The sequence below is a fragment of the Arachis stenosperma genome, chromosome 4, assembly GCF_014773155.1.
Source record: "Arachis stenosperma cultivar V10309 chromosome 4, arast.V10309.gnm1.PFL2, whole genome shotgun sequence".
Taxonomy (NCBI): domain Eukaryota; kingdom Viridiplantae; phylum Streptophyta; class Magnoliopsida; order Fabales; family Fabaceae; genus Arachis; species Arachis stenosperma.
This window is the reverse complement of record NC_080380.1, coordinates 55,276,135-55,348,223: the sequence shown is the minus strand read 5'-3', so window position 1 is coordinate 55,348,223 and position 72,089 is coordinate 55,276,135. Positions and strand designations below refer to the sequence as shown.

Genomic DNA, 72,089 nt, shown 5'->3' with positions numbered 1-72,089 from the left:
CTGTGTTTCTTTGCCATGGTTGTTGGTTTTGATTATGGTTGTCTCCCCATCTGAGGTTGGGATGATTCTTCCAAGATGGATTGTAGGTGTCACCATAGACTTCATTTGTTCCAGGATTTTGGGTGTGCATGTATTGAACTTGCTCTTGTTGTTGCTCCTCTTGAGTTTCTTCACTTTGCACCCAAGTGGTTGGAGGTTGGTTTGTGGTGCTCACTGCTGCCACTTGCAAGCCATCAATTCTCTTGGCCATTTGTTCAAATTGTTGTTGAATCTGTTGCTGCATCATTTTGTTTTGAGCTAAGATTGAATCAACTCCTTCCAACTCCATGACTCCTCTTCTTTGTGATGGTTGGCGTTGTCTTTGATGAGCAAAGAAATATTGATTGGTGGCCACCATCTCAATAAGGTTTTGAGCTTCCTCTGTGGTCTTCATGAGTTGCAAGGATCCTCCTGCAGAATGATCAAGAGCCTCTTGAGCTTTAAGAGTGAGTCCTTCGTAGAAGTTTTGCAACTTATCCCATTCAGTAAACATTTCTGGGGGACATTTCCTCAATAGAGCCTTGTATCTTTCCCATGCTTCATATAAGTTCTCGGCCTCCAATTGAGTGAATGTTTGAACCTCTGTCTTCAACCTTAGGACTCTTTGAGGGGGATAGAATTTAGCAAGAAACTTGCTCACCAAGTCATCCCAAGTGTTGATGCTTTCTTTTGGAAAAGTTTCTAGCCATTGAGTTGCTTTATCCCTGAGAGAGAATGGGAAGAGTAGCAACTTGTAGCTATCAGGGGGTACACCATTTGTTTTCACTGTGTCACAGATTCTCAAGAAAGTAGACAAGTGTTGGTTTGGATCTTCCAAAGGCCCTCCTCCAAAAGAACAATTGTTCTGCACCAGAGTGATGAGTTGTGGCTTGAGTTCAAAGTTGTTTGCATTGACATTGGGAGGAAGAATGCTACTCCCACAATGCTTGGCATTTGCAAATGTGTATGAGGCCAAGACTCTTCTCTGATGTTGATTATTATTGGCTCCTCCTTCAGGTTGATTGGTATCTCTTTCCATGTCTTGGAATTCCTCCTCAGATTCTTCCTCTTCTCCAACAATGTTCTTCCCTCTTTCAGCTCTTCTTATTCTCCGAAGAGTTCTTTGATCAATTTCAGAGAGGATGGGAGAAGATCTTCCTATACCTGTCATGCAAACACACAACAATAAACACACAAACCCAGAAATACAATGGAACTTCAATCTATAATCTTAGAATGAAGTTTTAGCTAGTTTAAGCAAAAATTCAAACAGTTAGTGTGTTAGTGAGATTTAGAATAACAGAAAAGAAAAAGTGCTTAATCTAGACCTCCACTTCACTTAATCATTGTCAATCTATTTCAATCCCCGGCAACGGCGCCAAAAACTTGATGTGTGGAAAACGATCCAACACAAAACTCACCGGCAAGTGTACCGGGTCGCATCAAGTAATAATAACTCACATGAGTGAGGTCGATCCCACAGGGATTGAAGGATTGAGCAATTTTAGTTTAGTGGGTGATTTAGTCAAGCGAATCAAGTTTTGGTTGAGTGATTTGTGTTTAACAGAAATTAAATGACAGTAAATGTAAAGGGGGAAGGGAAAAGTGCAGTAAATTGAAGAACAGAATTGTAAATTTGCAGAATCTTAAAGAGCAAGAATGTAAATGACTGAAACTTAAAGTGCAAGAAACTTAAATTGCAGTAACTTAAATGGCAAGAAAGATAAATGGCTTGAATATAAAAGGGAATTGAGGAATGGAATTGCAAGATCTAAACAAAGAAGAAGTAAATTGCAGTAATGAAGGTAGCAGAATTTGAATTAGGAGCAATGGGAATTTAAACAGCAAAGAAATTAAATGCAGCAGAGGTTCCAAGAGGAACCAAGTAAAATTTGGGTCTCAGGTCTCAAGAGACTAGGTAGCAGAGCCTAGATCTCTGTTTACCTTCCTAGATCCAAGTAATTGACAGAAAATTAAAGAAGAAACAATTGAAGAACAGAATTTGAATTCAATTATGCAGAAAACGAAATGCAAAGAGCTTGAATGGGAATTGGGACAGAATTTCCCCAATTTCACACACCCAATACTCAGAAAACAGAAGAGTAGAATTGCCCAAGTGAATTGAGGAAGGAGATCAATCAATTCTCCCTTGATCCTCTTGGTGCTCGGACAAATCTCTCAAGAAAGCTCAAAGACGAAATTCAAAGGCTCAAAATGAAAGCAAAAATTCAAAGCTCAAAGTAAAGATAGCCAAAACGTCCTAATTACATCAAACTAAGTCCTATTTATACACTTTCTATTCTTGGATAATGGGATTTGGATGGGCTTTTGGATTGGTGAAGAAATGAATTCAAATGAATTTTTGATTTGAATTTTGGCCCAAAAACCACTCCCAGGAGGCTGCCCTGCCCTTGTGGAGGGCAGGGCAGAAAATTGATGCTTGGTGCTTGGATTTGGTGCGGCCATGATGCGTCTTGGTGCTGTGTGGTGCGCGTTTGGCACGAGGTTGGTGCGCCAGAAGCTGCCCTGCCCGCGCCAAGGGCAGGGCTGGAAGGTTGGTGCGCCAGAACGTGAGGCATGCATGCGCTTGGTGCTGCCAGATGAGGAACGCGCGCGTGCGCGCGACGCACATTGGCGCGCGGGACGCTGCCCTGCCCGCGCCAAGGGCAGGGCAGGAATGGTTTGGTGCGCCAGGAAAGGAATGTTGCGCGCGGATGGTGCTGCCAGGGGGCAAAGTTGGTGCGCCAGCTTCAAATGCTGCCCTGCCCGCGCCAAGGGCAGGGCAAGGTTCCTTCCCTCACGTCGTGGGTTCGATCCTGGGAGGAAGCAAACACGCTAGTTATTTTCTTGGTTTCTTGGCACCATAGTCACCCTTAGTTCTTGGCTTCCTCATGGTCCCTTGGTTCGACCCTTGTGGCATGCATGGGAGCTATTTTTCCTTTGATTTCTTTCCTTTGAGAGCCCGATCCTGCTCTCCACAAGGGCAGGGCAGAAATTGCTTCTCTTGGTTCCATGGCATCATTTTGTGCTCTGCCCTTTGGAGTGGGCAGGGCAGAGTTGCCTTTCTTGGTTCGGTCACTTAATACTGCCCTCCTAGAGGGCATTCTGCCCTTGTGGAGGGCAAGGTTGCTTCCTCCATTGTGATGCGGCACGCTTTTCTCCCCTTTGGCCACGCTTTCCTTTTCTTGTGTCACGCTTCTTAGGCCACGCTTTTCATTTTCTTTTCTTTTCTTCACCTATAATAAACCAAACAACCACTCAAAGTATCACTAAATTCAAGAGGCTTATAAATCAATTAAAATGCACTTAAAATTAGCTTAAACCTCATGATTTAACATTAATTTCATAGTGGTTGCTTGATTTAGAGAAGTTATGCATTTTCACTCCAAATCACTAACTTAGGATGCAAGAAAGTGCATAAATGCTAACAAAACAAGTGAAATTAGCTTGAAAAATGGGTATATGATGACTTGTCATCAGGATCTACCTGCAGAGTGGTCCAATGACATCTTAGACAATTCAGACAGACCATTATAGAATATATCCATGATGGTCTATTCTGAAAGCATGTCAGAAGGACACTCTTTGGTCAGTTGCTTGTATCTCTCCCAAGCTTTATAGAGGGATTCACCTTCTTTTTGTCTGAAGGTTTGAACATCCACTCTAATCTTACTCAGCTTTTGAGGAGGAAAGAACTTGGCCAAGAAGGCCGTGACTAGCTTATCCCAAGAGTTCAGGCTATCTTTAGGTTGAGAGTCCAACCATACTCTAGCTATGTCTCTTACAGCAAAAGGGAAAAGCATAAGCCTGTAGACCTCGGGATCAACCCCATTGGTCTTAACAGTATCACAAATCTGCAAGAATTCAGTTAAGAACTAAAAAGGATCTTTTAATGGAAGTCCATGAAACTTCCAATTCTGTTGCATCAGAGAAACTAACTGAGGCTTTAGCTCAAAGTTGTTTGCTCCAATGGCAGGAATTGAGATGCTTCTTCCATGTAAGTTGGAATTTGGTGTAGTAAAGTCACCAAGCATCTTTCTTGCATTGTTGTTGTTGGGTTCGGCTGCCATCTCCTTTTCCTGTTCCAAAATTTCAGTTAGGTCCTCTTCAGGGTATTGTGCTTTAGCTGCTCTTAGCTTCCTCTTCAAGGTCCTTTCAGGTTCAGGATCAGCTTCAACAAGAATGCATTTTTCCTTGTTCCTGCTCATATGAAAGAGAAGAAAACAAAGAGAGAAGAGGAATCCTCTATGTCACAGTATAGAGATTCCTTTATGTGAGTAGAAAAAGAGGAGAATAGAGGAGAGAGAAGAAAAAATTCGAACACAGAAGAGAGAAGAGGGTTCGAATTTTTGAGATGAAGAGAAGTGTTAGTGAATGAATAAATAAATAGAAGAATATGAGAGGGAGAGAATTTCGAAAATTGTTTTTGAAAAAAAAGTTAGTGATTTTTGAAAATTAAGAGAAGAAATAAAATTAAAATTAAAATTTGAAACAATTAGTTAATTAAAAGAAATTTGAAAAAGAGAGGGAGATGATTTTCGAAAATTAAGAGGGGGAAAGTAGTTAGGTGGTTTTGAAAAAAATAAGAAATAAATAAAAAGTCAATTAGTTAGTTGAAAAAGATTTGAAAATAAATTTTGAAAAGATAAGAAGTTAGAAAAGATATTTTGAAATTGATTTTGAAAAAGATATGATTTTGAAAAAGATATGATTGAAATTTGTTTTGAAAAAGATTTTATTTTTAAAATTAAAATTGATTACTTCACTAACAAGAAACTAAAAGATATGATTCTAGAATTTAAAGATTGAACCTTTTTTAACAAGAAAGTAACAAACCTCAAAATTTTGAATCAATCACATTAATTGTTAGTAGAGCTTTGAAAATTATGAAATAAAATTAAGAAAAAGATTTTTGAAAAACAATTTTAAAAATTTTCGAAAATAATAAAAAAAATGAAAAAGATTTGATTTTTGAAAAAGATTTTGAAAAAGATAAGATTTTTTTTTTAAAATAAAATCTTGACTTGACTAACAAGAAACAACTTATTTTAAAATTTTTTGACTAAGTCAACCCAAAGATTTCAAAAATTATGAGTAAAACAAGGAAAAGATATTTTTTTGATTTTTTTTGAAATATTTTAATGATGAGAGAGAGAAACACAAATATGACCCAAAACATAAAAATTTTGGATCAAAACCAATGATGCATGCAAGAACACTATGAATGTCAAGATGAACACCAAGAACACTTTGAAGATCAAGATGAACATCAAGATTTATTTTTGAAAAATTTTCATGAAAAGAAAAACATGCAAGACACCAAACTTAGAAATTTTTCATGCTTAGACACTATGAATGCAAAAATGCATATGAAAAACAACAAAAGACATAAAACAAGAAAATATGAAGATCAAACAAGAAGACTTACCATGAACAACTTGAAGGTCATGAAGAACTCCATGCATGAATTTTTCGAAAAAAAAAATGCATAAATTTTAAAAACATGCAATTGACACCAAACTTAAAAATTGACTCAAGATACAAATAAGAAACACAAAAATATTTTTGATTTTTTTTATTTTTAAAATTTTTTTTTTTGGATTTTTCGAAAATTTCTTTTTGGAAAAATGAAAACAAATAAAAAATGTTTGAAAGATTTTTGGAAAAAAAAATTTTTTGAAAAGAAAATTACCTAATCTGAGCAACAAGATGAACCGTCAGTTGTCCAAACTCAAACAATTCCCGGCAACGGTGCCAAAAACTTGGTACACGAAATTGTGATCATCAACAATGGCGCCAAAAACTTGGTAGCACTCTCAAATGTGAATCACACTTTGTCACAACTCTGCACAACTAACCAGCAAGTGCACTGGGTTGTCCAAGTAATAAACCTTACGTGAGTAAGGGTCGATCCCACGGAGATTGTTGGTATGAAGCAAGCTATGGTCATCTTGTAAATCTCAGTCATGCGGATTCAAATGATTAATGAGTTTTTGAAAGTAAAGATAAATAAAGCAAAAAGTAAAGATAGAGATACTTATGTAATTCATTCGTAGGAATTTCAGACAAATGTATAGAGATGCTGTGTTCCTTCTGAATCTCTGCTTTCCTACTGTTTTCATCCAATCCTTCTTACTCCTTTCCATGGCAAGCTGTAAGTAGAACATCACCATTGTCAATGGCTACTTCCCATCCTCTCAGTGAAAATGGTCCAAATGCTCTTGTCACAGCACGGCTAATCATCTGTCGGTTCTCGATCATGTCTGAATAGAATCCATTGATTCTTTTGCGTCTGTCACCACGCCCAACAATCGCGAGTTTGAAGCTCGTCACAGTCATTCAATCCCTGAATCCTACTCAGAATACCACAGACAAGGTTTAGACTTTCTGGATTCTCAAGAATGGCCGCCAAAGGGTTCTAGCTTATACCACAAAGATTCTGATTAAGGAATCCAAGAGATACACGCTCATCCTAAAGTAAAACAAAAGTGGTTGTCAGTCACGCGTTCATAGGTAAGAATGATGATGAGTGTCACGGATCATCACATTCATCAAGTTGAAGTGCAACGAATATCTTAGAACAAGAATAAGCTGAATTGAATAGAAAATAGTAGTGATTACATTAAAACTCGAGGTACAGCAGAGCTCCACACCCTTAATCTATGGTGTGTAGAAACTCCACCGTTGAAAATACATAAGTGACGGTCCAGGCATGGCCGAATGGCCAGCCCCCTTTGAAGGTCTAAAATCGCATACACTGATTAAAGATCAATCAAAAGACGTCTAATACAATAGTAAAATGTCCTATTTATACTAGACTAGTTACTAGGGTTTACATAAATAAGTCTAAGTGCAGAAATCCACTTCCGGGGCCCACTTTGGTGTGTGCTTGGGCTGAGCTTGAGCTTTACACGTGCAGAGTGTTCTCTTGGAGTTAAACGCCAAGTTGTAACGTGTTTTTGGCGTTTAACTCTGGTTTGTGATGTGTTTCTGGCGTTTTACTCCAGAATGCAGCATGGAACTGGCGTTGAACACCAGTTTGCGTTGTCTAAGCTCGAACAAAGTATGGACCATTATATATTGCTGGAAAGATCTAGATGTCTACTTTCCAACGCCGTTGAGAGCACGCCATTTAAAGTTCTTTAGCTCCAAAAATTCCATTTCGAGTGCAGGGAGGTTAGAATACAACAGCATCAGCAGTCCTTTTTCAGCCTGAATTAGATTTTTGCTCAGGTCCCTCAATTTCAGCCAGAAGATACCTGAAATCACAGAAAAACACACAAACTCATAGTAAAGTCCAGAAATGTCAATTTTGCATAAAAACTAATGAAAACATTCCAAAAAGTAGCTACATCCTACTGAAAACTACCTAAAAACATTGCCAAAAAGCGTATAAATTATCCGCTCATCATCACATTAACTCACTCACTCAATTCTAGTGAATTACCTCATTCCAACAATCCATGCTTCCTTGCTTGTGCATTTACTTGTCTTATTATCTCCTATTTTCTATTTTCAGGATAAGCCATCATAAGCAACAATGGAAGCGGGAGGAAGAATACGCAGTAACCGGTTGACCTACCAGCTGAAGGTAGCAACTAGGAAAGTCACCGTACCCCCTCGCTCATCTTTGGATGCACCGAGGATGGTGTAAACTTTTAAGTGTGGGGAGGTCGTCCGACCACTTGGCATTTTTGGGTGACAAGTTTCTAATTCCAACACTTTTGCATTTCATTTTAGGATTTTTAGTAGCATTTTCTTATTTTGCATATGTATATATTAAGCTTAGTCAAAATCATGATATTTTCCAAGTATTTTATCTATAAGGCTCCCCCAATTGATTGAAAAAAAAAAATTTTAGAACTTGCTTGAATTATATATTTTGTGGATCATGTTCTTGAGCTAAGAACACAAGCATGTGATATTTGAGCCTAATTGTGTGGTTACATCATATAACCACTTATTTTCATTCTTGTGTGCATTATTCTCTTCTATGATTGTAATCTTTGATTTGTTTAATTCTATATGTCCATTATTTTATGTATACATGCACTTATATGATTGAGGCCATTGTTTCATTAGCTCACTTACCCAAATAGCCTACCTTTTACTCTCCGTTGTTAGCCAATTTTGAGCCTATGCTTAACCCAATTGTTCTTTATTGTAGCACATTACAAGCCTAAAGCAAAAAACAATAAAAGTCCCTTGCTTGGATCTTTGATTAGCTTAGGCTAGTGAGAGTGTTTATTATTCAAGTTTGGGGAGAATTGGGAACATTGGTTGGGATAAAAGGGTGTTTTTGTATTTTTGTTGAAAAATTTGGGAATTGGGTACATACTCATATATCAATCATGTTTATACCATATGCATTGATGTTCTTGTATATATTTTAGTTTGAAAAAAATGAATGAGAAAAAACAAAAAGGAAAAAAAATATATACATATATATATATATATATATATATATGTATATAAATAGAAAAAAAAAAAGAAAAATACAAGCAATAAAAAGGGGACAAAATGCCCCAAGTAAAGCTCAATAAAAAAATCAATGCGTATGTGTAGTGACCAAAAATGGAATGCATGAGTGTGTGAAAAAGTGAAGAATGGATAGTTAGGTTTGTTTAGAATTGTATAGGTTGTTATATACGTTAGGTGGGAAGCTTAGGTTAATCCAAGATTCAAATTCTAGTCCACTTGACCATATGCATCCTTACCTTAACCCTAACCCCATTACAACCTATGGGAAAGCCCTCATGATATTTATATGAATGCATAAAGTAATTGTTGATTGTTAGATGAAAAACAAATATTGGAAAGCATGATTAGGGGAGAATTGAGTGAATCAACCCCATACACTTGAGTGCTTAGAGCGGATACACATCCGGTGAGGGTTCGATCGCTCAATTACATGTTTCCACCCATGATCAATTATTCTTGCAAGTTTGTAAAATCTTTCAATAATTCAATGCAATTGTGGGTTTGATTTGTCTGCTATGGCTTTAGCCCTTGTCCTCATATATGTGTTCTTGGAAGTTGACATATTAAGTTGACCTATCTTGGAAGTTTGCATTCATTTAGATAGATTGCATGTAGATAGGTTACATTTAGGTAGTTTGCATTGAATAAATATTGATACCCCTTTGCTTCTTTCTTGATTTTAGCATGTGGACATGCTTAGTTTAAGTGTGGCGAGATTTGATAAACCCCGATTTCGTGGTTTATTCTGTGCTTAATTTGGGGGATTTTATCACCTTTTCCAACATTTATTCAATAAAATAGCATGGTTTTGTAATTCTCCCTTGAATTGTGCTTAAGCATAAAAACATGCTTTTTTGGCCCTTAAATTGGTGATTTTAACTCACTTTAATTCTGTTCATACCCTGACCGAGCTCCCCAAACTCGGCAAAGTTCATAGAAGGTCCGACCTCGTCCCAAGGCCCACGCCTGAGGTCGGACCTCGGACAATAAAGCTAAGAAGGCCCATCATAAGGAACGAAGCCCAAAACCTAAAAGGCCGAAAAGGCCTAGGAAAGGCGGTTCCGCAAAGATAGAGATAAAACTCCGAAAAAGATAAGATAAGATAAGAATATCTTATCCAGGGAAGATCACGACCAACTACTATAAATACACTGGAGCACCCAGGTATAACTCATATTCTACATTCTACACATATCTGCTTGGACCCATGCTAACTTAAGCATCGGAGTGTCATTGCAGGTACAACCACCCGCCGCTCAGCGCATCAAGCTCGGGTCACGGAACCCCCACCTCGGGTCCTGCCAGACGACCAAGCTCCACGTTTCAGGTAACCCTCGGAACATTGGCGCCGTTGCCGGGGACCTGGAAGTCATCCCTTTACCATGGCGGACGACCCTCCCAACAATGACCACGCTACATCAGAACAAGAGGAGGAAGTTGACACCGGAGAACGACCGGACAGCCCTCTATCACCGCGCACTCCAGGAGGAAACAAACAGAATCGCCCAAAGACATCACTCCCAAACAAAGATCCACAAAATCCCGAAAAAGAAAAGAGCTCGGAAATTCTAGAAGCAGTCCGGGCACAACAGAACCGACTGAAACAACTCGAAGAGGACATAAAGAAGCAGAAAGAAACTGAACAAGATCTGAGAAGGGAGGCTCGCAAGCGCAGAGAATTAGAAGAAAAACTACGGAAAATAGAGGCCAACCTGAAAGACCGGACAGAACGCGGCACCACCCCCGAAGGCAACCATGATCCCTTCACGCAAGAGATCATGAAGGAGAAGGTACCGCGAAACTTCAAACCACCCGACATGGATCTCTACGACGGCACCACCGATCCAAGCCACCACCTCAGCAACTTCAGGAGCAGAATGTACCTAGTCGACGCCTCCGATGCAATTCGGTGCAAAGCCTTCCCCACCACTCTCACCAAGTCGGCCATGAAGTGGTTCGACAACCTGCCACCAAGATCAATCACCAGCTTCGAAGACCTAACCAAAAAATTCCTAACAAGGTTCTCTATTCAAAAGGACAAGGCAAAACATGCCCCCAGTCTACTCGGGATCAAACAGGGTAACCAAGAAACTCTCCGAGAATACATGGAGCGATTCAACAAAGCCTGCCTGGACATACAACACTTGCCCACTGAAGCGGCCATCATGGGACTAGCAAACGGCCTAAAAGAAGGACCGTTTAGCCAATCCCTATCTAAACGATACCCGACCTCCCTATACGAGGTACAGGAACGGGCAGAAAAATATATCAACATGGAGGAAACCTCCCAGCTAAGAGACTCTTCTAGGAAGGAATCAACCTACCCACTCCGAGATCGAGATCGGGAATAGAAGAAGAAAGAAGAACCCAACTCGGACAAGCCACGGAAGTACCACAACTACACCCCCCTCCGAGTCGCCCTGGTAGACGTCTACAGAGAAGTATGCCACACCGAAAAGATCCCACCGCCCCGACCGCTAAAACACAAGAGAGCGGGAAGAGATCGGTCCGAATACTGTGAATATCACAAACTCTACAGTCACTCTACTAACGACTGCTACGACCTAAAAAATGTTATAGAAAAGCTGGCCAGAGAAGGAAAGCTCGACAGATACATAGCAGAGAAAGGAGAGGAGACCAGGAAGAGAAGACGAGGAGACAATGAAGGTCGGGCCGAACAAGTCCCGCGAACCCCTGAAAGACACGTTCACATGATAAATGGAGGTTTTGCAGGCGGAGGAACATCCAGATCCTCGCGGAAAAGACACCTCAAAAAAGTCTATCATGTCCGAGAAGACAGTCCCCTGCCCGAGTTACCTACTATCTCATTTACCCGAGAAGATGCTCAAGGGATAATTCCCGGGCACGACGATCCGATGGTAGTCACCATTATCCTAGCAAACGCCAACTTACATCGAACCCTGATTGACCAGGGAAGCTCAGCAGATATCCTGTTCAAATCGGCATTCGACAAGCTCGGACTTGAAGAAAAAGAACTAAAGGCCTATCCTACCGACCTATTTGGGCTAGGGGATACCCCGATCCATCCCTTAGGATACATCTCGCTACACACTACCTTTGGAAAATGCGAACAATCTAAAACATTAAGCATCGACTACATTATAGTCAACGTCACTTCGGCATACAATGCCCTCATTGGGCGACCAACCCTAAACAGGCTAGGGGCTATAGTCTCGACCCCACACCTCTGTATGAAGTTCCCTACCGCAAAAGGAATCGCTACTCTAAAAGGCGACCAAAAACTAGCGCGGCGATGCTATAACGAAAGCCTGAGCCTGAAAGGGAAAGAGGTCAACATGATAGAACTCGGACGAGTTCAGTCCCGAGAAGATCTTCGACCACAACCAGAGGGAGAAACCGAACAAGTCCAGATTGGGAACACACCTGAAAAAATCACAAGCATAGGAGCGAACCTCAAAACGGGCCTAAAAGAGGAACTCATAAACCTCTTAAAGGAAAACTCCGACCTCTTCGCCTGGAAAGCCTCCGACATGCCAGGAATAAATCCCGACCTGATGTGCCATAAGCTATCAGTTTACCCGGGATCCCGACCTGTCCAACAAAGACGTCGGAAGCTCGGACCCGAGCGTATGCAAGCAATAGGAGAACAAGTACAAGCACTACTAGATGCAGGATTCATTAGGGAAGTAAAATACCCCCTATGGCTTGCAAACGTGGTCCTGGTAAAAAAGCCCAACGGAAAATGGAGGATGTATGTCGATTACACAGATCTCAACAAAGCCTGCCCCAAAGACCCATATCCACTACCAAACATCGACGCCTTAGTAGACGCAGCCTCAGGCTACAGATATCTCTCCTTCATGGACGCATACTCGGGATACAATCAAATCCCGATGTACGGACCCGACCAAGAAAAGACCTCGTTCATAACCCCAAGGGCAAACTACTGCTACGTAGTAATGCCCTTCGGGCTGAAGAACGCAGGGGCAACCTACCAGAGGCTAATGAACAAAGTGTTCTCAGAGCACATCGGACTACAGCTAGAGGTGTACGTCGACGACATGCTGGTAAAGACACAAGAGGACAAAAACTTACTGACCGACCTCACCAGCATCTTCGGCACCCTCAGAAAACACAACATGAGACTTAACCCGACGAAGTGCACCTTCGCCGCAGAAGCCGGAAAGTTCTTAGGCTTCATGCTGACTCAAAGGGGCATCGAAGCGAACCCGGACAAATGCCAAGCGATACTCAATATGAAGAGCCCGACGTGTGTCAAGGAAGTACAACAACTGAATGGAAGGCTAGCCGCACTATCAAGATTCTTGGCAGGATCAGCAATAAAGTCACTGCCTCTCTACTCACTCCTAAAGAAAGGGAAACCCTTCTCATGGACCCCAGAATGCGAAAAGGCCTTCCAAGAATTCAAGGAATTCCTCGGGCAGCCACCAATCCTAACCCGACCTCTAAAGGGAGAAGAACTCGTACTATACCTCTCGGTTGGACATCGAGCAGTCGCTTCAGCATTAATACGAGAAAATGACCAAGGACAACACCCCATATACTTTGTAAGCAAGGCACTACAAGGGGCCGAATTAAACTATCAGAAGATAGAGAAGTTCGCCTACGCCCTAGTGTTCACAGCTCGGAGGCTCCGTCCCTACTTTCAAGCCCACACCATCAAAGTCCGGACAAACCAACCCATGAGACACATCCTCCAAAAAACAGACCTGGCAGGACGAATACTGCAATGGGCGGTGGAACTGTCCGAGTTCGACCTCCACTATGAAACCCGGATTGCCATAAAGTCTCAGTATCTAGCCGACTTCATCGCAGAATACACTGAGACCCCTGGAACCCCACTCTCATGGAACCTATATGTCGACGGGTCCTCAAACAAAACTGGAAGTGGAGCCGGGGTTATACTCGAAAGCGACCAAGGAACGCGGATAGAACTATCGCTAAAATTCGAGTTCCAAGCTTCAAACAACCAAGCCGAATACGAAGCCCTACTAGCAGGTCTAAAGCTAGCCGAAGAGGTCGGAGCCCGGAAAATCACAATCTTCAGCGACTCCCAGGTCGTCACATCACAAGTAAATGGAAGCTACCAGGCCAAAGACCCAACTATGAAAAAATACCTGGACCAAACACAGGCACAATTACGCCACTTTCCAGAGATACAGATCCAGCACATACCTCGGGAACAAAACGCCCGGGCAGACGCCCTCTCAAAACTTGCCAGCACCAAACCAGGAGGCAACAACAGAAGTCTCCTCCAGGAAACCTTACAATCTCCCTCCGTGCTAAGAGAGGAAGAAACGCTAAATATATCAGACCAGCAGCAAGGATGGATGACCCCCATACTCAGCTACCTGAAGTCGGGAACTCTCCCCGCCGAAAGAAAGGAAGCCAAAAGACTCACGAAAGACGCCCAGAATTACACACTAATTCACGACGTATTATACAGAAGAGGATTCGCAAGCCCCCTCCTTAGGTGCGTCCCGACCTCAGAAACAAAGAGCGTCCTCGAAGAAGTCCACGGAGGCATGTGTGGGAACCATCTCGGAGCTCGGGCATTATCCAAGAAAGTAGTCCGAGCCGGGTTGTACTGGCCAACTTTGCAAAGAGACGCAACGGAGTTTGTGAAAATATGCCCCCCTGCCAAAAACACGCCAATTTTCACAAAGCACCACCCGAAGACCTTATCAGCATCACTGCGCCATGGCCCTTCGCAAAATGGGGACTCGACCTACTCGGCCCATTCCCCCAAGGACCGGGGCAAGTCAAGTACCTCATAGTAGGGGTCGACTATTTCACGAAGTGGATCGAAGCTGAACCTTTAGCCACCATTACGGCTCAGAAAAGCCGGAAATTCCTATACAAAAACATTGTCACAAGGTTCGGAGTCCCCTACTCCATTACCACAGACAATGGAACACAGTTCACGGACACAAGTTTTCAGAACTTGGTGGCCGAACTAAAAATCAAACAGCAATTCACCTCAGTCGAGCACCCACAAGCCAACGGACAAGCAGAGGCCGCAAATAAAGTCATCTTGGCCGGGTTAAAACGAAGACTCCAAGAGGCCAAAGGGGCATGGGCCGAGGAGCTCCCCCAGGTATTATGGGCATATCGGACAACTCCACACTCTACAACGGGAGAATCGCCATTTCGACTAGCCTATGGGATGGAGGCAATGATTCCTATCGAAATAGATGAAGGGTCACCCAGAGTCATCTTCTACAACGAAGAAGGTAACCCGCAGGCACAAAAGGAAGAACTCGACCTCCTACCCGAGGTCCGAGAAAGAGCACGAATCTGAGAAGAAGCCTTAAAACGGCGAACGGCCCTCAGATACAATCAGAAAGTAATAAAACGAAGCTTCTCCACTCACGACCTAATTCTAATCCGAAATGACATCGGAACACAAAAGTCGGGAGAAGGAAAGCTAGCCGCAAATTGGAAAGGACCCTACAAAGTAACTGAAGTTTTAGGAACAGGCTATTACAAGATATCCGACCTAGAAGGCAATGAGCTGCCCAGGGCCTGGCACGCCTGTAATCTAAAACGGTACTACAGCTAGAAAAATCTGACCCGAGGTGTACTCTTTTTCCCTACAGGGGTTTTTTAATGAGACACCCGGTCAGATAAGGCACCCGACCTAGTCAAGGGTAAACACTTTGTAAATATTCTTTCTTTCTTAATACTAATCAAATTTTTCTATTTTCTTTTGTTCCTTCTCGTGATAAAACAAATCCTGAAAAAGTACCCCGTCAAGGCGCATTAATTTATGCTCGACAAAACGCAAAAAATCATTTGCCAAGAGACCACACAAGGTCGGCAAAGATAAAGCGACGATGTTTAAATTAATGTGAGAAGTTATAAAAGTAACTCTGAAAAAGGCTCAAAAAAGCCAAATAAAAAGAGATTACAAAAATAACTTAAAAGGCCGACCAAAGACAAGGTCGGACCAACAAAGGGTGTACTCGACCGCGCCACCCGAGGTCCGATGAAAAGCTCGGACCCGAGAAGGAAGCCTTAAAACGGCGAAAGCAAAGATTTCGAAAACGCCTACTAAAAAGTTGCTATACAAAAACAACTAAAAAAGTACGAGCGAAAAAACAAAATCAAGCGCTAGCTAAAAGGTTGTTATCCAAAAACAACTAAAAAGCATAAAAGCGGAACAAAAAAAAAAAAAAAAATCAAAACGGCGAAGACAAAGATTTCGAAAACGCTTACTAAAAAGTTGCTATACAAAAACAACTAAAAAAGTACGAGCGAAAAAACGAAATCAAACGCTAGCTAAAAAGTTGTTATCCAAAAACAACTAAAAAGCATAAAAGCGGAACAAACAAGTCAAAACGCGAACAAAAACACCGCATAATAAGCTAAAAAAGTTACTACAAGTAGCTAAAAGCAAAAAAGGTGTCCAAAGCATCCACAGAAATCATCCAAAAAACAAAAGAGCCCACAGGCCGGGCAAAAACCCAAAAGATAAAGGGATTACAGAGGATCAAGATCCTTCCCGGTCGCCGCATCAACAGAAGGCTGCGGAAGAAACATAGAAATCGGGACAGCATCGACAGCACCATCATCCCGGTTCAAAACCTCCGCACCAGACCCATCCCCGACCAAAGGTGAAGTCGGGTTCGCAACCAGAACCTCGGGGACGGACACCGGAACCTTGGGGTCGGACACCGGAACCTCATCCTCGTTGGGAGCAGGAACAATCTCTCCCTCCACAACAACGTTATCCATACTAAATAAACTCAGATCCAGGTCAGGAGCAAGAACCCGGACCTGAGCCTTCAAATTTTCATACATAGCATCCATACCCTTCGCCACATGCCCTTCTAGCTCGTAAAAGTCATTCTGAGCAGATTGCAACTTCTCCTTCGTCTCCACAAGCTCGGCAAGTGCCCGAGTATAATTTTCCTTCGCTGCCTTCGCCATCCCCTCAGATGCATTCGCTGCCGCCACAGCCGCGGTAGCCTTAGCTTTCTCCTTCTCTAAAGATGCTTCCAACTGAGCAATCCTAGCAGCCTTCAGCTCACTAATCTTCTCGAGCTCGGACTGAGCCTTCTCAAGTCGGGAACTGGTCGCGCCAAGGGGAGATTTCTTGAACTCTCGGGCAATAGCAGCATGAAGACTAGCCATCCGAACACAACTCCGCGCCATATACTGAAAATGGTGCTCCATAGACACATCATCAGTAGAAATAAAGGTCTGAGGGAGAATATGCTGTTCAATCCAACCAAGAGCATCGAAATCCTTGTCATTAAAACCCGCAGGCTCTTGAGAGGTCTTCTGCTTCTTGGGAGGAGGACCCGATAACGGGGGAGGAGAAGAGGTAGCAGGCCCGGAGGTCGGAGGATCTTGAGTTATAGCTCGGAACTGGGGAGTCGGAATAGTCTTCGACCGAGTCTGAACACCCACAGTAGACTTCTCCGGAGAAGATCGGGCAGAAGCCCCCCCAGCTTCAATATTCCGAGCGGCCACAGACTTCTTCGTCCGACGAAGATACTTCATGGAATCCGCCTGAGAAGACATCTCTGCAGAAATAAAAGAAAAGGAGTTACCACAACAGAAATTCCACCAAAACAAACAAGGCCAAAATACTAAGAAAAAGATGAATCTCGAAAGAGGTCGGGAACTACCTAACTCGGAACGGAGAAGGCTTGGATCTCCCAACATTTTCTTCGTATCCAAGTGAGGTGCCCGACCCCATAAACTGCTCACCGCACCCACAAAAGCCTGCTCCACCTCATCTAGAATCTCAAAGGTATACTTAACAGACACTACATTCTCCTGCCAACAAAGAGGAAAAGAAGGCTCCCCACTCTCATCTAGAAAGAAAGGTCGGACGTCTCCAGTAGCCCGAACCTTGAAATAAAAGTTCTTAAAATCGTGAAAGGACTCATCATACAGGGTACAAAACTTTCTTCCCTGGTTAGCCCTAAAAGAGACCCAGGATACCTTCCCTCCACCCGACCCCGGCTTCGTCAACACAAACAAATAGGAAAAAAGGGAAATAGAGGGAGAGACACCCAAAAACTGACACAAAAGTTGGAACAGCTTTAAAAATGCCCAAGAATTTGGATGGAGCTGCGTAGGGGCAAGGTTACAAGACCACAACACCTCGGACTCCAGGTCGGTAAAAGGAAGTCGGACACCCAGTTTAGAGAAAAAACAATCATAAGCATAAAAGAAGAGCTTCTCGGAACTCTCTAAAGGCGGGAAGCACACTCTCTCCTCGGAATCCGGGGCCACTAGTTCATAATCCCTCTCAGACTCTCTATTTTCACATATGCTACTGTGCCTACGGAACCTAGCTAAATATTCAGAATCTACCACAGAAGGGATTCTCAAAGGAAGAGGATCTACCCAACCAAGACCACTTGGAATCTTGGTCGACACCGCTTGAAGAACCTTTCGAGACATAAATTCCTACCTACAAAGAAGAATACAACAGAAAGCAAAAACCCATTCAGCAATGCAAAGAAAACAAAAACCCCGCGAAGAAAATGCAGCAAACCCGGACCGAAAAACACCAGAGAACAAAAAGAGCCCCCCCATATACAAACAACAGCAATGGCGGCGCCTCTTTTTCGGGGCAACCCAGGCATAAAGAGACAAAACAAAGAGCCACACAAAGAACAGAAGCATATGATCACAAGAAAGTAAAAACATGGAAAAACAAACCTGGAAAGTAGAAACGAAGGCGAGGAGCTCCGAGGCAAAGGAGAAACGAAGGCGGCAAGCTCCGAAAGCAAGAAGCACGAAACAACGGCGCAGAGGAAACCCCGGAAAAACGCACGGAAAGAATCAGGGAAGAAGAACAAAGAAAAAGAAGAAGCGGCGCTCGAAAAAGAGATGGCGAAAACTCAGAAAAACAAGAAAGGAACAGAATAAACGAAGAAAAGGAAAGGGAGCGAATAAATAAAGCCTTCACGAAGGCCGGAACGAAAATCAAGGAAAAACGGTAAAAAAGCAATAAATGCAGAAACGGCCATTTTTTGAAAATTTGAAAAAAACTACTATGCCCGAGCTCGACCTCTCAAAAAGGACGAACTCGGGCAGGGGCACTGTTCATACCCTGACCGAGCTCCCCAAACTCGGCAAAGTTCATAGAAGGTCCGACCTCGTCCCAAGGCCCACGCCTGAGGTCGGACCTCGGACAATAAAGCTAAGAAGGCCCATCATAAGGAACGAAGCCCAAAACCTAAAAGGCCGAAAAGGCCTAGGAAAGGCGGTTTCGCAAAGATAGAGATAAAACTCCGAAAAAGATAAGATAAGATAAGAATATCTTATCCAGGGAAGATCACGACCAACTACTATAAATACACTGGAGCACCCAGGTATAACTCATATTCTACATTCTACACATATCTGCTTGGACCCATGCTAACTTAAGCATCGGAGTGTCATTGCAGGTACAACCACCCGCCGCTCAGCGCATCAAGCTCGGGTCACGGAACCCCCACCTCGGGTCCTGCCAGACGACCGAGCTCCACGTTTCAGGTAACCCTCGGAACAAATTCCATTCGATGCCTTAATGTGTTTGTTGAGTGATTTCAGGTTCATAACGCAAGTATTGGATGGAAGAAATAAGGAGAAAAGCATGCAAAGTGGAGAATGCATGGGGAAACAAGAATTGGGAATGCATTGATGGGCGCGCGCGCGCACAAGGCGCGCACGCGCAAAAGTGATTTCGCAAAGAGACGCGCGCACGTACATGACGCTTCCGCGTGGATGAAGAAATAGCCAATCGACGCGCACGCGCACATGGCACGTACGCGCCGATACTCTCACGTGAGTCACTTAAAGGCAAAACACTGGAGGCGATTTCTGAGCAGCCCAGGCCCAATTCCAACCTGTTTCTGAGTGTATTTCATGCAGAATTGAAGCCCAAGCAAAGGGGGAGCAATTGTTTGTAGCGAGCATCATGTAGTTTAATTTGTAGAGAGAGAAGCTCACTCTTCTCTCTAGAATTAGGGTTCTTAGGGTATTTCCCTCTTAGATCTAGATCCAATTTTATGTTTTCAACTTGTTTCCTTTATAATTTCTTGTTTATACACTTTAATTCTCTTAGTTTGTGATGTTAATTTGACTTTCATGTCTCTTTTATGCTCATGCACTCATGTTGAATTTGAATTTTCTTTATTGAGATTTAATGTTTGATGTTCTTTTATTGTTGATTTGAGTTGTGATTTTACTTTTCTTGCAACTAGTAGTTGGTAAATTTTATCTTTCCTCGCAATTTACCATGCTTTCCATTTGTACCTACCAAGTGTTTGACAAAATGCTTGGTTGGGCTTTAGAGTAGAATTTTATGCTCTTGGTTTGGAAAGGTAACTTAGGAACTCTTGAGTTGCTAATGTCCAAGTGATTGGTGATTGGGAGCCATTGACATTAGATCTCACTAATTGAATTGGTGGAGAACTAGGACTTATGGACTTGGATTGACATAGCTCATTTGGCATTCCTTTATCATTTAGAGGATGACTTAATGGGGTTGATCTTTGCCAATTCTCATGTTGTGGTTAGTGATATGGATAGAGATCCTTGACCACCAACCCTTGCCAAGGCCTTTTTGTTATTTGGATTTCCATAACATTTACTTTTCATGTCTCTTATTCCAAAAACCCCAAAACATACTTCATAGCCAATAAGCATACACTTCATTGCAATCCTCGTGAGACGACCCGGAGTCTAAATACTTCGGTTAATTCTTATTTAGGGTTTGTAAATGTGACAAAACCATAAATTTTAATTTGATACGAGAGTTGTTTGTTGGTTTGGAGCTATGCTTACAACGAAGTAACTCTTTTCTATAAGAAGAAGAATCTAGACCGACAATAATTTTTGCAATCAAATTAATAGCGCCGTTGCCGGGGATTCACACGATTAGGTGCACATCTTCTTCTTCTCAATTCATTTGGATAGCTAAGAAACAACTTCTGTTTTGATTGAGATCCATTCACTCTGGAAAGGGGTTTGAATCTGTGAATTTCCATGTGAGCCTCGGACGAGGAATCATGGAAATTAGAACTGAAGCTATGTTTCTCACAGATCTGTTGATCAACACCATTCGGGAGGAACTGAGATCTTGAGAGTTTGTGTGGCTTATGGATGAGAGAAAATGCTTAAACTCTTCTCATGACAATTAGATCAAGGAATTGGCAAGATTGATTGTGATTAGAGATATTGGATTGCCAAGGAATTGGGATCCAATCAATTTCAATCTGCCATATATCTATTCATATGATTGAGAAAGAAGTTGAGATCTATCTTATTCATGATAGATTGAAATACCTCTAATCCATGATGAATCTCTGTTATTGTCATTTCTCATTTGCTCTGATCTTCACTTAATTGCTCTGAATTACGGCTTTCTATTCTTTTGACTGATCCATTTTCACTCCATTCATCATTATCATCTTAACTAAATTTATCACCCAACTAAAGTTGCTTAATCCATTAATCCCTGTGGGATCGACCTCACTCCTGTGAGTTATTACTACTTGATACGACCTGGTACACTTGCAGATTAGTTTGTCCGGAAATATAACTTTTCATGCCATCAAGTTTTTAGCACCGTTGCCGGGGATTGATTTAGATCGACCATGATTAAGTAGGTGATAAGTCTAGATTAAGCATTTTCTTTGTTTTTGTCATTTAAATTCTTTTTTATTTTCTATTTTCTGCTAATACTAAAGTGTTTGTGTTATTGCCTCAGTAAGAAAATTCTTCTCTGTGACTTGATGAATTTCAATTTTCATTGGTGATTGTGTTTTACAAAATTCAAATGGACTTCACTTAATCTTTTGATCAAACAAATTTTATGGGATATTGCTCACCATCACAATATGATTCAAATCATTATCCTAACGATGGCTGAAAATATCACTAAGGAATGACAGACTATAAGCAATCCACCCAATTGGGATATGCTCCAGAGCCACAAAATAATGAAGCAAACCACATGAGATATTGTCCAGAACCGCAAAATGATTTATGTCATTATCCTCATGGTGTTTGGGAATATCAACAAGAGTGTGAACAATCAAGTGAAATAGGATATTGTCCACCACCACAATATGATTTATGTCATGATCCTAATGGTGGTTGGGAATAGCAACAAGGAATGATGGATTATGAAAACCTCCCAGAGACACAGAATTAACCATATTCTAATGAATCTACTAACTACTCATGTTGTAGTTGGGAAGGCCAAAACCAAAGAGATTCTAATGCTCCATATTATATTCATCAAGAGACATCATCTCTTGATTGTGCTTTCAACAAATTCATGCAAGATTACTCTCAAGAACCACAAGATGATCCATACTGTGATGAACCCAACAATTACTCAAATTGTGGATGGAAAGATCAAAATCAAGGAGCAATTAATAGTCCATGCTCCACTCATCAAGAACCATCATCACTTGAACACTCCTTCAATTCATTTACACAAAATTGTCCAACCTCACCTCCCAGTTTTTCATATGAAAGAATTTTATCTCTTGACTATCCCTCAACACAAAATCTATTCCAAAACTCACAGCCCACACAAACTTCCCTGAACCAAGGACTCTCAAAGCTTGAGTCCATGCTTGAAAGATATGAGGAGGACACAAAGAAATCCTGGACAAAACAAGAAAACTCCTTAAAAAATATGGAATGTGCTGGTAGACCAAATGTTGAGTGTAAAGGAGGAAGTAGAAGAGCAAGATGAAGAGGCTCCTGTACCAAGTGAAACCCTACTTCTTGATTTCTCATATCAGAATTTTTCATCACTTGAGTATGCCTCAACACAAAGTTCTTTCTAGGATCCGTACAACTCATTTCACCAACCACAAAATTCATTTCACTACTCACAAAACTCATTCCATACCCCTCAAAATGATTTCGCCACAACACATACATATCCACAAAGTCATTCCCAGCCTTCATCTCTTGAGCTATCTGTCTCAAATTATGAATCCATGTTTGAAAAATAATATGAAGAGATAAAGAGGCTTAGAGAAGAAAAATCCTAGAAAGAGTAAGAAATCCTCTTCAAAGAGATAGATGGGCATTTAGAGCAAATGAGGACACATTTAGGATTGCCAAGCAAGGAGGATGAGAAACAATCTATGAGTGAGGAAGAGGAAGAAGAGGTCCCTTTATCAAGTGAAATTTCAATGGAGAAAGAGGTGGTGGAGGTATGTGAGCCTAGGATTTCATATCTACAGAGGCTAATTAAGGTGACAAATGAACATGAAGACTCACTCCCAAAGGATTCAATGGAAGATCATATAGAAGAAAGGGAGGAAGATGATGAGCAGATAATTTATACGCTTTTTGGTATTGTTTTTAGGTAGTTTCTAGTATGTTTTAGTTACTTTATAGTATAGTTTTATTAGTTTTTATGCAAAAATCACATTTCTAGACTTTATTATGCGTTTGTGTGTTTTTCTGTGATTTCAGGTATTTTCTGGCTGAAATTGAGAGACCTGAGCAAAAATCTGATTCAGAGGATAAGAAAGGACTGCAGATGTTGTTGGATTCTAACCCTCCTACACTCGAAGTGAATTTTCTGGAGTTACAAAAGCCTAATTGGTGCGCTATTAATTGTGTTGGAAAGTAGACATCTTGAGCTTTCCATCAATGTATAATAGTTCATACTTTGCCTGAGATTTGATGGCCCAAACTGGCGTCCAAATGCCCCCAGAGACCCTTTTCTAGCGTAAAATGCCAGAACTGACACTAGAACTGGAGTTAAGCGCCCAAACTGGCATCAAAGCTGGCGTTTAACTCCAAAAATGGCCTACGCACGTGAAATCTTCAAAGCTCTGCCCAAGCACAAACCAAGTGGGCCACAAAAGTGGATTTCTTCACTATCTACTCATTTTTTGTAAACCTAGGTTACTAGTTTAGTATAAATAGCACTTTTGACTATTATATTGGGGAATTTTGGGAAGCTTTTTGATCACTGGAGATCATTTTGCACATTTGGGGGAGGCTGGCCATTCCGCCATGCCTAGACCTTCTTCTCTTATGTATTTTCTATGGTGGAGTTTCTACACCTCATAGATTAAGGTGAGGAGCTCAACTGTTCTTCATGAATTAATGCAAGTACTATTGTTTTTCTTTCAATTCATGCCTACTTCTTCTCCAAGATATACTCTCATACTTAATTCAGTTAAGTCAGAATGAATGGGTGACCCGTGACAATCACCCATTATCTTCGTTACTCGCTTAGTCAAGATCCGCATGCCTGACAACCACAAGCGGTCTACATGATGTTCAACGTAGTCATTGAACGACAGTAGGAGTATATTCTCTTTGGTCTCTGATCCACGATTCACATCATCTTTCTTGGCAATAAAGCATCTGAATCTGAGATTAGAACCTTTGTGGTATAGGCTATAAACAATTGGCAGCATTCTTGAGATCCAGAAAGTCTAAACCTTGTCTGTGGTATCCGAGTACAATCTAGGATGGGATGACTGTGACGAGCTTCAAACTCACGACTGTTGGGCGCAGTGACAGTGTGTAAAAGGATTAAGGGATCCTATTCCGACACATTTGAGAACCGACAGATGATTAGCCCTGCGGTAGCTGTGCCTGGTATTTTTCATCCGAGACGAGAAATCTGACAGTTAATTAGTCGTATGGAAACCGTAGCCAGACCATTTTCACTGAGAGGATCATACAGCTTGCCATGGAAGGGAGAACGCATGATTGGATGAAGACAATAGGAAAGCACAGGTTCAGAAGCAACAAAGCATCTCCAAATGCTTATCTGAAATTCCCACCAATGAATTACATAAGTATCTCTATGTTATTTTCTGTTTTATTTATCTCTTAATTATCAAATCCTCATAACCATTTGAATCCGCCTGACTGAGATTTACAAGATGACTATAGCTTGCTTCAAGCCATCAATCTCCGTGGGATCGACCTTACTCACGTAAGGTATTACTTGGACGATCCAGCACACTTGCTGGTTAGTTGTGCGGAGTTGTGAAAAGTATGATCACAATTCTGTACACAGAAGACAATCAAGGAAGTCCACACTCAGATGAAGCAGAGAGCTACATAAAGGAAGGGTTCAATGAACCACTAATTAAGGAGGCTCTTGATGAAGAAAAGATTCCAATAATCACCCAACATCCAAGTTTTGATATCCAAAAAGTGAACGCAATTAACAAAAGCACTGAAGAGAGGATTGTGACCAAGCCGCAAGTGACCATATCCATGGCAAAGAAAAGGTCAACTGCAAATAAAAGTTTTTGATGCCGTTGCCAGGGATTGATTTAGATCGACAATGATTAAGTATGTGATAATCTAGATTAATCATTTTTCTTTTATTTTCTTCTAAGCATATTAACTGTTTGACACATTGTGTCACCTAACCCTCTAATCACATTCTAGAATTAGAATGTCCAGTTTTCATTTAGTTTGTTTATGATTGTGCAAGTTTTGGAGGACGGGGTGCATGAGGAAGGAGTGATCAACAACACCCAACCTACAAGAAGGGTGTTGGCCTCTTACACTATCCCCAATCCAAGACACTATGGGAGCAGTATCATTACCCTAAATGTTCATGCAAATGACTTTGAGTTGAAGCCTTAACTAATCACTTTAGTGCAGAACAATTGTGCTTATGGAGGTGGCCCTCTTGAAGACCCCAACCAATATTTGTCTATTTTCTTGAGGATTTGTGAAACTGTCAAGACAAATGGGGTACATCCTGACATCTACAAATTACTTTTATTCCCATTCTCCTTGAGGGACAATGCTGCCCAATGGCTGAAAACCTTTCCTAAGGAGAGCATCTACAATTGGGATGATTTGGTCAGCAAATTCCTAGCCAAGTTTTACCCACCTCAGAGAAACATCAAGCTGAAAATAGAGGTGCAAACCTTCACACAAAAGGAGGGAGAATCACTCTACGAGGCATGGGAACAATACAAGGCCTTGATAAGAAAATGTCCACCAGAGATGTTCAGTGAGTGGGTGAAACTTCAAAACTTTTATGAAGGATTGACTATGAAGGCAAGAAAAGCACTAGATTACTCCTCGGGAGACTCACTCCAGATGATGAAAACTGCTCAGGAAGCACAAGATCTCATTGATATGGTGGCCAACAATCAATATTTTTACTCGTTTGAGAGGAACCATGACACAAGCCCAAAGAGAGGAGTGATGGAACTTGAAGGAGTAAATGCTATCCTGACCCAAAACAAGCAGATGCACCAATAAATTCAGCAACAAATGGAGATGATGGCCAAAAGAATTGATGGACTGCAACTTGCTACAGTGAATACACAAAGCCAATCTCAGGTATCACATGGATGGAATCAATCTAAAGAAGGTTTTAGGACATTCAGTTATGAGCAACAAGACCCTGAGCATGTGCAATACATGAATAACACCTCAGGTTCATTCCAACATGACTTCCATGGTGATACATACAATCCACCCTTGAGGACTCATTCTAAAGTAAGGTGGGGCGAGCACCAGAATCAAGGACAAAGAGACTTCAACTCTAACAGCTTTTGCAACACCAACAAGCACATCCAACCCCTTACTAACAACAACCACTACACATTGCCACAAAACCCGTATCTCCAACCCCATCACTTCACAATTTCCCTAAAACAACTTTTCTACACGACCATTTAACCCACATAACAACTCCCCCAATATCTCAAACAACTTCCACCAACACCCATCAAATCCTACACAACCACATCCATAATCTCAAAGGATCTTCAACTTAGAAATGTTAATAGAGAAACTCATTAAAACTCAAGAGGTGGCCAGACAAGATCAAGAAGCTTCAATCAAAAATCTTGAAAGGCACTTGGGACAAATGGCTAAACAAATTACAGAGATAGGTGAGAAGTAAGCAAATGCCTTCCCTAGTGCCACTGAAGACAACTTAAGGGACAAAGGAAAAGCTACAAAGTGGGAGGAGAGCAAAGCAATTACATTAAGAAGTGAGAAGACTATGGAACAAGAAACCACCATTTGAGAATAGCACCATAGAGAAGTTTCAAAAGAGAAAATAGAGGAGAGAAATGAGGAGAATCACAAAATTGAAAACTCACAAAGCTCAAGGGAGAACAAGACCACCCCTAAACCACAACCACAAGAGAAGAAGGAAGAGGTGAAGCCATATGTCCCCAAACTTCCACACCCTCAAAGGTTTAAGAAAGAAAATGAAGATAAGCAATACTCAAAATTCCTGGACATATTCAAGACACTCAGCATCAATATTCCTTTCTTAGAAGCACTTGAACAGATGCCATTATATGCCAAATTTATGAAGGAAGTGCTAACAAAGAAAAAGTCCTTGAAACAAGGACAAATTGTTGAGATGACAATGGAGTGTAGTGCTATCCTCCAAAGAGGCTTACCAGAGAAGAAAGATGATCCTAGAGGCTTTTATATACCTTGCACCATAGGAAACATAACAATTGAGAAATCATTATGTGACCTTGGTGCAAGCATAAACTTAATGCCTCTATCCCTCATGAGGAAACTTCAGATTCTTGAGCTGAAATCCAGTCGAATAGCTCTTCAAATGGTTGACAAATCCATTAAACAAGCACTGGGAGTTGTAGAGAATGTGCTAGTAAAAGTGGGAAAATTCTTTCTTCCAGTAGACTTTGTTATCCTATATATGGAAGAGAACCCTAAAACTCCCATTATTCTAGGGAGGCCTTTCTTAGCTACGGGCAGAGCATTGATAGATGTTGAAAAAGGGGAATTGTTACTGAGAGTGCATGATGAGCACCTAGGATTTCATGTTTTCAAGGCCCTACATGAGCCCACTCAAGAAAAAGAATGCATGAAGGATAAAACCATAGATCAAGGCTTGAAGGAAGTATTCAAGGAGTTAACTCCAAGGCTTCTGAACCCATTCTTGAAAGAAGTAGAAATGGTTCAACAGACCAAAGAAGTCAAGAAGGAATTAGAACCAAAACCCCCAGATGAGATCCTCAACAAAAACATGCCAGATATTGAGCCACCAAAGCATGAGTTACCCCTTGAAAAGGAGAAGAAGAGGCCAAGAGGGTGGAGAAACAGGAAGATCCCAACTAAAGACTTCTCACCAGGGGATAAAGAAATGTTAAACTACCAACCAATGAAGGTGTCTCCACTATCATCTGAGTACTACACTGTGAACCAGATCCTGTCACTTGAACACCTTGAGATCATCAAAGAGGAAACCAGAAGTAAGTTCACAGTAAGAGGGAACAAGTTGAGGAATTATGATTTTCAACCTCCATGATCAAAGGACAAGATGTCAAGCTAATGACATTAAAAGAGCGCTTGTTGGGAGGTAACCCAACCAAAGGTAGATTTCTTTTCCTAGAAGTTTCAATAAGAGAGTTGAGTAGACTTCTCTATATTTCAAGGAACTAAGTTTGGTGTTGCACACCAAAGTAATTCGAGGGAGAATGTGTAACTCTAAGTTTGGTGTTCTACCAAAATTTTTATTAAGAGCACATTGCATCCTCAGCATAATTAGTCACTAGTTCCAAACAACAGAGAAACTACTTAATAGTTGTTTAATTTTTAGTTCATAGTTTATTTTCTTAACATAAGCACTTGATGTTTCATGCATGTGTTCACTCTGCTGCATATAAAAGTAGGCAAGAAACTATGTTTAGTGTTCCCACACCAACTTAAGTTCAGAAAATCACAAGCATACATGCATGCTAACCATATCTCAAGTGCTTGGGGAACAAGCAACTTTCAATATCTCTTGCAGGAAGACACTCAATCTCTTGGAAGGAGTGGACACCATCATCTAAAAAGGTGAAAAAGGGGAACAAAAGCTAAGGATAGTGATGATATGGAGGAAACAAGTGAACCCCAAGAGGTTGTATTTTTACTTGCCTGTCTTTAGTTTAAATGTGTTAATTGAAAGTGCAAGTATCCCCTATTGATTAGTACCATATTAGAGTCATTTGTAGTCTGTTAATTTGTTTGTTTTTATGCTATTATGGCTTGCTAGTCTAAGTGCTTGCTTCATCTTCATCTTACCTAAGTTGTATGCTTTGTTCCCACGCTTGAATAAAAGAAAAATTATTGTGAAACAGAGAAAGGTTAGAGGTTGATTAGTAGAAAAATATTGTGAAAAATTAGTCTATGTGCTGGTTCGTTAGTCGATTTATGAATAAGGTTAGAGGTTGGCATGACTTTGAGAGATGAACTTGAGCTACATTTTATGAGACTTGACAAGTGAAAAAGGCTCATAATAAAAGAAGAAAAAAAAGGGCAAGAGAAAGAAACAAAAAAAATAAACAAGGCTGGGTACCAATGGCTTGAGATTTGGATATATGCCTGTGATGCTCTTGTCCAAAGATCAGCTGGGATGACTAGGTTCTAAGGGGTGCTTCATCACTTGGCAACTTGGGTTAACTAACCCGGGATTGCCAATCAAAAGTCCACTATCAAGAGCTACTTTGGGACAAAGCATTTAGTGACCCAACAAGGTGCTAGGCATCAATTTCCAAAGAATAAAACAAGCTAAATGCCTGTGATGTGTATGTGCTAAGGAGAGGCTTGAGCAAGTAAGTCCTTAGGGGTGTCTCAACACATAGCATCTTGAACTAACTTGGGCGGGAATGCTGGATAAAAGCTTACTTTAAAAAGCTACCTTAACACATAACATTTAGCCTCAGCAAGCAATAAATCTCAGTCATGAAAGAGAGAAAGAAAAATGAAGGACCAAACCATAACAAATCTCATTTTTTGTGTATTTCAAGTAAGGATCCAAGGGAGTGTCCATACTTAAACCACAAATAAAAATCACTAACATACTATGCATGAAAATCCCATTAACCAGAACTGTATGTCTTCCAATAAAGGCTTACACCTCTCTCTGTTTTCATTCATTCTCCTTGTGCCCCAAGCAAGATTTAGGTTTGGTGTTGTGATGACAAGTCATCTTAGGCTAGTTTCACAAGTCTTTTTCATCAATTTTACTTGGTTTTCATGCATTTCTTAGGCAATAAGTAAGTGTTTGGATTGGAAATTCATGCATCTCCTAAGTCAAATAAACATGGTTGTTATTGTGCTTTTTCATAATGTTTTGAGCTACTTTTAATGGATAATATGAATGATGCAAGTACCTCATGATTATAGCATAGTTTGAGGCAATTTGTTTGATTGATTTTAGGAGAAAATGAGGCAAGAAAGGAGCAAGAAAGAAGAAGAAAAAGCAAAGAAAGAAGCAAGCAGAGGAAGTAACGTTGGTGGCTAAGTTGGTCCACTAACGCTACTTCAAACGTGGGAGGTAATTGCAAAAGTGGTGCCTACGTTGGAGGGAACATTGGCAAGCCAACGTTACTCCCAATGTTATTCATGTAAAATGCTTTCTAGAAAATGGAAAAATCACAGCGACGCGTACGCGTGCTATGCGCGCACGCAGATTGGAAATTTTGACCATCGACGCATACGCGTAGATTACGTGCAAGCGTGGGTAGAACAACGTTGGCACACCAACGATGAGACCAACACTGATGGCAACGTGCGCGATCTGAGTTCAAAAAAGTTTATTTCGAAAAAATATAACGACACGCACGCGCATGCAACGCGTACGCGTAAGCTGATATTTTGACAATCCACGCGCACGCGTACATGACGCGCACGCGTGGATGGAGCAACGTTTGAGGGAACGTTGTTGCTCAAACGCTGGGTCCAACGACTTCACAAGGCTTTCAAAAACTGGAATTTGGGGAATTGCATCCACGCGCACGCGTGCAGTACGCGCACGCGTGGATGAGTATTCTGACCCCAAACACGTAGAAGCGCAGGTCACGCTTATGCGTAGAGTGGCAAATTACGCCATCCACGCGTAAGCGTGAGCCATGTGTATACGTGGATTTGCAAACATTGGCATTCCAACGTTGAGTTAAATGTTGATGTCAGCAACCAGAATTGATTTTTCAAAGAGGACGTTTGATGAGCGGATAATTGATACGCTTTTTGGCATTGTTTTTACATAGTTTTTAATATATTTTAGTTACTTTTTTGTATATGTTTATTAGTTTTAATGCAAAAATCACATTTCTGAACTTTACTATGTGTTTGTGTGTTTTTCTATGATTTCAGGTATTTTTTGGCTGAAATTGAGGGACCTGAGCAAAAATCTGATTCAGAGGCTGAGAAAGGACTAAATATGCTGTTGGATTCTGACCTCCCTATACTCGAAGTAGATTTTCTGCAGCTACAGAAGCTTAATTGGCGCCCTCTCAATTGCATTGGAAAGTAGACATCTTGGGCTTTCCAGCAATGTATAATAGTCCATACTTTGCCCGAGATTTGATGGCCCAAACTGGCGACAAAACGCTGGTTAGAAACGCCTAAGCTGGAGTTAATTAAATGCCCAAACTGGCACCAAAACTGGCGTTTAAACTCCAAGAAGACCCTATGCACATGAAAGCCTCAATGCTCAGCCCAAACACACACCAAGTGGTCCCGGAAAGTAGATTTCTGCACTATCTACACCTAGTTACTCATTTTCTGTAAACCTAGTTTACTAGTTTAGTATAAATAGCACCTTTTACTATTGTATTCATATCTTTTTATCATTTTTGAGACAACCTTAGGATCACTTTTGAACTCTTGATCATGTTTTGGGGGCTGGCCATTCGGTCATGCCTGGACCTTCATCACTTATGTATTTTAAACGGTGGAGTTTCTACACCTCATAGATTAAAGTGTGGAGCTTTGCTATTCTTCATGAATTAATGCAAGTATTATTGTTTTTCTATTCAATTCACGCCTACTTCTCCTCCAAGATATACTCTCGTACTTAATTCAGTTAAGTCAGAATGAAGGGGTGACCCGTGACAATCACCCAATCTTTGTTACTCGCTTAGCCAAGATCCGCGTGCTTGACAACCACAAAGCGGTCTACATGATGTTCAACGTAGTCATTGGACGACAACTGGAGTATACTCTATTTGGTCTCTGACCCATGGATCTGAATCACCTCTCCTGACAACAGAGCATTCGAATCCGTGACGTTAGAACCTTCGTGGTATAAGCTAGAATCATTTGGCAGCATTCTTGAGATACAGAAAGTCTAAACCTTGTCTGTGGTATTCTGAGTAGGATCTGGGATGGGATGACTGTGACGAGCTTCAAACTCGTGACTGTTGGACACAGTGATGGTGTGCAAAAGGATCAATGGATCTTATTCCGACACGATCAAGAACTAACAGCTGATTAGCCATGTGGGAAACCGTAGCGGACATGTTTTCACTAAGAGGACGGATGGTAGCCATTGACAACGGTGATCCACCAACATACAGCTTGCCATGGAAGGGAGTACGCATGATTGGATGAGGACAATAGGAAAGCTGAGGCTCAGAGGGAACAAAGAATCTCCATACGCTTATCTGAAATTCCCACCAATGAATTGCATAAGTATCTCTATCCTATTCCATGTTTTATTTCTCTTTTAATCATCAAAACTTCATAACCATTTGAATCCGCCTGACTGAGATTTACAAGACGACCATAGCTTGCTTCAAGCCGACAATCTCCGTGGGATTGACCCTTACTCACGTAAGGTATTACTTGGACGACCCAGTGCACTTGCTGGTCAGCTGCGCGTAGTTATGAGAAAAGTGTGAAATCACGATTTCGTGTACCAACGTTTATCTCAACGTTGGCCCAAAAACGTTGACTCAAACTTCAACTCCAGAAATGTATAACTGGTACACTTCTCTTCTAAGCTGCATTTAGAGCCAATCCAATCAACCCCAATGAAGATCAAGAGGCCCAATCCAAAAACCAAAAGGCTAATTAGAAAGTGTATAAATAGAGAAGAATTTGATTTAGAAAAGGGAGCTCAGAGGGCACTTGGAGGATTAGAGACTCTAGGGGATGTAGTATAGGATTGTTAAACACTTTTCTTTTCCGCAGTTTTACATTTTCAATTTGTATTAAGCTTCATTTACATTGATGCAATTACCATTTTTTGCATTTCTTTTCTGTTACAATTTTACATTCCTGTTCTTACTGCATTTAATTTACTCTCATGCAATTTAGATTTTCTGCAATTGTTCTTTGAGCTATGATTCACTAAACCCCAATTCATCAGGGGGAGGAGATCTATTGTGATTATAATGAATTAATGAAATTCTTCTTCTTCTCAATCCGCTTGGGTAGCTAAGAGATAACTTCTGTTTTGATTTGATCCATTCACTCTAGAAGGGGGTTTGGATCCATTGAATTTCCATGTGAGCCTCAGAAGGGGAATCATGGAAATTAAAACTGAAGCTCTATCTTTCACAACTCTCTTGATCAACACCATTCGGGAAGAATTGAGATCTTGAGAGATTGTATGGCTTATGGATGAGAGAAACGCACTTAACCTCTTCTCGTGACAATTAGATCAAGGAATTGGCAAGATTGATCATGATTAGAGACATTGGATTGCCAAGGAATTGAGATCCAATCAATTACAATACACCATAGATCTATTCATATAATTGAAAAAGAAGTTGAGACCTACTTGATTCATGATAGATTATGATATCTCCAATCCCTGATGAATCTTGTTCTCTGTTATTTCTCACTTTGATTGCCTTTGAGTTTCCTTTACTTTCTGTTACGGCCTGGCCCAAAAACCGCAAGGGTCGGTCCGACCCGATCTCTACCCGACCCGGTCACGTGCCCTCCAATCGACCCGGACACGCGTCCTGTACTGCACACACGCGGTTGCAGGACAACGTCCTCGGATATATGGGCCTGTCCTCGTCTTGGGGCCCGCTACTGACATGTATATAAGGGGAAGATTGGCTCTTCCCCCGAGGTACGTCACTTTCCACATCACTCCCCCTGCTTGCACGATTTCTGACTTAGGCGTCGGAGTGTCTTTGCAGGTGGCACCCCCCCTCGTCCATTCACCAGCTCGAGTGCTCGTCAGCTCGCCTAGCCCGCTACCAGCGCGACCCGAGCTAAGGCATCCTCGCCCCTTCACTTGCATACCCGACCTGTCCGGAAACCGACCAACGAACATTGGCGCCGTCTGTGGGGACGTCTAAATGGAAGTTGCACTGGGTCCCGGCGACCAAGGCCGAGCTGCCGGAGCAGAGGGGGCAGCCTCCGTCGCCTCGCAAGGGGGGCGGCGAAGGTCCCCCCATCGACGCACGAGGACACGACCATTCGGAGGAACGGGCGGCGATAGCGCCATAATAATGCAAGAGCTACGCCACAGAGTCCAGAACCTAGAGCGACAGCTTGCCGAACGGGAGCGGGACGGACGGTCTACCGATCCGAGCTACACCCCGTCTCCCGGGAGCGAGGAGGAAGACTCTCGCCGAAGCCGCCCGCGGACGGAAGCGGAGAGCTCGCGGGAGGAGTCACCCGTAGTGAGGAGACGAAATGACACGATTATCTACTCCCGCGGCAGACCGACCCATCGAGCGACAAGAGGTCGCGAAGACGGAAGAACACGACAACCCGTGATAATGGGCGCCACCCCGTTCCACCGATCTATCCTCGAGGTCCGGCTGCCGAAACACTTCGACAAGCCAACGGACATGAGGTACGACGGAACTCAAGACCCTCTAGAACACCTCACGGCCTTTGAGGCCAGGATGAATCTAGAGGGAGTAGGCGACGAAGTAAGATGCCGCGCTTTCCCGGTGACCCTAGCAGGACCAGCGATCAGATGGTTTAACGGCCTCCCTCAAGGTTCCATCTACAATTTCTCAGACGTCAGCCGCGCATTCCTGGCTCAATTCACAACGCGAATAGCAAAGGCCAAGCATCCTATCAACCTTCTCGGGGTAACCCAAAGACAGGGAGAGCCGACCAGGAGGTACTTAGATCGGTTCAACGACGAATGCTTGGAAATCGACGGCTTAACCGACTCGGTGGCCAGTCTCTGCCTGACGAACGGCCTCCTCAACGAGAACATCCGAAAGCACCTTACCACGAAGCCGGTTTGGACGATGCATGAAATCCAAACGGTGGCCAAAGAGTACATAAACGATGAGGAAGTCAGCCGAGTCGTGGCTGCCAATAAGCGGCAGTCCGGTTACGGCCAGGCTCGTCAGTTCGGCGGCGACGGGGAGAGAGCGAAAGAAAAGGCCAGGGAGGAGGCGTCAAGCAAAGCACCTAGGCCGTTCCCTCGAGTAGGGAAGTTTACTAACTACACCCCACTCGCCCTCCCCATCGTGGAAGTCTATCAACAAATAGCTGAAAAGGGAATTCTTCCGAAGCCCCGACCACTCAAGGACCGCACGGGTGGAAACAAGAACCTTTATTGCGATTACCATAAGGGATATGGCCATCAAATGCAGGACTGTTTCGACCTGAAGAACGCATTAGAACAAGCAATAAGAGAAGGAAAACTGGCAGCGTTCTCCCATCTCATCAGGGAGCCGAGAAGGCGTTATTGTGACCAAGACGAGGAAGGCAAGACACGCTCGGCCAAGCGGCGACAGGAGCCCGAAGACAGAGACCACGGCCTCACTGTAATAAACGTGGTAACGGCAAAGAACACTGCACCAAAGTCCCGATCGGCACACAAGAAAGACGCCAAGGTCCTGGCGATCTCATCTCCACCAATGCAGAGTACCAAAAAACCCCCGTCCATTTCTTTTGGCCCAGAAGACCAATGATTCAGCGACGCCCCAGAAAACCCTCCCATGGTCATAACGGCCAGAGTGGGAACCGGCCTCGTCAAACGGATCCTTGTCGACACAGGAGCTGATTCAAACATCATGTTCCGCAACGTGTTCGACGCACTGGGGCTGAAGGATGCCGACCTGACGACACACCAGCACGGGGTTATCGGGTTAGGCGACCACTTCATCAAACCAGACGGAGTCATTTCCCTACCAATCTCGGTGGGACAGGTGCAAGGCCGGAGATCGGCGATGGCCGAGTTCGTAATCCTCCGAGACTCCACAGCCTACAACATCATCTTGGGAAGAAAAACAATCAATGATTTTGAAGCCATAATCAATACCAAGCTGCTGATTATGAAGTTTGTCACCGATGATGGATCCATAGGGACCATAAGAGGAGACCTCGAGACGGCGGTCGCTTGTGACAACGCCAGCCTTTCCCTCAGAAAGAAGTCCAAGGAAGCATCTGGCGTATTCCTAGCCGACCTCGATGCCAGAATAGAGGACAACCCGAGGCCGGAACCAGAAGGGGACCTGGAGAAATTTAGCATCGGTGACGAAGGGGAAAAGTTCACATTCGTCAACAAGAACCTCCCACATGAGTTGAAGGAGCCTTTGATTGAAATGGTAAGGGCCAACAAAGACCTGTTCGCATGGACGCCAGCCGACATGCCGGGCATTGATCCACAAATCATCTCACACCACCTAGCCGTCAAGCCGGAAGCATGCCCAGTGGCTCAACGGAGGAGAAAGATGTCGGCGGAAAGAGCAGAGGAGGTAGCCAAGCAAACGGCCGGCCTCCTAGAAGCAGGCTTCATACGAGAAGTGGACTACTCGACATGGCTCTCAAATGTGGTATTGGTGAGAAAACACAGTGGCAGATGGAGAATGTGCGTGGACTACTCTGACCTTAACAAAGCATGCCCCAAAGATTGCTTCCCCCTCCCCAATATAGATGCACTCGTCGACGCTGCGGCGGGGTACCGGTATCTGAGTTTCATGGACGCCTACTCCGGTTACAATCAGATACCGATGCACCGACCAGACGAAGACAAAACGGCGTTCATAACGCCAGGAGGAACTTTCTGCTACAAGGTAATGCCGTTTGGCTTGAAAAATGCAGGGGCGACATATCAAAGGCTGATGAACAGGATATTCCACGACCTCATAGGGAAAACGGTCGAAGTTTACGTGGACGACATCCTGGCAAAAACAACACGACCTGACGACCTCCTAAACGACCTGGCGAGTGTGTTTGCGTCCCTCCGTCAACATGGTATGAGGCTGAACCCCCTCAAGTGCGCCTTCGCCATGGAAGCCGGCAAGTTCCTGGGATTTATGATAACTCAGAGAGGGGTAGAAGCCAACCCGGAGAAATGCCAGGCAATACTTCAGATGAAGAGCCCGGGCTGTGTCAAGGACGTCCAGAGGTTGGCAGGGCGATTGACATCACTTTCCCGGTTTCTCGGGGCCTCGGCGACAAACGCCCTGCCATTCTTCAACCTCATGAAGAAAGGAATGGCGTTTGAGTGGACACCCGCGTGCGAAGAAGCCTTTCAACACTTCAAGGAAATCCTAGCGGCACCTCCCGTCCTCGGGAAGCCAAGGGACGGGGAACCACTGTACCTATACCTCGCTATAACAAGCGAAGCCCTGGCCGCAGTACTAGTGCGGGAGGACAGGAGGACCCAACAACCAGTCTACTTCATAAGCAGGGCCCTACAGGGAGCAGAGTTAAGATATAGCAAGTTGGAAAAGCTAGCCTTAGCACTCCTAACTTCCTCGAGAAGGTTAAAACAGTACTTCCAGAGTCACCAAGTGGTCGTCAGAACGGACCAAGGGATCCGACAAGTTCTCCAAAAACCCGACCTGGCGGGAAGAATGATGACTTGGTCCATTGAACTCTCTCAATATGGCATACGGTATGAGCCCCGGCAAGCCATCAAGGCGCAGGCAATGGCGGATTTTTTGGTTGAAGTAACAGGAGACCCAGGCGAAGACATGGGTACACGGTGGAAGCTCCATGTGGACGGAGCCTCCAACCAGACCTTCGGAGGAGCCGGGATCATCCTAGAAAGTCCAAACGGGGTCGTATACGAACAATCGGTCAGATTCGAGTTCCCCATCTCGAACAACCAAGCAGAGTACGAAGCCCTCATAGGAGGCTTGACCCTAGCAACAGAGGTTGGCGCAAAAAGGCTGGAAGTATGCAGCGATTCCCAAGTCGTCACTTCCCAAGTAAACGGCAGCTATCAAGCCAAGGACCCCTTGTTACAGAAGTACTTGGAAAAGGTCAAAAGCTTGAGCCAAAAGTTCGACGAGGTCACGGTCCAGCACGTACCCAGAGAAAGGAACACACGAGCAGACCTCCTATCAAAATTAGCCAGCACGAAGCCAGGGGAGGGAAACCGGTCTCTCATCCAAGGCATGACAAAGGAACCTGCAATTGCACTACACATAACAACCCTAAGTCCTTCATGGCTAGACCCCATCACCAACTACCTAGAACACGGCCAAGTCCCTGGTGACGAAAAGGAGGCGGTGAAATTAAGAAGAGAAGCGGCCAAATACGCCGTCATCCAAGGACAGCTGTTCAGAAAAGGGCTCAGCCAGCCCCTACTGAAGTGCCTACACCCCGACCAAACGGACTACGTCCTCAGGGAAGTCCACGAGGGCTGCTGTGGGCACCACATCGGAGGAAAAGCCCTAGCAAGGAAGTTGATCCGAGCTGGGTACTACTGGCCGTCGATGATGGCAGATTCCAAAGAGTTTGTCAAAAAGTGCATAAAGTGCCAACAGAACGCCAACTTTGCCAAGGCACCGGCAAACGAGTTGAGCTTGCTGACGACCTCCCGGCCATTCGCTCAGTGGGGAATCGACCTCTTAGGGCCCTTCCTTGTCGGCCCTGGGCAGGTCAAATATCTTATAGTGGCAATTGATTACTATACCAAATGGATAGAAGCCGAACCATTGGCTAGCATATCCTCAGCCAATTGGAGAAAATTCATGTGGAGGCAGGTGATAACACGGTTCGGGATACCAGAAGTCGTCATCTCGGACAACGGCACACAATTTGCTGACAAAAAGTTCACAGAATTTCTCAACGGCCTAGGTATAAGGCAGAGGTTCTCTTCGGTAGAACAACCTCGGACGAACGGACAAGTGGAGTCCGCCAACAAGGTTATCCTTTCAGGGCTAAAGAAGAGGTTGGACAACAAAAAGGGTGCTTGGGCCGACGAGCTGGCATCGGTCCTCTGGTCTTATCGAACAACCGAGCAATCCTCCACCAAGGAAACCCCTTTCCGACTAACGTACGGGGTGGATGCAGTAATACCCGTGGAGATCGGTGAACCAAGCCCGCGATTGCTCTTAAAAGGAGTAGAGGAAACTGTAGAAAAGGACCTGATAGAGGAAGCCCGAGAAATGGCCCACTTGACAGAAACGGCGCTAAAACAAAGAGTGGCGCTCCGTTACAACACCAAAGTACTCAAGAGGGAATTCGGGCCAAACGACCTCGTCCTGAGGCGAAATGATATCGGCCTGCCGACCCCAGGAGAAGGCAAGCTAGCGGCCAACTGGGAGGGCCCATATAGAATCAAGAAAGTGATGGGAAAAGGGGCCTTTAAGTTAGAAAGGCTCGATGGCAAGGAGGTCCCGAGAACATGGAACGCGGACAACCTTAGAAGATTCTACTCCTAGAGGACGCAGCGACCTGCCGACTAATCTAGCTAAGTAGTTAATTTGCCATTTGAATTTCATAGTAACTTTCAAGTCTTTTATGTGGATACCGAATAAGATACACTTGTGCAAATTCTCCATTCTATTTTACCTCCGTTTTTTAGATAAATCATCTTGTCGTGACTAGCAACGACACCTAACCCGGGACTGATCACCCCGGGAGGTCATCAACTAACGTTGTAACGAACAACTACACGAGAGCCCACGGGCCGCCGATATAAACAACTATAAACCAAAAACGGTTACTAAAAACGATAACACAATCGGACAAGTAAGAAAAACGTCATCGCGACAACACGAGCAAGCGGCCAAAGAGTCATTGTTCACAAGCCAAAATTAAAACGGCTAAGATTAAACTGTTTGTAAGCCAAAACGGCTAAAAACAACTGTCTACAAGCCAAAACAAAACGGCTAAACAAAAACGATGAAACAAAGAGTTCATTTCTTCGGAACATCAACAACCCGGCCATCCTTAATAATCTTAAAAACGCCAATTGCCGACGTGTCGAACTCAGGGGCAACAATTTTAATTTGTGCCTTCAGGGCTTCCTCGGTACCCAAAATCGCGCCTTTACCCTGTTTGACGACGTCTTTGTACTTGGCCTTCCATGTTGCCAGTTCGGCCTCCACGGCCTGCTTCTCCTTCTCGACTTCGGCCGTACGCTTCTGCGCCTCGCCGACCTGTTTCTCCAGAGCCATCTCACGCTCGACCAGACGTTCAATCGTCGCGTCCGACTCTTTCTGTTTCTTCTCGGCAGCTGTTAACTTTTGTTCGGCGGAGGTAGCTTTCTGCTCGGCGGTGGTGGCTTTCTTCTCGGCGGCATCCAACTTCTCCGAAGTTTGAGTCAACTGCTCCCGGAGAGTTTCCACTTCACTTTTCAAATCATTGTTGGCCTTCCCAGCGGAGTCCAACTTCCGACGGAGAGACTCCATCCGGATAGCTCAAACTCGGCCTTCCGGGCTATCACGGCGCCCCGCAGAAGAGTTCGGTACATCCACCTCGCCTGCCCGGCAAGGGAAGACTCATGGAAGTACTCCTCAGTGCCAGGAATGAGTTGGGTATCTATGAAGTTGCTGGCATCGAAATTCCTTTCCATGACGGTAAGGACACCCTCAGGACTAGATGACGCCGTGGATGTCTTCTTTCTCTTTCTCTTCAGGCTAGAGACCTCCACCACCTCCTCCTCATCATCCGGATTGGGCACCGAACCCCCAGTCCCGACAACCTCACGGATAGGAGAAACACGGACCGCCTTGCCACCTTCAACCGAGGCGCCCTGAGCCGAGGTCCCGATCCCGTCGGTTGCGGCCTTCTGTTCGGGAACATCCTGGCCCTCCGGGGGAGCATCAGGCCCCTCGGAAGCAGGCTGCTCGTCACCTTCCTCGTCGTCGCCGCCGGCAAGAAAGGTTTGAAACAAATCGGCAAGGCCCGTCACCGATGCAGACATATCCACTGCAGGAAAACAAAGAAGGTCGGTTAGTCGCCACACATATCAACAAGAAGGAAAAAGACAAAGGGGAAAGTAAAAAGCTCCTCACAAATATAGTTACGACTGGAATCCCGATCACCCATGAGGAGGTGGGGGTTTACTGGGTTCTTCCCAAAAACCGCGTTTAGCACCTCGGCAATCTGCTGATCTTCTGCCGACATGTTTTTATAAACTACCTTAATAAAACTATTGGCTCCTGCCCCGAAGCTCCAATAAGTCGGGATGAGCCGTACCCCCTCCAGAGACAACCAAAAGGGGTGGCGACCTTTGGCCGGACGGACCTTAAAATACTTGTCCTTAAACCCATGGTAAGAATCTTCGAACAAGCCGAAAATCTTCCGACCCTGAGCAGCCCGGAAGGACATGAACCCTTTCCTATGTTTCCCCTGCTTGGTAGGGTTTGTGAGGGTGAAGAAAAAGAGGAAGACATCTACGGACACCGGCAGGTCGAGATATTCACAAACCATCTCGAAACAGCGGATCGAAGCCCAACTGTTCGGATGCAACTGCGACGGTGACACAGAAATTCGGTTTAAGAGCGCCATTTGAAAGGCTGAGAACGGAATGCGAACTCCGACTTGAGTGAACATGGCCTTGTAGAACCAAATCCAGTCGGCGACCTGGCGGGGTTGGAAGTTAATTTCATACAACTGCTCGTGAGCAGCCGGGACGAAGGCGTCATAATTGGCCTCCTCGTCAGTCCCGCCACACAAATACCCGGCTTGTCGGAACTCGGTGAGCTCCTCTTCGCTCATTTGGTTGGGTGAATCCCTTACATCTGAGACGACCCAAGCATACTGGTCGTAAGCCGCAGGGTTAACGGATGCTCGGGAGACCGTGCGGGCCATACCTACATGGGGGTACCATCCAGTTAGTCTAAGAGATCGGTTGCTCAGGCCGAAAACAAACACCACCCCCCACGACTTCCCGACTAAAGGCAAACAAGACTAAAAGGCTAAAGGAACGAGAAAAAGCCTACCCTAGAATGGTACTTTCCCCCCTAACACGTCTACTCGCAACTAAGGCTACGCAGTAACATCAAAAGAACCAAGCAACAAGCATACCGAAAATAATGCCTAAAAAGAGGAATGATTCGAAAATTACCTAAGTTGATGGAAAAAAGGATGATTGCGAGTCTGGGAAAGTGCAAGGAACACGAACGGAGGCACCACAGCAACGCCTTGGAATCTTGTAGCAAGGAGGAAGAAAGGAAGAATAGGGAGTGTGAGAAAAGTGTAGAAATATCAAAACCGATCGTTTAAAAACTACCTCCAAAGCGCGAAACACTTGGGGGCAGAATGGTCTTTCCAAACGGGGTTTTTCACCCCATTATGAGCATTTAATGCTCGGCGCAGGAAACGAAGCGATGAAAACGGTTGCTTTGAGCAACCAAGAGACGCGCGTTGGAGGCACATCCCTCCCGCGAGCAGCCGACCAGACGAAATGCGAGACGACACGCCATTGGTAGCTCCTACGACTACCATTGGCGCGTGGGGGCACTGTTACGGCCTGGCCCAAAAACCGCAAGGGTCGGTCCGACCCGATCTCTACCCGACCCGGTCACGTGCCCTCCAACCGACCCGGACACGCGTCCTGTACGGCACACACGCGGTTGCAGGACAACGTCCTCGGAAATATGGGCCTGTCCTCGTCTTGGGGCCCGCTACTGACATGTATATAAGGGGAAGATTGGCTCTTCCCCCGAGGTACGTCACTTTCCACATCACTCCCCCTGCTTGCACGATTTCTGACTTAGGCGTCGGAGTGTCTTTGCAGGTGGCACCCCCCCTCGTCCATTCACCAGCTCGAGTGCTCGTCAGCTCGCCTAGCCCGCTACCAGCGCGACCCGAGCTAAGGCATCCTCGCCCCTTCACCTGCATACCCGACCTGTCCGAAAACCGACCAACGAACACTTTCTCTGAATTTACTGCTTCCTTTAATTTTCCAACACTGATGAGCGGATAATTTATACGCTTTTTGGCATTGTTTTTAGTATGGTTTTAGTATATTTAGTTAAGTTTTTAGTATATTTTTATTAGTTTTTAGTTAAAATTCACTTTTCTGGACTTTACTATGAGTTTGTGTGTTTTTCTATGATTTCAGGTATTTTTTGGCTGAAATTGAGGGTCCTGAGCAAAAATCTGATTCAGAGACTGAAAAGGACTGCAGATGCTGTTGGATTCTGACCTCCCTGCACTCGAAGTGGATTTTCTGGAGCAACAGAAGCCCAATTGGCGCGCTCTCAACGGCGTTGGAAAGTAGACATCCTGGGCTTTCCAGCAATATATAATAGTCCATACTTTGCCCGAGATTTGATGGCCCAACCCGGCGTGGCAAATCAGCCTCAGAATTTCCAGCGTTTAACGCTGGAACTGGCATAAAACTTGGAGTTAAACGCCCAAACTGGCATGAAAGCTGGCGTTTAACTCCAGAAAAGGTCTCTACACATGAAAGCTTCAATGCTCAGCCCAAGCATACACCAAGTGGGCCCGGAAGTGGATTTTTCTGTCATTTACTCATTTCTGTAAAACCTTAGGTTACTAGTTCACTATTAATAGGATCTTTTGACATTGTATCTGTACCTCATGACACTTTACACGTTTCTTTGTGTACCTTCCACGGCATGAGTCTCTAAACCCCATGGTTGGGGGTGAGGAGCTCTGCTGTGTCTTGATAGATTAATGCAATTACTACTGTTTCTTATTCAATCATGCTTGCTTCCATTCTAAGATATCACTTGCTCTTAACCCGGATGAATGTGATGATCTGTGACACTCATCATCATTCTCAACTATGAACGTGTGCCTGACAACCACCTCTGTTCTATCTTAGATTAAGTAGATATCTCTTGGATTCTTTAATCGGAATCTTCGTGGTATAAGCTAGAACTGATGGCAGCATTCAAGAGAATCCGGAAGGTCTAAACCTTGTCTGTGGTATTCTAAGTAGGATTCAATGATTGAATGACTGTGACGTGCTTCAAACTCCTAGCAGGCGGGGCGTTAGTGACAGACGCAAAAGAATCACTGGATTCTATTTCGGCCTGACCGAGAACCGACAGATGGATAGCCGTGCCGTGACAGGGTGCGTTGAACATTTCCACTGAGAGGATGGGAGGTAGCCACTGACAATGGTGAAACCCTACATACAGCTTGCCATGGAAGGAGACTTGCGTGTTTGATGAAGAAGACAGTAGGAAAGCAGAGATTCAGAAGATGGAGTATCTCCAAAGCCTCAACCTATTCTCCATTACTGCATAACAAGTACTTATTTCATGTTCTTTTGCTTTTCACAATCAATCCTGATAATTTCTGATATCCTAACTAAGATTTACAAGATAACCATAGCTTGCTTCAAGCCGACAATCTCCGTGGGATCGACCCTTACTCACGTAAGGTATTACTTGGACGACCCAGTGCACTTGCTGGTTAGTTGTGCGGAATTGCAAAAGTGTGATTGCAATTTCGTGCACCAAGTTTTTGGCGCCGTTGCCGGGGATTGTTCGAGTTTGGACAACTGACGGCTTATCTTGTTGCTTAGATTAGGACTGTTTTATTTTTGTTTTTGTTGGTTTAGAGTCTCTTAGTTGAGTCTAGTTTCATATTTTAAGTTGGTGTCAATTGCATGCTTTTGCTTTTCTTTTAATTTTCGATTTTGCATGTCCTTAGTCCCTTTTTGATTCATAAAAATTCTAAGTTTGGTGTCCTCTTTGTGTTTTTCCCTTAAAAATTTTCGAAAATTAGTGTTTGATTTTCTAAAAATTTTAAGTTTGGTGTCATTTTGTTGTTTTTCTCTTTCCTCTTTTCAAAAATCAAATCTTTTTCATAAAAACTTTTCAATCATATCTTTCTAATTGCTATTTTCAAAATCTTTTTAATTAACTAATTGATTCAGTTCTCAATTTGCTTTGATCTTATTTTCTTTTTGATTTTCGAATTTTTATTTTAATTTCCTTTTGTTTTTATTTTAATTTTCGGTTAATTCAAAAAAAAAAAAACAAAATTTATCTATTTGCAATCATTATCATTTCCCTTTTGTCCATTATGGACCTAAGAGGGATTGATCAGTCCAAAAGGACTCTGGGGTCATATGCTAACCCCATTACAGCTGCATATGGGAGTAGCATCTGTACACCTCCCATCAAAGCAAGCAGCTTTGAGCTAAATCCTCAACTCATTATCATAGTGCAGCAAAATTGCCAGTATTCCGGTCTTCCACAGGAAGAACCTACTGAGTTTCTGGCACAGTTCTTACAAATTGCTGACACAGTACATGATAAAGAGGTAGATCAGGATGTCTACAGACTATTACTGTTTCCATTTGCTGTAAAAGATCAAGCTAAAAGGTGGTTGAATAACCAACCTACAGCAAGCATAAAGACATGGAAACAGTTATCAGACAAATTCCTGAATCATTTTTACCCTCCAAAGAGGATGACACAGCTAAGGCTGGACATCCAAGGCTTTAAATAAGAGGATAATGAATCCCTTTATAATGCCTGGGAGAGGTATAGAGGTATGCTTAGAAAATGCCCCTCTGAAATGTTTTCAGAGTGGGTACAGTTAGACATCTTCTACTATGGGCTTACAGAAAAAGCTCAAGAGCTTATAGACACTGTTGCTAAAAACCAATACTTATATTATAGCAATGAATTCTCTCCAAAAGAGGAAGTCATGGCAGTAGTCACTAATCCTAATCCTCAAGAACAGATGAATGAGCTTAATCAACAATTGCTCCTGATGACAGAACAGTTAGCAGAATTTAAAGAAATGCTCCATGATACTAAGGTTGCTAACAAGAACATAGAACTGCAGTTGAATCAAGCAAAACAGCAAATATCTAAACAGATAACAGAGGGATGTCAAGCAGTTCAACTGAGGAGTGGGAAGACACTGAATAACACTGCTCAAAAGAGCAAAAAGCCAAACAAGGAACATTTGACAGAGGATAACCAAACCACTGTTCAAAATCCCTCTGAGGACAGTAAGAGCCCAGAGAGGAATGCTAGTGGCGTTCAAACGCCAGAAAGGGAGGGAAAGCTGGCGTTAAACGCCAATTCCCTGCCCAGTTCTGGCGTTTAAACGCCAGAAAAGGGGGAAAAGTTGGCGTTAAACACCCATTTTCCATCCAATCCTGGCGTTCAAACGCCAAGGGAAGATCAGACACCTGAGAGTGCTGACAGTAATCCCTCCAACAAGGCCTCTTCAACCACTTCTGTAAGGAATAAACCTGCAGCATCTAAGGTTGAAGACTATAAAGCCAAGATGCCTTATCCTCAGAAACTCCGCCAAGCGGAGCAGGATAAGCAATTTGCCCGCTTTGCAGACTATCTAAGGACTCTTGAAATAAAGATTCCGTTTGCAGAGGCACTTGAGCAAATACCTTCTTATGCTAAGTTCATGAAAGAGATCTTAAGTCATAAGAAGGATTGGAGAGAAACTGAAAAAGTGTTTCTCACTGAAGAATGCAGTGCAGTCATTCTGAAAAGCTTCAAGATCCTGGAAGCTTTATGATGCCATGCACATTAGAGGGCGCTTGCACCAAGACAGCCCTATGTGATCTTGGAGCAAGCATCAATCTAATACCTACATCCACTATCAGAAAGCTTGGGTTGACTGGAGAAGTCAAACCAACCAGGATATGCCTCCAACTTGCTGATGGCTCCATTAAACATCCATTAGGCATAATAGAGGACATGATTGTCAAGGTTGGGCCATTTGCCTTTCCAACTGACTTTGTGGTGCTGGAAATGGAGGAGCACAAAAGTGCAACTCTCATTCTAGGAAGACCTTTCCTAGCAACTGGACGAACTCTCATTGATGTACAAAAAGGGGAAGTAACCCTGAGAGTCAATGAGGATGAGTTCAAGTTGAATGCTGTGAAAGCCATGCAGCATCCAGACACACCAAATGACTGCATGGGCGCTGACATTATTGACTCTTTGGTGGAAGAGATCAATATAACTGAAAGCCTAGAATCAGAGCTTGAAGAGATCTTCAAGGATGCTCAGCCTGATCAAGAAGAACCACAGGAAACAAAGGAATTTTCGAAAATTCCTCAGGAGGAGGATAAGCCTCCCAAACCTGAACTCAAACCACTACCACCATCCCTGAAGTATGCATTTCTGGGAGAGGGTGACACTTTTCCAGTGATTATAAGCTCTGCTTTGAATCCACAGGAAGAGGAAGCACTGATTCAAGTGCTACGGACACACAAGACAGCTCTTGGGTGGTCCATAAGTGATCTTAAGGGCATTAGCCCAGCTATATGCATGCACAAGATCCTGTTGGAGGATAATGCCAAACCAGTGGTCCAACCACAGAGGAGGCTAAATCCAGCCATGAAGGAGGTGGTGCAGAAAGAGGTCACTAAATTACTAGAGGCTGGGATTATTTATCCTATTTCTGATAGCCCCTGGGTGAGCCCTGTCCAAGTTGTCCCCAAAAAGGGAGGCATGACAGTGGTCCATAATGAAAAAAATGAACTGGTTCCTATAAGAACAGTCACAGGGTGGCGTATGTGTATTGACTACAGAAGGCTCAATACAGCCACCAGAAAGGATCATTTTCCTTTACCATTCATAGACCAAATGCTAGAAAGACTAGCTGGTCATGATTATTACTGCTTTTTGGATGGCTATTCAAGTTACAACCAAATTGCAGTAGATCCTCAGGACCAAGAGAAAACAGCATTTACTTGCCCTTCTGGCGTGTTTGCCTACAGAAGGATGCCTTTTGGTCTGTGCAATGCACCTGCAACCTTTCAGAGGTGCATGCTCTCTATCTTCTCAGATATGGTAGAGAAATTTCTGGAAGTCTTCATGGATGACTTCTCAGTATATGGAGACTCATTCAGCTCCTGTCTTAATCACCTAACACTTGTCCTGAAAAGGTGCCAAGAGACTAACCTGGTTTTAAACTGGGAGAAATGTCACTTTATGGTGACTGAGGGAATTGTCCTTGGGCACAAAATTTCAAGCAGGGGAATAGAGGTGGATAAGGCAAAGGTAGAGGTAATTGAAAAATTACCACCACCTGCCAATGTTAAGGCAATCAGAAGCTTTCTGGGACATGCAGGATTCTACAGAAGGTTTATAAAGGATTTTTCGAAAATTGCAAAACCTTTGAGTAACCTGCTAGCTACTGACACACCATTTGTGTTTCACACACAGTGTCTACAGGCATTTGAGACCCTGAAAGCTAAGCTAGTCACAGCACCAGTCATCTCTGCACCAGATTGGACATTGCCATTTGAATTAATGTGTGATGCCAGTGACCATGCCATTGGTGCAGTGTTGGGACAGAGGCATAACAAACTTCTGCACGTCATTTATTATGCTAGCCGTGTTCTAAATGATGCGCAGAAGAATTACACAACCACATAAAAAGAATTACTTGCAGTGGTTTATGCCATTGACAAGTTTAGATCTTATCTAGTGGGATCAAAGGTGATTGTGTACACTGACCATGCTGCTCTTAAATACTTACTCACAAAGCAGGATTCAAAACCCAGGCTAATAAGATGGGTGTTGCTTCTGCAAGAGTTTGATATAGAAATAAGAGACAGAAAAGGGACAGAGAACCAAGTAGCTGATCATCTGTCCCGAATAGAACCAGTAGCTGGGGCGTCCCTCCCTTCTACTGAGATCTCTGAGACCTTCCTAGATGAGCAACTCTTTGCCATTCAGGAAGCTCCATGGTTTGCAGACATTGCAAACTATAAAGCTGTGAGGTTCATACCCCAGGAGTACAGCAGAATGCAAAAAAAGAAATTAATTTCAGATGCCAAGTACTACCTATGGGATGAGCCATATCTCTTTAAGAGATGTGCAGACGGAATGATCCGTAGATGTGTACCCAGAGAAGAAGCACAAAAGATCCTATGGCATTGCCATGGATCACAGTATGGAGGACATTTTGGAAGTGAGCGAACAGCCACTAAAGTCCTCCAATGTGGCTTCTACTGGCCTACTCTATATAAAGATTCCCGAGAGTTTGTGCGTAACTGTGATAGTTGCCAAAGAGCTGGTAACTTGCCTCACGGATATGCCATGCCTCAACAAGGGATATTAGAGATAGAATTGTTTGATGTATGGGGAATTGACTTCATGGGGCCATTCCCACCATCATACTCAAACACTTACATCCTGGTGGCAGTGGACTACGTATCTAAGTGGGTAGAAGCAATTGCTACACCCACTAATGATACCAAGACCGTGCTGAAATTCCTCCAGAAACACATCTTCAGCAGGTTTGGTGTTCCCAGAGTACTAATCAGTGACGGGGGCTCTCATTTCTGCAATAGACAGCTATACTCTGCTATGGTTAGATATGGAATTAGCCATAAAGTGGCAACTCCGTATCATCCACAGACAAATGGGCAAACTGAAGTCTCTAACAGAGAGCTAAAAAGAATCCTAGAACGGACTGTGATAGCCCGAAGAAAGGATTGGGAAAAGAGCTTGGATGATGCTCTGTGGGCATACAGAACAGCATTTAAGACTCCTATAGGAACCTCTCCATACCAACTGGTGTATGGGAAGGCCTGTCATCTGCCCGTGGAACTGGAACATAAAGCCTATTGGGCAACCAGATTCCTAAACATGGATGCTCAGTTAGCTGGTGAAAAAAGATTGCTCCAGTTAAATGAGCTAGAGGAGTTCAGACTCAATGCCTTTGAAAATGCAAAAATTTATAAGGAAAAGGCAAAGAAGTGGCATGACAAGAAGTTGTCAACCAGAGTCTTTGAGCCAGGACAAAAAGTTCTGCTCTTCAACTCTAGGCTCAAATTGTTTCCAGGAAAACTCAAATCCCGGTGGAGGGGTCCGTATGTGATCACAGGAGTGTCACCATATGGATATGTTGAGCTTCAGGATATTGATTCTGACAAAAAGTTCATTGTTAATGGACAGAGAATCAAGCATTATCTTGAAAGTAATTTTGAGTAGGAATGCTCAAAACTGAGACTTGAGTGATTCTCAGTGAAGGTCCAGCTAAAGACAGTAAAGAAGCGCTTGCTGGGAGGCAACCCAGTCATTAGGAGGTTATATGATTTGTTCTTACAGAGGCAAGTACCAAAAATGAAGGAATTCACAGAGTTACAGAAGGATTCAGCTCAAAAAGCAGAGAAAAAGAGCTTGCTGGCGAAAAAATGCCAGTAAGGGGCATTTTGGGCGTTAAACGCCAGAATGGGTACCATTCTGGGCGTTTAACGCCAGGAATGGTGCCATTTTGGGCGTTAAACGCCAGAATGGGCACCATTCTGGGCGTTTAACGCCAGGTGTGCAGCATCCTGGGCGTTTCGCAAAACGCCCAGTGATAAAGGAATTCTGGCGTTTAACGCCAGCCAGGGCACCTGGCTGGGCGTTAAACGCCCAAAAGGGGCAACAAATGGGCGTTAAACGCCAGAATGGGTGCCATTCTGGGCGTTTAACGCTAGCAAGGTGGGGGGACCACAATTTTGTTTTCAAATCAAATTTTTTCAAACTTTCCTTTTCTTACCCATACTCTTCTACAAAAATACATCTCAACCTTTCATCATTTACTTTCAAATCTTCAAAAAAAAAAATCATTCTTCAAATCTATCTCAAAGCAATTCCAAATCTCATTCAAAAAACTCACCCTTCTCTCAAATCCTCTCCATATCTTCTCAAATCTCTTTTCAATTTTTTCGAAATCTCTCCCCCCCTTATAAGAACACGTTCGGCCTCACCGTTCCCCCACACCATTCGAATTTGCTCTTCTCCTCTCTCTTCTCCTTCCTTTCTTTTGCTTGAGGGCAAGCAAACCTCTAAGTTTGGTGTGCTTTTCCGTGATCACTAAAGCCAAGATTCATCAATATCATGGCTCCTAAGGGAAAACAAACCAATTTAAGAGGAAAGAAAGAGAATAATCCAAAGAATCTTTGAAATCAAGAGAAGTTCTTAACCAAAGAACATGAAGACCATTATCACAAAATAATGGGTCTGAGGTCAGTGATCCCGGAAGTAAAATTTGATCTGAAAGAAGATGAATATCCGGGGATCCAAGAGCAAATTCGAAACAGAGGATGGGAAGTTCTAACCAATCCTGAGATAAAGGTTGGAAGGAACATGGTTCAGGAATTCTACTCAAATCTGTGGCTAACAGATAAGCAGAGAATGACTAGAACCGCTTACCATACCTACAGAACCATGGTCAGAGGGAAAGTTATGTACTTCCATCTGGACAAAATAAGAGAAATCTTCAAGTTGCCTCAACTGCAAGATGATCCTGACTCCTTTAATAGGAGAATGGTGAGAGTAGATAAAGGGTTGGATCAAGTTCTAGAGGACATATGCCTCCTTGGAACTAAGTGGATAACCAATTCAAAGGGTGTCCCAAACCAACTCAAGAGGGGAGACCTCAAACCAATTGCAAGAGGTTGGCTAGACTTATTTGGGCGTTCCATACTGCCCACTAGCAACCGTTCTGAGGTCACTATCAAGAGAGCAGTGATGATTCATTGCATTATGCTTGGAAATGAAGTGGAGGTGCATCATGTGATTGCTTGTGAGATCTACACAATTGCAAATAAGAATTCCACTGAAGCCAAATTGGCTTACCCAAGCTTGATCTTCTTGCTCTGTAAAGAGGCTGGGGTAAAGATAGGAGTAGATGAATTCATACCCATTAAACATCCAATCACCAAGAAGTCAATGGAAGGACAAATGCAAGACAACTCTATCAAAAGGAGGGCGCAGGAGTTCCTCCCTGAATTCCCTGAAATTGGCTACTGGGCCAGCCTAGAAGCATCTATCAACAAGTTGCAAGAAACTATGGAGCAACTTAAGGAAGAACAGCAGAATCAGAACTGCATGCTCTGCAAATTGCTGAAGGAACAAGAGAAGCAGGGGCGTGAACTCCAAGAGTGGAAACGCCAAAAGATCTCCTTCCAAGCTAAGGGAGCATCCACTTCTCAAAATCAAGGTTGTTGAGTCCTAACTCTGTGAAAACCTCTATCATTAGGAGCCTATTTAAATTTTTGTCTTCTATTTTTTTTTAGTCTCATCTTATATCTATTTTTGAGTCTTGTTCTTAATTCATAATTAATAAAATTTAAAGTTTATGCCTTAAAGCTATGAATGTCCCATGAATCAATCACCTCTCTTAAATGAAAAATGCTTTAATCACAAAAGAACAAGAAGTACAGGATTTCGAAATTTATCCTTGAAACTAGTTGAATTAGTTTGATGTGGTGACAATACTTTTTGTTTTCTGAATGAATGCTTGAACAGTGCATATGTCTTTTGAATTTGTTGTTTTGAGAATGTTAAAAATTGTTGGCTCTTGAAAGAATGAGGAAGAAGAGAACTGTTATTAAGGATCTGAAAAATCATCAAATTGATTCTTGAAGCAAAAAAAAAAAGGCAGTGAATCAAAAAAAAAATAATAATAATAAAGTTGTGAACCAAGGCAAAAAGAGTGTGCTTAAGAACCCTGGACACCTCTAATTGGGGACTCTAGCAAAGCTGAGTCACAATTTAAAAAGGTTCACCCAATTATGTGTCTGTGGCATGTATGTATCCGGTGGTAATACTGGAAGACAGAGTGCTTTGGGCCACAGCCAAGACTCATACACTAGCTATGTTCAAGAATCATTATACTTAACTAGGAGAATCAATAACACTATCTGAGTTCTGAGTTCTTATAGATGCCAATCATTCTGAACTTCAAAGGATAGAGTGAGATGCCAAAACTGTTCGGAGGCAAAAAGCTACTAGTCCCGCTCATCTAATTGGAACTATGTTTCTTTGATATTTTGGAGTCTATAGTATATTCTCTTCTTATTATTCTATTTTGATTTTCAGTTGCTTGGGGACAAGCAACAATTTAAGTTTGGTGTTGTGATGAGCGGATAATTTATACGCTTTTTGGCATTGTTTTTAGTATGCTTTTAGTATATTTAGTTAAGTTTTTAGTATATTTTTATTAGTTTTTAGTTAAAATTCACTTTTCTGGACTTTACTATGAGTTTGTGCGTTTTTCTGTGATTTTAGGTATTTTCTGGCTGAAATTGAGGGTCCTGAGCAAAAATCTGATTCAGAGACTGAAAAGGACTACAGATGCTTTTGGATTCTGACCTCCCTGCACTCGAAGTAGATTTTCTGGAGCCACAAAAACCGAATTGGCGCGCTCTCAACGGCGTTGGAAAGTAGACATCCTGGGCTTTCCAGCAATATATAAGAGTCCATACTTTGCCCGAGATTTGATGGCCTAACCTGGCGTGGCAAATCAGCCTCAGAATTTCCAGCGTTTAACGCTGGAACTGGCATAAAACTTGGAGTTAAACGCCCAAACTGGCATGAAAGCTGGCATTTAACTCCAGAAAAGGTCTCTACACATGAAAGCTTCAATGCTCAGCCCAAGCACACACCAAGTGGGCCCGGAAGTGGATTTTTCTGTCATTTACTCATTTCTGTAAAACCTTAGGTTACTAGTTCACTATTAATAGGATCTTTTGACATTGTATCTGTACCTCATGACACTTTACACGTTTCTTTGTGTACCTTCCACGGCATGAGTCTCTAAATCCCATGGTTGGGGGTGAGGAGCTCTGCTGTGTCTTGATGGATTAATGCAATTACTACTGTTTCTTATTCAATCATGCTTGCTTCCATTCTAAGATATCACTTGCTCTTAACCCGGATGAATGTGATGATCTGTGACACTCATCATCATTCTCAACTATGAACGTGTGCCTAACAACCACCTCCGTTCTATTTTAGATTAAGTAGATATCTCTTGGATTCTTTAATCGGAATCTTCGTGGTATAAGCTAGAACTGATGGCGGCATTCAAGAGAATCCGGAAGGTCTAAACCTTGTCTGTGGCATTCTGAGTAGGATTCAATGATTGAATGACTGTGACGTGCTTCAAACTCCTAGCAGGCGGGGCGTTAGTGACAGACGCAAAAGAATCACTGGATTCTATTCCGGCCTAACCGAGAACCGACAGATGGATAGCCGTGCCGTGACAGGGTGCGTTGAACATTTCCACTGAGAGGACGGGAGGTAGCCACTGACAACGGTGAAACCCTACATACAGCTTGCCATGGAAGGAGACTTGCGTGTTTGATGAAGAAGACAGTAGGAAAGCAGAGATTCAGAAGATGGAGTATCTCCAAAGCCTCAACCTATTCTCCATTACTGCATAACAAGTACTTAATTCATGTTCTTTTGCTTTTCACAATCAATCCTGATAATTTCTGATATCCTAACTAAGATTTACAAGATAACCATAGCTTGCTTCAAGCCGACAATCTCCGTGGGATCGACCCTTACTCACGTAAGGTATTACTTGGACGACCCAGTGCACTTGCTGGTTAATTGTGCGGGATTGCAAAAGTGTGATTGCAATTTCGTGCACCAAACACCCAATGCCCATTTACATTTAAGGCTATTTACTTTTCATGCAACTTAAGTTTCCTGCCATTTATGTTTCTGTCAATTTACTTTTAGCACTTTACGTTTCTTGCACTTTACATTCTGTTAATCAAAGTTCACTCAATCCACCAACTGTTAGCTTAACTAGACTAATCACCATACTAAAATTGCTTGATCTATCAATCCCTGTGGGATCGACCTCACTCCGGCGAGTTATTACTACTTGATGCGATACGGTACACTTGCCGGCTAGTTTGTGTGAAAATGTAATTTTTCCGGCATCAGACCTCTTCAGCCCAGGCTCCTTTTGTGTTCTGTAGTCTCCGTTTTAATCCGGCCAATATGACTTTGTTGGCGGCCTCTGCCTGTCCATTGGCTTGTGGGTGTTCTACAGAGGTGAACTGGTGCTTAATTTTCAGGTCGGCTACCAAGTTCCTAAAGCCTGCGTCAGTGAATTGAGTGTCATTGTCTGTGGTGATGGAGCATGGGACCCCCAACCTTATGACAATGTTTCTATATAGGAACTTCCAACTTCTTTGGGTGGTGGCAGAAGCTAATGGTTCTGCTTCGATCCACTTTGTGAAGTAGTCTATTCCTACAATGAGGAATTTGACTTGCCCTGATCCCTGGGGGAATGGTCCGAGGAGGTCGAGCCCCCTCTTTATGAATGGCCAGGGTGAAGTAACGCATATGAGCTCTTCGGGTGGGGCTATATGGAAGTTGGCGTGTTTCTAGCATGGGGGGCACATTTTGACAAACTTGGTTGCTTCTTTCTGTATGGTCGGCCAGTAGAAGCCGGCTCAAAGGACCTTCCTGGACAGTGCCTGTGCCCCTAGGTGGTTTCCGCACATGCCACTGTGAACTTCCTCTAAGACCGCCTTTGTGGCAGAGGTCAGGACGCACTTAAGGAGGGTGTTGAAATCCCTCTTCTGTATAGGGTGTCGTTTATCAAGGTGTAATATTGTGCCTCCCTTACGAGCCCTTTTGCTTCCTTCTTGTCTGTGGGAAGTATTTCTGATTTGAGGTAGTTGATTATGGGGGTTATCCATCCTTGGTCTTGGTCTGATATATTTAGGACCTTCTGCTCCTCCAAAGTTGACGGATTTTGTAGTGTTTCTTGGATGAGGCTTCTATTGTTGCCCCATGGTTTGGTGTTGGCTAGTTTTGAGAGTGCGTCAGCTCGGGCGTTTTGTTCCCGAGGTATATGCCGGATCTCGTATCCCATTTTTGAGCTGTTCTTTGGTCTCGTCTAGGTATTTCTTCATGGTGGGTGAAGAACGGAAGATTGATGGTTTAGAAATTATAATAAATTCTCGTTGTAAGTATAGTTTCTAAACCAAGCAATCAACCTTTCTTACAAACGTTTGGTTGTCACAAGTAACAAACCTAATAAAATTTATAAAACGAAGTATTCAAACTTTGGGTCGTCTTCTCAAGGAATTGTAGGGAAGTGTGTTTTACTATTGGTTAATGAAAATAGAGTTTTTGGGTTTTAAAAAGGTTTTGAACAAGAGAAATAGATTGTAAGAATTAATAGATTAATAACTAATAAAACTCTTGGCAAGGTATGTGTTCATACCCTGACCGAGCTCCTCCAGCTCGGCAAAATTGCAAAAGGTCCGACCTCATCTTAAGGCTCACGCCTAAAGGTCGGACCTCGGACGATAATGCAAGGAAGGCCCATCAGAAGGAACACAGACCAAAATCTAAAGGCCGAAAAGGCCTAGAAGAGGCGGTTCCACAAAGATAGAGATAAAACTCCCAAAAGATAAGATAAGATAAGAATATCTTATCCAGGGAAGATCACGGCCAACTACTATAAATACACTGGAGCACCCAGGTATGAGACATATTCTACATTCTACACATATCTGCTTGGACCCATGCTAACTTAAGCATCGAAGTGTCATTGCAGGTACAACCACCCGCCGCTCAGCGCATCAAGCTCGGGTCACGGAACCCCCACCTCGGGTCCTGCCAGACGACCGAGCTCCACGTTTCAGGTAACCCTCGGAACATTGGCGCCGTTGCCGGGGACCTGGAAGTCATCCCTTCACCATGGCGGACGACCCTCCCAACAATGACCACGCTACATCAGAACAAGGGGAGGAAGTTGACACCGGAGAACGACCGGACAGCCCTCTATCACCGCGCACTCCAGGAGGAAACAAACAGAATCGCCCAAAGACATCACTCCCAAACAAAGATCCACAAAATCCCGAAAAAGAAAAGAGCTCGGAAATTCTAGAAGCAGTCCGGGCACAACAGAACCGACTGAAACAACTCGAAGAGGACATAAAGAAGCAGAAAGAAACTGAACAAGATCTGAGAAGGGAGGCTCGCAAGCGCAGAGAATTAGAAGAAAAACTACGGAAAATAGAGGCCAACCTGAAAGACCGGACGGAACGCGGCACCACCCCCGAAGGCAACCATGATCCCTTCACGCAAGAGATCATGGAGGAGAAGGTACCGCGAAACTTCAAACCACCCGATATGGATCTCTACGACGGCACCACCGATCCAAGTCACCACCTCAGCAACTTCAGAAGCAGAATGTACCTGGTCGACGCCTCCGACGCGGTTCGATGCAAAGCCTTCCCCACCACTCTCACCAAGTCAGCCATGAAGTGGTTCGACAACCTGCCACCAAAATCAATCACCAGCTTCGAAGACCTAACCAAAAAATTCCTAACGAGGTTCTCTATTCAAAAGGACAAGACAAGACATGCCCCCGGTCTACTCGGGGTCAAACAAGGTAACCAAGAAACTCTCTGAGAATACATGGAGCGATTCAACAAAGCCTGCCTGGACATACAACACTTGCCCACTGAAGCAGCTATCATGGGACTGGCAAACGGCCTAAAGGAAGGACCGTTTAGCCAATCCCTATCCAAACGATACCCGACCTCCCTATACGAGGTGCAGGAGCGGGCAGAAAAATATATCAATATAGAGGAAACCTCCCAGCTAAGAGACTCTTCTAGGAAGGAATCAACCTACCCACTCCGAGATCGAGATCGGGAATAGAAGAAGAAAGAAGAACCCAACTCGGACAAGCCACGGAAGTACCACAACTACACCCCCCTCCGAGTCTCCCTGGTAGACATCTACAGAGAAGTATGCCACACCGAAAAGATCCCACCACCCCGACCTCTAAAACACAAGAGAGCGGGGAGAGATCGGTCCGAATACTGTGAATATCACAAGCTCTACGGTCATTCTACCAACGACTGCCACGACCTAAAGAATGTTATAGAAAAGCTAGCCAGAGAAGGAAAACTCGACAGGTACATAGCAGAGAAAGGAGAAGAGACCAGGAAGAGAAGACGGGGAGACAATGAAGGTCGGGCCGAACAAGTCCCGCGAACCCCTGAAAGACACGTTCACATGATAAATGGAGGTTTTGCAGGCGGAGGAACATCCAGATCCTCGCGAAAAAGACACCTCAAAGAAGTCTATCATGTCCGAGAAGACAGTCCCCTGCCCGAGTTACCTACTATCTCATTTACCCGAGAAGATGCTCAAGGGATAATTCCCGGGCACGACGATCCGATGGTAGTCACCATTATCCTAGCAAACGCCAACTTACATCGAACCCTGATTGACCAGGGAAGCTCAGCAGATATCCTATTCAAATCGGCATTCGACAAGCTCGGACTTGAAGAAAAAGAACTAAAGGCCTATCCTACCGACCTATTTGGGCTAGGGGATACCCCGATCCATCCCTTAGGATACATCTCGCTACACACTACCTTTGGAAAAGGTGAACAATCTAAAACATTAAGCATCGACTACATTATAGTCAACGTCACTTCAGCATACAATGCCCTCATTGGGCGACCAACCCTAAACAGGCTAGGGGCTATAGTCTCGACCCCACACCTCTGTATGAAGTTCCCTACCGCAAAAGGAATCGCTACTCTAAAAGGCGACCAAAAACTAGCGCGGCGATGCTATAACGAAAGCCTGAGCCTGAAAGGGAAAGAGGTCAACACGATAGAACTCGGACGAGTTCAGTCCCGAGAAGATCTTCGACCACAACCAGAGGGAGAAACCGAACAAGTCCAGATTGGGAACACACCTGAAAAAATCACAAACATAGGAGCAAACCTCAAAACGGGCCTAAGAGAGGAACTCATAAACCTCTTAAAGGAAAACTCCGACCTCTTCGCCTGGAAAGCCTCCGACATGCCAGGAATAAATCCCGACCTGATGTGCCATAAGCTATCAGTTTACCCGGGATCCCGACCTGTCCAACAAAGACGTCGGAAGCTCGGACCCGAGCGTATGCAAGCAATAGGAGAACAAGTACAAGCACTACTAGATGCAGGATTCATTAGGGAAGTAAAATACTCCCTATGGCTTGCAAACGTGGTCCTGGTAAAAAAGCCCAACGGAAAATGGAGGATGTGCGTCGATTACACAGATCTCAACAAAGCCTGCCCCAAAGACCCATATCCACTACCAAACATCGACGCCTTAGTAGACGCAGCCTCAGGCTACAGATATCTCTCCTTCATGGACGCATACTCGGGATACAATCAAATCCCGATGTACGGACCCGACCAAGAAAAGACCTCGTTCATAACCCCAAGGGCAAACTACTGCTACGTAGTAATGCCCTTCGGGCTGAAGAACGCAGGGGCAACCTACCAGAGGCTAATGAACAAAGTGTTCTCAGAGCACATCGGACTACAGCTAGAGGTGTACGTCGACGACATGCTGGTAAAGACACAAGAGGACAAAAACTTACTGACCGACCTCACCAGCATCTTCGGCACCCTCAGAAAACACAACATGAGACTTAACCCGACAAAGTGCACCTTCGCCGCAGAAGCCGGAAAGTTCTTAGGCTTCATGCTGACTCAAAGGGGCATCGAAGCGAACCCGGACAAATGCCAAGCGATACTCAATATGAAGAGCCCGACGTGTGTCAAGGAAGTACAACAACTGAATGGAAGGCTAGCCGCACTATCAAGATTCTTGGCAGGATCAGCAATAAAGTCACTGCCTCTCTACTCACTCCTAAAGAAAGGGAAACCCTTCTCATGGACCCCAGAATGCGAAAAGGCCTTCCAAGAATTCAAGGAATTCCTCGGGCAGCCACCAATCCTAACCCGACCTCTAAAGGGAGAAGAACTCGTACTATACCTCTCGGTTGGACATCGAGCAGTCGCTTCAGCATTAATACGAGAAAATGACCAAGGACAACACCCCATATACTTTGTAAGCAAGGCACTACAAGGGGCCGAATTAAACTATCAGAAGATAGAGAAGTTCGCCTACGCCCTAGTGTTCACAGCTCGGAGGCTCCGTCCCTACTTTCAAGCCCACACCATCAAAGTCCGGACAAACCAACCCATGAGACACATCCTCCAAAAAACAGACCTGGCAGGACGAATACTGCAATGGGCGGTGGAACTGTCCGAGTTCGACCTCCACTATGAAACCCGGATTGCCATAAAGTCTCAGTATCTAGCCGACTTCATCGCAGAATACACTGAGACCCCTGGAACCCCACTCTCATGGAACCTATATGTCGACGGGTCCTCAAACAAAACTGGAAGTGGAGCCGGGGTTATACTCGAAAGCGACCAAGGAACGCGGATAGAACTATCCCTAAAATTCGAGTTCCAAGCTTCAAACAACCAAGCCGAATACGAAGCCCTACTAGCAGGTCTAAAGCTAGCCGAAGAGGTCGGAGCCCGGAAAATCACAATCTTCAGCGACTCCCAGGTCGTCACATCACAAGTAAATGGAAGCTACCAGGCCAAAGACCCAACTATGAAAAAATACCTGGACCAAACACAGGCACAATTACGCCACTTTCCAGAAATACAAATACAGCACATACCTCGGGAACAAAATGCCCGGGCAGACGCCCTCTCAAAGCTCGCTAGCACCAAGCCCGGAGGCAACAACAGAAGTCTCCTCCAAGAAACCTTACAATCTCCCTCCGTACTAAGAGAGGAAGAAACGCTAAATATATCCAACCAACAGCAAGGATGGATGACCCCCATACTCAACTACCTGAAGTCGGGAACTCTCCCCGCCGAAAGAAAAGAAGCTAAAAGACTTACAAAGGACGCCCAAAATTATACACTAATTCACGACGTATTATACAGAAGAGGATTCTCAAACCCCCTCCTTAGGTGCGTCCCAACCTCAGAAACAAAAGGCGTCCTCAAAGAAGTCCACGAAGGCATGTGTGGAAACCATCTCGGAGCTCGGGCACTATCCAAAAAAGTAGTCAGAGCCGGGTTCTACTGGCCGACCTTGCAAAGAGACGCAACAGAGTTCGTGAAAATATGCCCTCCCTGCCAAAAACACGCCAATTTTCACAAGGCACCACCCGAAGACCTTATCAGCATCACTGCACCATGGCCCTTCGCAAAATGGGGACTCGACCTACTCGGCCCGTTCCCACAAGGACCGGGGCAAGTCAAATACCTCATAGTAGGGGTCGACTACTTCACAAAGTGGATCGAAGCTGAACCCTTAGCCACCATTACGGCTCAGAAAAGCCGCAAATTCCTATACAAAAACATTGTCACAAGGTTCGGAGTCCCCTACTCCATCACAACAGACAATGGAACACAATTCACGGACACAAGTTTTCAGAAATTGGTGGCCGAACTAAAAATCAAACAGCAATTCACATCGGTCGAGCACCCACAAGCCAATGGGCAAGCAGAAGCTGCAAATAAAGTCATCCTGGCCGGGTTAAAACGAAGACTCCAAGAGGCCAAAGGGGCATGGGCCGAAGAGCTCCCCCAGGTGCTATGGGCATATCGGACAACCCCACACTCTACAACGGGAGAATCGCCATTCCGACTAGCTTATGGAATGGAGGCAATGATTCCTACTGAAATAGAAGAAGGGTCACCTAGAACCATCTTCTACAACGAAAAAGATAACCCGCAGGCACAAAGGGAAGAACTCGACCTCCTCCCCGAGGTCCGAGAAAGAGCTCGGATTCGAGAAGAAGCCTTAAAACGGCGAACGGCCCTCAGATACAATCAGAAAGTAATAAAGCGAAGCTTCTCCATTCACGACCTGATCCTAATCCGAAATGACATCGGAACACAAAAGTCGGGAGAAGGAAAGCTAGCTGCAAATTGGAAAGGACCCTACAAGGAAACAAAATCCTAGAAAGTACCCCGCCAAGGCGCATTAATTTATGCTCGGCAAAACGCAAAAAATCATTTGCCAAGAGACCACACAAGGTCGGCAAAGATAAAGCGACGAGGTTCAAATTAATGTGAGAAGTTATAAAGTAACTCTGAAAAAGCTCAAAAAGCCAAATAAAAGAGATTACAAAAATAACTTAAAGGGCCGACCGACAACAAGGTCGGACCCAACAAGGGAGGTACTCGAAACGTCCGAGGTCCGAGGAAAAAGCCCGGATCAAAAGGAAGAAGCCTCAAAACGGCGAAAACAAGGATTTCGAAAACGCTTACTAAAAAGTTGCTTTACAAAAACAACTAAAAAGTATAAGCGAAAGAACGAAATCGAAGGAAGTTTCGAAAACGCTTACTAAAAAGTTGCTTTACAAAAACAACTAAAAAGTACAAAGCGAAAGAACGAAACCAAAGGCAAAAGTTCCAAGCGCTAGCTAAAAAGTTGTTATCCAAAAACAACTAAAATGCAATAAAAGCAGGAACGGTCATTTTGAATTTTGAAAAGACTACTATGCCCGAGCTCGACCTCCCAAAAAAGGACGAACTCGGGCAGGGGCACTGTTCATACCCTGACCGAGCTCCTCCAGCTCGACAAAATTGTAAAAGGTCCGACCTCATCTTAAGGCTCACGCCTAAAGGTCAGACCTCGGACGATAATGCAAGGAAGGCCCATCAGAAGGAACACAGCCCAAAATCTAAAGGCCGAAAAGGCCTAGAAGAGGCGGTTCCACAAAGATAGAGATAAAACTCCCAAAAGATAAGATAAGATAAGAATATCTTATCCAGGGAAGATCACGGCCAACTACTATAAATACACTGGAGCACCCAGGTATGAGACATATTCTACATTCTACACATATCTGCTTGGACCCATGCTAACTTAAGCATCGGAGTGTCATTGCAGGTACAACCACCCGCCGCTCAGCGCATCAAGCTCGGGTCACGGAACCCCCACCTCGGGTCCTGCCAGACGACCGAGCTCCACGTTTCAGGTAACCCTCGGAACAGTATGAAAATTGGAAGTCCTATATATCCTAGTTATCCTTATCAATGGTGATGAGAATTATACTTTTGCTCCCACTAAGTCAACCTTTAACTATGAAGGTCAGTTAAGTGGACAAATTAATTTAACACCTAAAGTCCTAGTCAACTCCTTAAGGAAAGACTAGAGTTATAGGAATCTAAATTAATCAGCAAGAATAATAATTATCAATCACGATGAGTGATGAGCGGATAATTTGTACGCTTTTTGGCATTGTTTTTAGTATGTTTTTAGTAGTTTTAGTTGAGTTCATAATATATTTTTATTAGTTTTTAGTTAAAATTCACTTTTCTGGACTTTACTATGAGTTTGTGTGTTTTTCTGTGATTTCAGGTATTTTCTGGCTGAAATTGAGGGACCTGAGCAAAAATCTGATTTAGAGACTGAAAAGGACTGCAGATGCTGTTGGATTCTGACCTCCCTGCATTCGAAGTGGATTTTCTGGAGGTACAAAAACCCAATTGGCGCGCTCTCAACGGCTTTGGAAAGTAGACATCCTGGGCTTTCCAGCAATATATGATAGTCTATACTTTGCCCAAGATTTGATGGCCCAAACCGGCGTTCAAAGTCACCTACAGAAATTCCAGCGTTAAACGCCGGAACTGGCACCTAATTGGGAGTTAAACGCCCAAACTGGCATAAAAGCTGGCGTTTAACTCCAAGAGAAGTCTCTACACGAAAATACTTCATTGCTCAGCCCAAGCACACACCAAGTGGGCCCGGAAGTGGATTTTTATGTCATTTACTCATCTCTGTACACCCTAGGCTTCTAGTTTTCTATAAGTAGGACCTTTTACTAATGTAATAGAGATAGAGAGTCTTTTGATCATGTTTTGATGATTGAACTCACTTTGGGAGGCTGGCCATTCGGCCATGCCTAGACCTTATTCTTATGTATTTTCAACGGTGGAGTTTCTACACACCATAGATTAAGGTGTGGAGCTCTGCTGTACCTCGAGTATTAATGCAATTACTATTGTTCTTCCATTCAATTCTGCTTGTTCTTTGTCCAAGAAATCACTTGTTCTTCAACTTGATGAAGGTGATGATTGACACTCATCACCATTCTCACCTATGAACAAGGTGACTGACAACCATTCTTGTTCTACAAGCATCTGAGGCTTAGTGAATATCTCTTGGATTTCTGATTGCACGATGCATGGTTGATCGCCTGACAACCGAGTGCTCGCCTGACAAACGAGCCAGCCATTCCGTGAGATCAGAGTCTTCGTGGTATAGACAAGAACTGATGGCGGCATTCAAGAGAATCCGGAAGGTCTAACCTTGTCTGTGGTATTCTGAGTAGGATTCAATGATTGAATGACTGTGACGTGCTTCAAACTCCTGAGGGCGGGGCGTTAGTGACAGACGCCAAAAGAATCACTGGATTCTATTCCGGTCTGATTGAGAACCGACAGATGATTAGCCTATGCTGTGACAGAGCATCAGGGACGTATTTTCACTGAGAGGATGGGAGGTAGCCATTGACAACGGTGAAACCCTACACGAGCTTGCCATGGAAAGGAGTAAGAAGGATTGGATGAAGACAGTAGGAAATCAGAGAGACGGAAGGGAAGGCATCTTCATACGCTTGTCTGAAGCTCTTACACCAATGATATACATAAGTATCTCTATCTTTATCTTTTATGTTATTTTCGTTCATCATCTATACCCAATTGAGTCTGCCTGACTGAGATTTACAAGGTGACCATAGCTTGCTTCATACCACCAATCTCCGTGGGATCGACCCTTACTCGCGTAAGGTTTATTACTTGGACGACCCAGTGCACTTGCTGGTTAGTTGTGCGAAGTTGTGTTTATGCCATGGTATTGAGCACCAAATCTTTGGAGCCATTACTAGGGATTGTTTGTGTTTTGAAAAGTATTGATCACAATTTCGTGCACCAAGTTTTTGGCGCCGTTGCCGGGGATTGTTCTTGTGTATGGACAACTGACGGTTCATCTTGTTGCTTAGATTAGGCATTTATCTTTTCGAAATTCTTGAAGATGAATTCTAGAGTTTCATGATGATTTGCTGAAATCTGGCTGGCTGTAAAGCCATGTCTAATTTCATTGGACCGAGGTTTCAACTTATCATCACAAGAGCTTGTTGATCTTGCTTTTGGAGCAGTGATCTGCTAAGGCTTGGCTGGCCTTTGGCCATGTCTAGTGTTTTGGACCGAAGCTTTCTTTGAAAGCTTGGCTGGCTGTGAAGCCATGTCTAATTCCTGGACCGGAGTCTTAGACTAGCATTGCACTGATTCCTGGAATTCTCATTAAGAATTTTGATATCTTTTTCCACTTAATTTTCGAAAATCACAAAAAAATTACAAAATCATAAAAACCAAAAATATTTGATGTTTCTTGCTTAAAGTCTAGTGTCTCATCTTAAGTTTGGTGTCAATTGCATGCATTCATTCATGTGTCTTAAGGATCTTCAAGTAATTCTCGATGATTTCTTACTCTGATCTTTGAATTCTTTTGACTTGAGTGTTTATGTGTCTCATATAGTGTCAGTAGTATACAAACTGCTAAGTTTGGTGTCTTGCATGCATTGTTATTTGATTCTTGTTGCATTTTGATTATTAAAAATCCAAAAATATTTTTAATTTGTGTCTTTTCAAGTCAATAATACAGAGAATTGAAGATTCAGAACATACTGCAGAGGAATTATACAGAAAAAAGCTGAGCATTCGAAAATGCCCAGTGAAGAAGGCAGACTGGCGTTTAAACGCCAGCCAGGGTACCTGGTTGGGCGTTTAACGCCCAAAAAGGGTGCATTTTGGGCGTTAAACGCCAGAATGTATACCATTCTGGGTGTTTAACGCCAGGATGGTGCTAGGGGGAAGATTTTGTTTTTCAAATCAATTTTTTTCAAGTTTTCAAAGTTTTTCAAAATCAAATCTTTTTCAAATCATATCTTTTCAATCAAATGTTTTCAAAATCAATTTCTTTCCTTTTTCAAAGATACTTGCTAACAATTGATGATTTGATTGGGCATTTCAAGTATGTTGCCTTTTCTGTTGAGAAAGGTTTAATGTCTGAATCATATCTTTTCTTGTTAGGCAAGTCATTATTTTTTTTAAATCAAATCTTTTTAAAATTGTTTTCAAAACATATCTTTTAAATTGTTTTCAAATCAAATCTTTTTAAAACCATAACTTTTCAATCATATCTTCTTAACCACATCTTTTTCAAAATAGTTTTCAATCAAATCTTTTTGATTTCTAATTTAAAAATCTTTTTTCAAAAATCACTTGGTTTCTTTTCCACTTTGATTTTCGAAAATCAATTAATATTTTTCAAAAATGTTTTCAAAATATTTTAATTTTCGAAAATCTTCTTCCCTCCTTCTCACATCCTTCTATTTATGGAGTACCACTCCTTCTCAATGCACAATTCGAACCTTATCTAAGTAAAGTTCGAATTCTTCTTCTCCTTCTTCTTTCTATTTCTCTTTTCCTCTGACACCTCAAGGAATCTCTATACTGTGACATAGAGGATTCCACATTTTCTTGTTCTCTTCTCTTTCATATGAGCAGGAGCAGAGACAAAGGCATTCTTGTTGAAGCTGACCCTGAACCCGAAAGGACCTTGAAAAGAAAACTAAGAGAAGCCAAAGCACAACTCTCTTTAGAGGACCTGACCGAATTCTTCAAAGAAAAAGAAGACATGGCAGCCGAAAACAACAATAATGCAAACAATGCAAGGAAGGTGCTGGGTGACTTTACTGCACCTACTCCTGATTTTTATGGGAGAAGCATCTCTATCCCTGCCATTGGAGCAAACAACTTTGAGCTTAAGCCTCAATTAGTTTCTCTAATGCAACAGAATTGCAAGTTCCATGGACTTCCAATGGAAGATCCTCATCAGTTCTTAGCTGAATTCTTGCAAATCTGTGACACAGTCAAGACTAATGGGGTTGACCCTGAGGTCTATAGACTGATGCTATTCCCTTTTGCTGTAAGAGACAGAGCTAGAATATGGTTGGACTCTCAACCTAAAGAAAGCCTGGACTCTTGGGAAAAGCTAGTCAATGCCTTCTTGGCAAAGTTCTTTCCACCACAAAGATGGAGTAAGCTTAGAGTGGAAGTCCAAACCTTCAGACAGAAGGATGGGGAATCCCTCTATGAAGCTTGGGAAAGATACAAACAATTGATCAGAAAATGTCCTTCTGACATGCTTTCTGAATGGAGCATCATAGGTATTTTCTATGATGGTCTCTCTGAACTGTCCAAGATGTCTTTGGATAGCTCTGCTGGAGGATCTCTTCATCTGAAGAAGATGCCTACAGAGGCTCAAGAGCTAATTGAAATGGTTGCAAATAACCAATTCATGTACACTTCTGAAAGGAATCCTGTAAACAATGGGACTAGTCAGAAGAAAGGAGTTCTTGAGATTGACACTCTGAATGCCATTTTGGCTCAGAACAAGATATTGACTCAACAAGTCAATTTGATTTCTCAAAGTCTGTCTGGAATGCAAAATGCACCAAGCAGTACTAAGGAGGCTTCATCTGAGGAAGAAGCTTATGATCCTGAGAACCCTTCAATGGAAGAGGTGAATTACCTAGGAGAACCCTATGGTAACACCTATAATTCTTCATGCAGAAATCACCCAAATCTCTCATGGAAGAACCAAGAGAGACCTCAACAAGGTTTCAATAATAATGGTGGAAGAAACAGGTTTAACAATGGCAAACCTTTTCCATCATCTTCTCAGCAACAGACAGAGAATCCTAAGCAGAACCCCTCTGACTTAGCAACCATGGTCTCTGATCTAATTAAAACCACTCAAAGTTTCATGAATGAAACAAGGTCCTCCATTAGGAATTTGGAAGGACAAGTAGGACAGCTGAGCAAGAAAGTTACTGAACTCCCTCCAAGTACTCTCCCAAGCAACACAAAAGAAAATCCAAAAGGAGAGTGCAAAGCCATCAATATGGCCGAATTTGGAGAGGATAGAGAGGAAGTGAACGCCACTGAGGAAGACCTCAATGGGCGTGCACTAACCTCCAATGAGTTCCCCAATGAGGAACCATGGGAATCTGAGGCTCAAAATGAGACCATAGAGATTCCATTGGACCTACTTCTGCCTTTCATGAGCTTTGATGAGTATTCTTCCTCTGAAGAGGATGAGTATGTCACTGAAGAGCAAGTTGCTAAATACCTTGGAGCAATCATGAAGCTAAATGACAAGTTATTTGGAAATGAGACTTGGGAGAATGAACCTCCTTTGCTCACCAAAGAACTGGATGACTTGTCTAGGCAGAGATTACCTCAAAAGAAACAAGATCCTGGGAAGTTTTCAATACCTTGCACCATAGGCACCATGACCTTCAAGAAGGCTCTGTGTGACTTAGGGTCAAGTGTGAACCTCATGCCTCTCTCTGTAATGGAGAAGCTAGGGATCTTTGAGGTGCAAGCTGCAAAAATCTCACTAGAGATGGCAGACAACTCAAGAAAACAAGCTCATGGACTTGTAGAGAATGTTCTGGTAAAGGTTGAAGACCATTACATTCCTACTGATTTCATAGTCCTAGAGACTGGGAAGTGCATGGATGAAACCATCATCCTTGGCAGACCCTTCCTAGCCACAGCAAAGGCTGTGATTGATGTTGATGGAGGTGAACTGATCATTCAAGTGAATGAAGAATCCTTTGTGTTTAAGGCTCAAGGATATCCCTCTGTCACCATAGAGATGAAGCATGAAGAACTTCTCTCAAAACAGAGTCAAGAAGAGCCCCCACAGTCAAACTCTAAGTTTGGTGTTGGGAGGCCACAACCAAACTCTAAGTTTGGTGTTGAACCCCCACATTCAAACTCTAAGTTTGGTGTTGGGAGGTTCCAACATTGCTCTGAGTATCTGTGAGGCTCCATGAGAGCCCTCTGTCAAGCTACTGACATTAAAGAAGCGCTTGTTGGGAGGCAACCCAATGATTATAATCTATATAGTTTCTTTTGTTATTTTATGTTTTTTGTAGGTTGATGATCATAAGAAGTCACAAAATCCATTGAAAAAGCAAAAATAGAATGAAAAACAGGAAGAAAAATAGCACACCCTGGAGGAAGATGTTGTTGGCGTTCAAACGCCAGTAAACCTAGCAGTTGGGCGTTTAACGCCCAGTCTGGCACCATTCTGGGCGTTTAACGCCAGAAAGGGGCACCAGACTGGCGTTAAACGCCAGAAAAGGGCAAGAACCTGGCGTTAAACGCCAGGAATGGGCACCAGCCCGGCGTTTAACGCCAGTAATAGCTCAAAACGTGATTTTGAGCAACATTTGGTGCAGGGATGACTTTTCCTTGACACCACAGGATCTGTGGACCCCACAGGATCCCCACCAACCCCACCACCACTCTCTCTCTTCTTCCCCCATTCACCAATCACCTCAATACCTCTTCCCCAAAACCCCTTCACCTATCAAATCCCATCTTTCTCTTCACCACTCACATCCATCCTTCATAAAACCCCACCAACCTCACTCTTCAAATTCAAACCACTTTCCCTCCCAAACCCACCCATAATGGCCGAACCTCATCTCCCCTCTCTCCTATAAATACCCTTCTTCATTCCTTCATTTTCACACAACCTAAACACCACTTCTCCCCCTCTTTGGCCGAATACACCACCATCTCCCTCTTCCTCATTTCTTCTTCTTCTACTCTCTTCTTTCTTCTTTTGCTCGAGGACGAGCAAACATTTTAAGTTTGGTGTGGTAAAAGCGTTGCTTTTTCGTTTTTCCATAACCATTATGGCATCCAAGGCCGGAGAAACCTCTAGAAAGAGGAAAGGGAAGGCAAAAGCTTCCACCTCCGAGTCATGGGAGATGGATAGGTTCATCTCAAGGGTGCATCAAGACCACTTCTATGAAGTTGTGGCCTTGAAGAAGGTGATCCCCGAGGTCCCCTTTTTACTCAAAAAGGGTGAATATCCGGAGATCCGCCATGAGATCCAAAGAAGAGGTTGGGAAGTACTTACCAACCCCATTCAGCAAGTTGGAATCTTGATGGTTCAAGAGTTCTATGCCAATGCATGGATCACCAAGAGCCATGATCAAAGTATGAACCCGGATCCAAAGAATTATCTTACTATGGTTCGGGGGAAATACTTGGATTTTAGTCCGGACAGTGTGAGGGTGGCGTTCAACTTGCCTATGATGCAAGGAGATGAACATCCTTACACAAGAAGGGTCAACTTTGATCAAAGGTTGGACCAAGTCCTCACAATCATATGTGAAGAGGGCGCACAATGGAAGAAAGATTCAAGAGGCAAGCCGGTTCAATTGAGAAGGCATGACCTCAAACCCGTGGCTAGAGGATGGTTGGAGTTTATCCAACGCTCAATCATTCCCACTAGCAACCGGTCCGAAGTTACTTTAGACCAGGCCATCATGATCCATAGCATCATGATTGGAGAAGAAGTGGAAGTTCATGAGGTTATAGCCCAAGAACTCTACAAGGTGGCGGATAAGTCCTCTACCTTAGCAAGGTTAGCCTTTCCTCACCTCATTTGTCACCTCTGTTATTCAGTTGGAGTTGACATAGAGGGAGACATCACCATTGATGAGGATAAGCCCATTACCAAGAAACGGATGGAGCACACAAGAAACCCCTCTCATCATGAGATCCCTGAGATGCCTCAAGGGATGCACTTTCCTCCACAAAACTATTGGGAGCAACTAAACACCTCCCTAGGAGAATTGAGTTCCAACATGGGACAACTAAGGGTGGAGCACCAAGAATACTCCATTCTCCTCCATGAAATAAGAGAAGATCAAAGAATCATGAGAGAGGAGCAACAAAGGCAAGGAAGAGACATTGAGGAGCTCAAGCACTCCATAGGACCTTCAAGAGGAAGGAAGAGCCGCCATCACTAAGGTGGACCCGTTCCTTGATTTCCTTGTTCTTTATTCTTCTGTTTTTCGAATTTTAGTGCTTATGTTTATCCATGTTTGTGTCTTATGATCATTAGTGTCTTAGTGTCTATGCCTTAAAGTTATGAATGTCCTATGAATCCATCACCTTTCTTAAACAAACGTGCTTAATTGAAAAGGAAAAGAATTGCATGAATTTTGAATTTTATAACAGTTTAATTATTTTGATGTGGTGGCAACACTTTTGTTTTCTGAATGTATGCTTGAACAGTGCATATGTCTTTTGAATTTGTTGTTCATGAATGTTGGCTCTTGAAAGAATGATGAAAAAGGAGACATGTTACTGAGGATCTGAAAAATCATAAAAATGATTCTTGAAGCAAGAAAAAGCAGTGAATACAAAAAAAAAAGCAAACGAAAAAAAAAAAAAAAACGAAAAAAAAATTGATGAAAAAGAAAGAAATAAAGTTGTGATCCAAGGCAATAAGAGTGTGCTTAAGAACCCTGGACACCTCTAATTGGGGACTTTAGCAAAGCTGAGTCACAATCTGAAAAGGTTCACCCAATTATGTGTCTGTGGCATGTATGTATCCGGTGGTAATACTGGAAGACAGAGTGCTTTGGGCCACAGCCAAGACTCAATAAAGTAGCTGTGTTCAAGAATCATCATACTTAACTAGGAGAATCAATAACACTATCTGGATTCTGAGTTCCTAAAGAAGCCAATCATTCTGAGTTCCAAAGGATAAAGTGAGATGCCAAAACTATTCAGAGGCAAAAAGCTAAAAGCCCCGCTCATCTAATTAATACTGATCTTCATAGATGTTTTTGGAGTTCATTGCATATTCTCTTCTTTTTATCTTATTTGATCTTTAGTTGCTTGGGGACAAGCAACAATTTAAGTTTGTTGTTGTGATGAGCGGATAATTTGTACGCTTTTTGGCATTGTTTTTAGTATGTTTTTAGTAGTTTTAGTTGAGTTCTTAATATATTTTTATTAGTTTTTAGTTAAAATTCACTTTTCTGGACTTTACTATGAGTTTGTGTGTTTTTCTATGATTTCAGGTATTTTCTGGCTGAAATTGAGGGACCTGAGCAAAAATCTGATTTAGAGACTGAAAAGGACTGCAGATGCTGTTGGATTCTGACCTCCCTGCATTCGAAGTGGATTTTCTGGAGCTACAAAAGCCCAATTGGCGCGCTCTCAATGGCGTTGGAAAGTAGACATCCTGGGCTTTCCAGCAATAGATGATAGTCCATACTTTGCCCAAGATTTGATGGCCCAAACCGGCGTTCAAAGTCACCTACAGAAATTCCAGCGTTAAACGCCGGAACTGGCACCTAATTGGGAGTTAAACGCCCAAACTGGCATAAAAGCTGGCGTTTAACTCCAAGAGAAGTCTCTACACGAAAATGCTTCATTGCTCAGCCCAAGCACACACCAAGTGGGCCCGGAAGTGGATTTTTATGTCATTTACTCATCTCTGTACACCCTAGGCTACTAGTTTTCTATAAGTAGGACCTTTTACTAATGTAATAGAGATAGAGAGTCTTTTGATCATGTTTTGATGATTGAACTCACTTTGGGAGGCTGGCCATTCGGCCATGCCTAGACCTTATTCTTATGTATTTTCAACGGTGGAGTTTCTACACACCATAGATTAAGGTGTGGAGCTCTGCTGTACCTCGAGTATTAATGCAATTACTATTGTTCTTCCATTCAATTCCGCTTGTTCTTTGTCCAAGATATCACTTGTTCTTCAACTTGATGAAGGTGATGATTGACACTCATCACCATTCTCACCTATGAACAAGGTGACTGACAACCATTCTTGTTCTACAAGCATCTGAGGCTTAGTGAATATCTCTTGGATTTCTGATTACACGATGCATGGTTGATCGCCTGACAACCGAGTGCTCGCCTGACAAACGAGCCAGCCATTCCGTGAGATCAGAGTCTTCGTGGTATAGGCAAGAACTGATGGCGGCATTCAAGAGAATTCGGAAGGTCTAACCTTGTCTGTGGTATTCTGAGTAGGATTCAATGATTGAATGACTGTGACATGCTTCAAACTCCTGAGGGCGGGGCGTTAGTGACAGACGCCAAAAGAATCACTAGATTCTATTCCGGTCTGATTGAGAATCGACAGATGATTAGCCTATGCTGTGACAGAGCATCAGGGACGTATTTTCACTGAGAGGATGGGAGGTAGCCATTGACA

At 43.4% G+C, this 72,089-nt stretch overlaps 1 protein-coding gene and 1 non-coding gene across 2 annotated transcripts; one reads left to right on the top strand and one right to left on the bottom strand.

The window, feature by feature from the left end:
• The first annotated feature begins 33,548 nt into the window (after nucleotides 1-33,548).
• On the top strand, nucleotides 33,549-35,132 carry LOC130974998 (uncharacterized). Its single transcript, XM_057899833.1, has 2 exons — nucleotides 33,549-34,295; nucleotides 34,449-35,132. The coding sequence occupies exons 1-2, from the start codon at nucleotides 33,549-33,551 to the stop codon at nucleotides 35,130-35,132; spliced, it is 1,431 nt and encodes a 476-aa protein (XP_057755816.1).
• Nucleotides 35,133-66,071: 30,939 nt separating this feature from the next.
• On the bottom strand, nucleotides 66,072-66,179 carry LOC130978853 (small nucleolar RNA R71). Its single transcript, XR_009086463.1, has one exon. It is a non-coding gene; the product is annotated as a small nucleolar RNA R71 (small nucleolar RNA).
• Between the last annotated feature and the right edge of the window lie 5,910 nt (nucleotides 66,180-72,089).

Bases quoted from the DNA above. Each gene is read 5' to 3' on its own strand.
- LOC130974998 (XM_057899833.1), top strand. From the start codon at position 33,549: ATGGAAGTTGCACTGGGTCCCGGCGACCAAGGCCGAGCTGCCGGAGCA. The intron at 34,296-34,448 runs GTAACCCAAAGA...CTTACCACGAAG, and splicing joins ATCCTATCAACCTTCTCGGG to CCGGTTTGGACGATGCATGA.